The sequence below is a fragment of the Lates calcarifer genome, unplaced genomic scaffold (assembly GCF_001640805.2).
Source record: "Lates calcarifer isolate ASB-BC8 unplaced genomic scaffold, TLL_Latcal_v3 _unitig_5266_quiver_761, whole genome shotgun sequence".
Lineage (NCBI taxonomy): Eukaryota > Metazoa > Chordata > Actinopteri > Centropomidae > Lates > Lates calcarifer.
The window spans coordinates 47788-119497 of NW_026117409.1; the positions used below are offsets into that span (position 1 = coordinate 47788).

General features: G+C 37.9%; 1 protein-coding gene, 1 long non-coding RNA gene and 1 pseudogene across 26 annotated transcripts; 2 read left to right on the forward strand and 1 right to left on the reverse strand.

Annotated features, from left to right (window-relative positions):
- The first annotated feature begins 5436 nt into the window (after positions 1 to 5436).
- On the forward strand, positions 5437 to 7705 carry LOC108874242 (uncharacterized). Its single transcript, XR_001959644.2, has 8 exons — positions 5437 to 5486; positions 5659 to 5730; positions 5879 to 5926; positions 6189 to 6236; positions 6310 to 6490; positions 6618 to 6718; positions 6803 to 6880; positions 6987 to 7705. It is a non-coding gene; the product is annotated as an uncharacterized LOC108874242 (long non-coding RNA).
- A 5212-nt stretch (positions 7706 to 12917) lies between these two features.
- LOC127140870 (golgin subfamily A member 6-like protein 1) lies at positions 12918 to 59755 on the forward strand. Of its 25 annotated transcripts, XM_051068789.1 has the most exons (57): positions 12918 to 13016; positions 13640 to 13678; positions 15578 to 15634; positions 16841 to 16918; positions 17080 to 17127; positions 22961 to 23008; positions 23161 to 23208; positions 23471 to 23518; positions 23674 to 23718; positions 24233 to 24280; positions 24433 to 24480; positions 24743 to 24790; positions 25043 to 25114; positions 25661 to 25708; positions 25971 to 26018; positions 26255 to 26371; positions 26886 to 26933; positions 27087 to 27134; positions 27397 to 27444; positions 27893 to 27940; positions 28203 to 28250; positions 28400 to 28447; positions 28961 to 29008; positions 30170 to 30217; positions 30478 to 30525; positions 42528 to 42599; positions 42761 to 42808; positions 49626 to 49673; positions 49826 to 49873; positions 50136 to 50183; positions 50339 to 50383; positions 50898 to 50945; positions 51098 to 51145; positions 51408 to 51455; positions 51708 to 51779; positions 52326 to 52373; positions 52636 to 52683; positions 52920 to 53036; positions 53551 to 53598; positions 53752 to 53799; positions 54062 to 54109; positions 54558 to 54605; positions 54868 to 54915; positions 55065 to 55112; positions 55626 to 55673; positions 55827 to 55874; positions 55978 to 56025; positions 56234 to 56305; positions 56834 to 56881; positions 57142 to 57189; positions 57444 to 57521; positions 58182 to 58229; positions 58492 to 58539; positions 58640 to 58820; positions 58948 to 59049; positions 59137 to 59214; positions 59319 to 59755. In XM_051068789.1, the coding sequence occupies exons 1-57, from the start codon at positions 13000 to 13002 to the stop codon at positions 59529 to 59531; spliced, it is 3375 nt and encodes a 1124-aa protein (XP_050924746.1). In that variant the 5' UTR covers positions 12918 to 12999; the 3' UTR covers positions 59532 to 59755. The 25 variants fall into 25 exon arrangements, with proteins under 25 accessions (XP_050924746.1, XP_050924747.1, XP_050924748.1 ...); XM_051068790.1 differs by lacking the exons at positions 30478 to 30525; positions 42528 to 42599; positions 42761 to 42808; positions 49626 to 49673; positions 49826 to 49873 and adding exons at positions 29162 to 29209; positions 29313 to 29360; positions 29569 to 29640; XM_051068791.1 differs by lacking the exons at positions 30170 to 30217; positions 30478 to 30525; positions 42528 to 42599; positions 42761 to 42808 and adding an exon at positions 29162 to 29209.
- A 4060-nt stretch (positions 59756 to 63815) lies between these two features.
- On the reverse strand, positions 63816 to 66535 carry LOC108874241 (heat shock 70 kDa protein 12A-like; annotated as a pseudogene).
- Between the last annotated feature and the right edge of the window lie 5175 nt (positions 66536 to 71710).

The following is a 71710-nucleotide window of genomic DNA, read 5'->3' on the forward strand; positions in this document are numbered from 1 at the left end:
GTTTGTGTTTTCATATGTAAAGTTCAAGGCAGAGTTCAGTTCTAATCAGATATAAATTCAAGCAAGAATGCTCTAAAACTGAGTCAGGTGAAAGGATTATCAGTGGGAAAATATGAAACCGAAGTTAAACAAGGATATGAGAGTTTATAAGCACTGACCACACCATCTCAAGGCAAAAGAAGGAAAATGGATAGCTGCAATGTAGTTACAACTGACATTCACTACAGGCCAAAAGTTTGGAAGTAATATCAATTCTGTACAAAAAAGGTCATGGTTTCATTGGTATATGTAAAATGGTTAAAAGATGTTATAAAGTTAAGAAGTTAAGAAGAAAGGTTAACTATGATAAAAATAGACACCCCAATAAATGTTTTTTTTAATTTTATTTCATTGTGTCTTAAAAGCTATTAAAATGTATGTTTCACATTGCACTGCTTGTTACTTTGTTAGCGCTATACTCTACATGCCAATAGAAGACGCCTCGTGCCTGTAAGGACCATGATAACCCCGGGAGGCAGAAACTGCAGAATAAATCCTGCAGTTTACCGCTTGTGAACGCTAAAGTTGTCTGCCTCTTTGTCTACACGTTCAGACCACGGCAGTGGGGTTGAAGACCACGTTCCTCCCTGACACCCTTAGGTCAGGAGGGTAATATATACTTTGCGACAAAATAAACATGATTAGTATATACTGTAGAGCCGGACAGAGTATTCAGCCAGAGTCGTAGTCACCAAGTTGACTGTTTTGGCCCCTTGGACACAAAACAAGGTCGGAAAGAATTCAAGAGGTACTGTCTGTTGTTCACATGTTTAAGCACCAGAGCCATCCACATAGAAATGTTGGAGGACCCTAACACAGATGCATTTTTAAATGCTTTGAGATGCCTTATTGCAATTAGAGGAGCAGTGAGACAGATCAGATGTGACCAAGGAACAAATTCTAGTCTAATGGAATTAGACAAAGGCAGGATTTGTACGCCAGGAAAAGGTGGCGGAGAGTGCAGTACTTGGTGGAACAATTTTGGAGCAGATGGTGCAAAGAATACCTGGCCAATGTGAGCATCAGACAACAGTGGCAGAGGAAATATGCAAGTTGGGGATGTAGTAATTGTCAAGGAAGACAATATTCCCAGAAATGAGAGGAAATTGGCCAGAGCTGTTTAAACAAGCGAAGAGGATTCTGGTCTATCGTGAAAGGTTAAAATCCAAACAGGACAGAGACATTTAGGAAAGAAAGGTGAATGCCTGAAGCCACCATCTACTACAAGATTTATTACAGTGTTCAAATTATGGCTTGTAATTTTGGTGGCTGTGTAGCTGCTGATAACATTGTGTTACTCTGTATATCTTTGTCAACTCTGATATTCAAATATTTCTCCCTCACTGCTGGTGTCCATCAGCAGCTTGTTAGGTTCCTGCAACAACAGGCACCCACAACTTTCTGACTGTATTTACTAGAAGTTGAACTTCAAACACAGCCCTCTTAGTATGTCCCTCCTCCAGGATGCATGAGAAGTTCTTCAAACAATAGGAACCAAAGACCTTGCTCACAGGGGCCTCAGTCAGGTATTCCCAGCTCACCCTCATTACACATTTGGGTTTACCAGGGCTGTATGGCAGCCTCTCTGCCATCTCATCTAACTCACCACTATGTGGTATAACCACAATGATCATCAATTTTTTGCCTAAGATGCTCTGTTAGAAAAGAAAGTGTTGTTATGGCCAATCTGTGGTGAACACAGAAGTACGATAACAAAACACCACTCAGCTTCAGATCATGCAGGTCATTCCTCGCAGTCACCACCCTCCAGGTTTCTCCATTGTTGCCCATGTGCCAGTCTAAGATAGCAAGGATTTGTACACCGTGATTGCTGCCCTTGCCTGCTTATCTGGCTTACATTGCACCCAACTCCATCTCCTGTCTCTGGATGTGATAAGCCAAGACATTATGACCACTTGCCTTATATGCTGTTCATCCTTTTTGTCCTGCCAACACTGCACCAACCTGCCAAAGCATGGACTCCACAGACCTCTGAAGGTGCCCTGTGTTATCTGGCACTAAGACGTTAGCAGCAGACACCGTAATTCCAGGCAAAGCTGCTGCCTATCAGACTTCTTCCGGCAAATCCCTCCTTGGACTACTGTTGGTAGGTATTCACCACTGCTGACAGGAGCACCACACCAACCTTGCCATTTCAGAGATGCACCAGCCCAGTTGTCTGATCATAACAATTTGGCCGTTGTCAAAGTTGCTCAGGTATTTACACCTGCACATTTTTCCCAATTCCAACAGTCTGACTATGAGAACAAACTGTTCACTTACTATCTGATATATCACAGAGCTTGACATGTGCCATTCTCATGAGATAATCAACATTATTCAGTTTTGTCTCATCAGTATATATGGTTTGGCAGAATGCAGGTTCTGGAGTCATTGACTCCACTCCAAAATACTGGGGGAAGAAGTTTGGACTGGAGATTCAGTTTGTTTCTCTTTTGACGTCACAGTATGAGAATATCCACAGCGTGCAGTGCCAAACTCCTGTCGCTATGATGTATGTGTCACCCATTGTAAAAACAGGCCCAGCTAGTTCAGGTGAAGAAAAAAGTCAAAGAGCCAATGAGCAGCAGTCACAGTGCATTTATTTGTGTTCTCTCTGTTGACTGTATCATTCCCTCTGCTGTCAGACTGACTGAGCTTTTTAATCTTGGACAAGAGAGAAGAGGAACTGCAACATGGGGAATTTTTTTTGGTAAGAAAATAAATATGCAACTTCCACACACTTTGAATGTAGTGAATTGCTGCCAGATTTACATTTATATACAATGCAAATGATTATATTTCAGAACTTGATGAAAGAGGAAAAGACAGAAATAAAAGCAGCTTGTTTAGTGTTTGTTGAGTGAGTATGATGGCTCTCTCTCTCACACAGAGAGTCTGTTTTCACTCTGTGTCACCTTTGGTTTAGTTGCTCTGACCTTTAAAACACCTTGTGTTTGATGACAGTGTCTTTAAAACTGTTGGACTAAGAACAATGGCAGACTTCATATGTATAGGACTATTGTATTATTATTTAGGTTGATTTAAAATAGATCTGAATAGCTGTGATATTAATGATAATGCTGGTATATTGTTGCATAAGTAGAGGTTTGATATTAATTACACTTAAATATGTTTAATATGTATGCGACAAAACATTTACAAAATTATTCATTTCTTGATTTGTGTTTCACAGTTATAGACCTGTTCAACCTGTCAGTCAGGCAGAGACAGTAAGGTATGTAACTGATTTCCTTTAGTTACTCTAATGAACCATATGAAATTTACAAAAAAGTTTAAAGTGAAGTTCAATTTTCCATTACCTTTATATTCAACCATTATATAATGTTACAGTTGTGATGTGTAGATTGGTAACCGTCACAGTGGTTCATTGTGATGTTTTTTTTTTTCTGGAATCATTAAACCATTTTCTACATGTGATTCTTGAAATCATCAACACACATCAGACAGATATTAGTGGATATTAGAAACAATAGGAGTGGCTGTATAGATATCTGTCAGGACTTAAATACACGTAAATATCTACTGCATACTGAGAAATCCTGAAACATAGCCTGTTAAATGTTCCTGTACTTTTTTCTGCTGGACAATCAGTTCATCCCAAACTGTAATACACTGATAACAAATGTATTTCTTCTGCATCTCCAAAGTCTGAACATAGAAGAAGGTGTGAAACTCAGCTCTCAGAGGTTCGAACATGAACAAACACAAAAAAGGTTTGTTTCTAAAAGTACTGGATTAATGTACCTAGCAGTCATTTTGGAAGTCATCCATTTTAACAGTGAATCTGTGCTCTGAAGTGTTTGAACCAGACTAACCAGTAATGATGTTTTCTAACACAGTTTTGCTGAAATGGAAAAAAAAATTCATGAGGCAAGGTCAGTATTTTTCTGAGGTTAACTTTCATTGAGACATGTTCTTGTTTATGTTAGCTAGCTTGCCACCCACCAGTAGTCAAACTAACAATGCTACTATACAATTGAACAGTGCTCCCACATTGGTGACAGTTTCTGCCCTTAAATTCAGCCAATATTTAGGAATTTACTTAAAGTCCATATAAACATGATAACACTGCATGCTTATACTGTGTCATTTTTAAAAACTCCATTTGCTTCCCTGATTTTTGGAGATACATCCTCAAACTAAGAGCACTCCTGTCATTATGGCGCTCCAAAGGGCCACCACAACTGCAACACCTTAGGGAGACATGAAGGTCTTGCATTTGTAGTCTAGAATCCCATCTCGGATGGATAATGTTGCTGCCATGCCGGCAACAAATGACATCTTTGTGAGGTGCATGAGACCCTTGAGCCATGCAATGAGTATCACTACTCTATAGGATATTTCAAGTCAGTAGCAAGAAAACCTTAGGTTAAGTGTATGATCGCACCAGTGATTCACACGTCCTCACAAAATAGTTGATAGTGGAAGCTTGGTGACATACTGGCTACTTGCTGAGCTGATTGGCAAACTGCTGTGGTTGCTACGCTAGCCAATAACATGCTAGCAGTAAAATTCCACAGTAGTACACCAAACTAGATAGTTCACTAACTGCTAGTTAGCTGCCAGTTAGCAAGACATCAAGCTCATTTTTAAAGTGGACATCAATGTATTATCAACTCCTGTGTGGTGACTGAGTGTGGACCATGCTGCATGTCTTCTGTGGAAAGTTTCTACTACAGCAAAGCAGAGTTTGATGAACTTGGATGGTACAACACAGATAATATGAGCTAATGGCTGATGGCAAGATCTAACTTAGAACAGTACACATCCGTAAGCCTCAGTACAATGAACATGATGTGGTAGTTCAGTTGATACCTTAGTATGTGTTCAATAGGAACTTTTCACACTCTGCATTTTTCCTCCACAGATCTTCTCTGAAACAAAAAGAGGAAGAACTGAAATCAGTCAAAAACAGGTACTGTACATACAAAGAGCTGAAACTATGCATTCAATTTTTGACATGGCAAAAATAGATCAACTTGTAAGTTGTTCACTTCTAATAATGAATCTGTGCTATGAAGTATTTTAATCCAGACTAACAACTGATGATGTTTTTAACACAGAATGACTGAGATGGAAAGATTTTACAAAGAGAAACTTCATGGAGGCAAGGTCAGTATTTTTCTGAAGTGAACTTTTAATGAGACGTGAAACAGACTTTAAATTTACTGAAGCTTGAACACAGAGTGTGGACACAGTCAGACCTGTACAATACAAAGCAATCCAACACAACAGCCCTGTAATACACTGTAAATAACTAACCTGCTGATTCAGTGTGTTAAACCATTGATGCTAACTTTAGTTCAGTTGATGCTTCTTCATGTGTTCAGTAACAACATGAAGCTTTTTCACACTCTGCAATTTTTCCTCCACAGATCTGCTCTGAAACAGAAAGATGAAGAACTGAAATCAGTCAAAGACAGGTACTGTACATACAAAGAGCTGAAATTGTGAATTTCTGTCAGAGCTGCACAGGAAATATCTATTGAACAGTGGGATTCAGTGGGAAACATAACCTGTTAAATGTTCCCGGTACTTTTCTCTGTTGGACAATTAGCTCATCGCAAACTATAATAAACTTCTTTACCTCCAAAGACTGAAAAGAGAAGATGATGTTAAATCCAGCTGCCAACAATGTGAACGGCAGGAATGTGAACACAAAGAAAGGTTTGTTTCAAAAAGTAATGGATTAATGGGCCTTTTAAATTTAAAAAATCAGCCATCCAATGAGTCTTGACAGAATCAGTGATTTTATGATGAATCTGTGCTGTGAAGTGTTTTAATCAGACTAACAACTGATGATGTTTTAACACAGTTTGACTGAGATGGAAACATTTTACAAAGAGAAACTTCATGAGGCAAGGTCAGTATTTTTCTGAAGTGAACTTTTAATGAGACGTGAAACAGACTTTAAATTTCCTGAAGCTTGAACACAGAGTGTGGACACAGTCAGACCTGTACAATACAAAGCAATCCAACACAACAGCCCTGTAATACACTGTAAATAACTAACCTGCTGATTCAGTGTGTTAAACCATTGATGCTAACTTTAGTTCAGTTGATGCTTCATCATGTGTTCAGTAACAACATGAAGCTTTTTCACACTCTGAATTTTTCCTCCACAGATCTGCTCTGAAACAAAAGGAAAAGGAGCTGAAATCATTCAAAGACAGGTACTGTACATACAAAGAGCTGAAACTATGAATTCAAATTCCCCACAATCTCATTGTATCTTTCTTTGTTTAGAGTTGCACCTGACTTGGCTCTTTCAATAAAGACAGGAGACACTGAGAGCATGAACAACCCAGTCAGTAAAACCAAACTGACAGAGATGTATAACAAACTGAAACTGCTGCAGTGGCCTAAAATCAAAGATCATCTGAAATCTAATGCTGTGAGCAGAGAGTTTACCAGAGATCTGACTCAGGTACAGTACAGGCTGAAGAGATGTTACTCTGTAGTTTACTTCTTCAACTCCTGTTCAAAGTTAAACTGAAATCAACTTACTGTTCCTGTGTTTGTTTTTCTGACTAAAATCCAACTGATAATTACAGAAAATGTTTAAAGATGCAGCAGAAGAAATGAGAGAAAGAAGAAGCAGATAGATGAAGTGTTTGGACTGATTGAGAACAGCAGTGGACTAACACCTCAGAAGGTACTGGACTGAAGTCTACTGTCTAAAACTGGACCATAAAATCTGCTACTGTACTTGTGTAAGCAGCATTTTCCTGTGTTCCAGGTCAAAGAGTTCAGACAGTTAACAATTCACAGTCTTCAGATGAATCTGTACCACAGCAGGAAAGAAGATCTTCTTCAGGTAGGTGTGTTATACTTTACAGCTTTGGAAACCAAACAGTTCACAGCTTCATCTGTGGATAAAATGGACTGAACATGTAACATGTTGAACCATGTCTCTCATACAGAGTCCTTTCCTTGATGATGAAGCTCAGTACTCCCAAGATGTGATGGAGAACTTCAGACTTCTGGCCTCTGAATGCTACTGGTTGGGTTGTTTGATGGCTTTAAACAATCCTCCTCTTCAGCCGGACTGGGAGAATCATGTTCCTGGGATGGACGCCTGGGACATTTTCCCACGAAACATCAAGTCTGTTTAGATCATGAAGAGGAGACAATGAAGTCAGCAATGATGAGAAAACCTGAGTGTTTGTCAGGGATCAAACATCATCAATTCTATCATCAAAGGTTTTCATGCAAGGTTTTCTTTGACTTCTTGGTTTCATGTGTGTGAGTGTGCCAGATTAATCGAAGTTAACTAACTTTGATTATTTAAAAGCTTATCAGTGCAATTTATATGTCACTGCTGATTATGTATTTATAAATTGTTTAATTTTTGTAATTATAGTTAAGTAGACTTTTGGAAAATTACTTTTGTCATATGACTTATCACAGCTACTGTTCTACTTAAGCTACTACTACATCTAAAATTTGCTTTTCAAAATGCATTAAAAACAGTAAAGGTATTATAGGTGTCTGTGGCTCATTGAGGCCCTCACTGGGGAAATACAACTATCTTATTAGAGTCTATGATACATAACTTATTTAATAAGTCAAGTCAGTTTTTATTTATATAGCACCAAATCACAACAAAAGTTATCTCAAGGCACTTTTCATATGGAGCAGGAAAAAGAACATGGCATAACACAGATTCCACGTACAGATGGAAATAATGATGGTAATGATAGCTATAAAAATAATAAAAAACTGTTATAAAAGTAATAACAGAAATAGTAAGAAATACATAAAACACGAGTCTAAGAGACTCCAGCCATCGTAGTTGTTCTGTGAAGCTCAGTGCTGACATCAGGTACACAGATTCCTTTCTCGCACTTGACTGAGAAGCTAACACACTAAGTTTAGGAACTCTTTCCATGAATTTCTTTGTTTTGTCTGGTGCTGAATGAAGGAAGTAATTGTTGCCTATGCAAGTTGTCCTAAATTTCCTTGTTGTGGGACAATGGAAGGTAAGTTTTGACTTTTTTTTGTTGTTGTTGTTCCAGGACACCTGTTGAGCTCATCATCCTGCAGGAATAGTTTATCCCTGGGCTTGGTATGGTCATCTGTGTTTTTCTTGCACAGTTGTTTGACAGTGAAGTGGTACTGAGTGTGCACCCTGCTCTGTCTATTGATGGTGTCATGCTGATTCTGGGCAGTGATGTTGCAGGAAGACATTTCTGGTCTGATCAGACAGCAGGTCTTGTAGTTGTTCCAGTGATGCTCGGTGATAACAGCCCTGATGAAAATGAATAACAGTATCCTGAATTCTTGTCACAGTTCAGACTCCTCAGAGAAAGGTTGTGGAATGGTGCCATAGACTTGTTTGTCCAGTCCCTTTTCAATGCTGAAACACTCAAATATTTTGTCCTGCAGTCATGGCTGAGTGTCGGTCATGTGGCACAGTGGACTGAATGATCGTCATGCCAATGACAGTGGTATGTGTGATAACATACTTTCTCTTCCAAACCACATTGTTCTCATTGACAAGTTTCTCTTTTATTAGGGCTTTTGTGATAACAAGAATATGAGGATGTGAAGCCTTCACTTTGTGCATGTCACCTCTTTCTTCAATCCATATCAGTGAAGCCAACTTATTTAATTTTCTGAAACATGTTGACAATTATTAAAAAATTAAGTAAAATCACTGCACTGGTCAGTAGATCATTAACGAGGCTACAGAACTTCAGATTCTCATCTTTTCAAATTTTCTACGGTATCACAGTAAAGCATTGACAGTTGGCTGTACGTCCATGACTGCAGTGCAAACAGAAGCTGATCACAGCTCATTCAGACATTTTTAATAGAGGCAGCTTGACATTTAATGGAAACAACAGTTGAGTCTAGTTCTCAAGGTTTCTGCCTCTTAAAAGGAAGTTTTTCCTCTCCACTGTCGCCTAGTGCTGCTCATGTTGGGTCTCTCTCTGTAAATATAATAATCCAAAGAGGACAGTCTAGACCTGCTCTATATGAAAAGTGACCTGAGATGACTTCTGTTGTGATTCAGCACTATATTAATAAAACTGAATTAAACTGAATAACAACAGCAGACAATTAAATCTAAAATGCAACATTGATATGAATTGAGGAAACATTTGCACAAAGTGACTGGCCTCACATAAATGTCCCCATTTTAAACAGTAGTTTCCAATTTCCAGAGAACAACCTGTAAAATAAAAGAGAAATTTGTCCGTGGGATCAATGAGGTTTGGAAGAGGAAACAACCACAGTGTTTTATCACACATTCCACTGTCACTGATATGAAGATTTTTCAGTTTCTTGATGCATTTGTGATCTCTATCTCCTGACTTTAATTTTCGTTTTCACTGTCATATAGCCTACACTCAGCAATGTCTTGACCATAGGACAAAATACTTGAGTGTTTCAGTAAATGATATGGTTGAAGAAAATCTAAAGCAAAGCATGATAAATTACAATTGGTCATTCAAGATTCAAGATTTCTTTATTTGTCTTTGTGCTAAGTACTTGCTTACATGGAAAAATTAAATGTTGTTTCTCACCAGCAGTCAGTGCTTTAAGAATAATATTAAAAAAGAACATTAAAAGATAACTCTGAGATTAAAAATAACAATAAAAAGATAAAAACAAAGCTGAAAAAAACAATAAACACAGCAGCTAGGAACAATCAACACATAAGTTAGCAGCATATTGCTAAAGTGTACTTGGATGAGGTTTGTAGAGTTCACTCATAATGGAGCCACATGGTCATTCATTTGGATTGGTGCTGCTGCCAGAACATCAGCAGTGTTGATTGTTGTGATCTCTGTGATGTGCACATATCTCCAACCCTCCACCTGTCATAGACATTCCATTATTATTAAACCTGAAAGTGGAGGAACAAAAAGTCTTGTAGCTCCACCTGTTCTGATGCCAGTGTTGCAAAAGTAACTTTAACCCCAGTGTCACATAAGTGCACAGAATCATTTAATGCATTTCAAATGTGTAACTTTTAAGACAAAGTTCAGTAAAGGAATATGTGCACAATTTCTAGCTAGTATTTTGCCTTTTTTGTTGAGCATTGCTTTTCTGACATGCCTCTGCCCTCTCAACTACATTGTTCTCCATATGGTTACAGCTTGCTGTTTTACAAAGAGCAAATCCTTAGTAGTGGAGTGAATGAGACAGATCCAAGACTGAGAGCAGAAATCTGAGAGTAGATGTTTGGGTTATGGTACTGACAAGTTGTGATTTCAGGATACCATGCTCCCAAGCCATTACTCAAACCTGCATCATTTTTATTTTTGCTTAAAAGACTTCACAGTATATTATTTTGGTTACAGAATGAGCGTATGTGTGTGTGAGTGCTTAGTTAGGTATTTCTGAACTGAAAGGTCAGAGAAGTCAGAGGTGTCTCAGTAGTTCCAGTTGTTTTCTATTCTGTTGCCATCACTGCCTTCAGATCATACACTGAGACACTTATTGAGTTGGTCTGTCCAGAAACTGAGTTCAGCGTTTTGAGTGTTTCCTCTGTCCATTTTCATAAGGATGCCTTGTTATTTAGGAAGTGAGCTTGTGTAGTGAACAGTGTTCAAGTACACAATGTAGTACAGGTGACCTTAAAGTTTAAAGAGCTTGTGTTGAGCACATCACATGATGGAGCTGTAGGTCATCTAGGGGTTAAGAAAACTCTCAACTGTACTGTTAAACATGCAACACCTACATCAGCTAATTGGAAAGCCCAACCAACAGATTAAGCCAGCTCCCCTGAACACAACTCCAATGGTTCAGAAACTGTTTGAATATCTGTTACTTGATTATGTAGGTACACTGCCAAAAAGAAAGGCTGGAAGTAAGTACATACTGACAGTATTGTGTACAAATACAGTCTATCCTGCAGCTTTTCCCTTACACTCAGTTACAACCAAGGCAGTGCAGAAAGTTCTGACTAGATTCATGACTACCTTTGGCATCGTAAACATAGTGCAAACTAACCAGGGGAGTAATTTCATATCTTTCGCACCAGCTTACAGTTAAACATCAGCTGTCCAGAGCATACCATCCTGAGTCTAAAGGAGCCTTTGAACATTCTCATCAAACATTAAAGTGTATGTATGTTGGTTGATCCTTGATCCTTTTTTTTAATCGTAAAACTGAAACCTGTCTGTCTGAACCAGGGGATCATGTTTTGGCCTCGTTGTGTATAGTATATTTACTGCTCCAGGCAAGGTTTAGTGGGTTTTACATGGTTTAAACCTAGCAAAGTGTGAGCTCACTAAAGCAACAGTGACCTGTCTTGGAAGGGTTATAGGCCAGGGTGAAATCTGTGCAACTTGCACAGACTAAAGGCCATTTTATATTTCTGTTTTTTTTTTATTTTTTATATTTCTGTGTAGAATTAATGCCATTAATTAGGTACTGCATGGCTGCAGACCCCACACTGCAGGCTGGCACCTACCCAGAAATGTAACTACACATTACAGCAACACAGACTGCAACAACTGTGATTGGTCCCCTTGATACTGTCAGAGGCCGGATAAGTGCAGCAAACTCACCCTCCTTTGACCTTAATCAGTTCAGCGGTTGTACACACCATTTCCTCACTTCCTCATCCACATCTTCTGTCTTTGCTGTGTTGCAGTAATTTGAGTAAAAGTAACTGTACAATATTTACTAGCTCCAACTCCAACATGAAATATGTAAAGAAACTAATTTCACTAACTAACTTCACTAATTCAGTCACATAAAGTATTCTACCTAAAATGTGGAACCTTGATTAATGATTAAATGAATGACTACAACCAAATTATCCTATCAATAGTTAGTTAGTTAGTTTAGTTAGGATTTTGACTTCTGCAGCGTACAATTTGGCACTTTTGTACATTATTAAACAGATCAGCAAAATATTTATATTTATTTGATCATTCCAATTATTATGATGACACACCATACCTAATCTAACGGGAACAATATATACAAGTGTGTGCTGGTGGGTGGGGTGGGGTGGAGGTTGACAAAGTTGAACAGTCCTATGCTTAGGTGTGCTGTGCTATTTACAGTGGTGTCTCCACTGACAAACGTTTTGTTTAAAAGCACTCCATTTATCTGGTCGTCCCACCATGAAGCTGCTTCCACATATGTAAAGACTGATTGGTTTGGCTCCTGACCTTGCAGCTTCTGATTTTGAGAAAACTCTGAAGATACAGGTGGATGCAAGTGAAATGAGGGGGCTGTCCTCCAACAGGAAGGGGAAAGGGGGGGAACTGAACATCCTGTTAGCGTCTTCTCATGTAAGTTTAACTGTCACCAGTGAATTTACCAGTTATACAGATCATCAATCATTAACTTTTCTGTCTGAGGCTGAGACTTTTTTAGTGATTGTTTCTTCACTTGATAGGCATCATATTACAGGTCATTTAATGGTTGACACACTTTCTCATGCTGAAACGCCATGTTGATGTCACAAAGACCCTGTTAGAGCGGGTCTCTGTCTTGGTCTGGTCTTTCATTTAAGCATGTTGATCATTTTTACTCATTGTGCCATGGAGGGCCATCTAGTGTTTTGTTACTTTCTCTCTATGCATTTTGATACATGCAGTTTTAGATTCATAACCAAACAGGAGAAAGTCTTCATCATACAGAGCAGAATGCAGGTTCTGGGGTCTTTGAATCTCCAGTCCAAACTTCTTCTCCCAGTATTTTGGAGTGGAGTCAGTTTGTTTCTCTTTTGACGTCACAGTGTAAGAATATCCACAGCGTGCAGTGCCAAACTCCGTCGCTATGATGTATGTGTCACCCATTGTAAAAACAGGCCCAGCTAGTTCAGGTGAAGAAAAAAGTCAAAGAGCCAATGAGCAGCAGTCACAGTGCATTTATTTGTGTTCTCTCTGTTGACTGTATCATTCCCTCTGCTGTCAGACTGACTGAGCTTTTTAATCTTGGACAAGAGAGAAGAGGAACTGCAACATGGGGAATTTTATCAGGTGAGAAGACAATAATTTTGCACTTCCACACATTTTCTCATTTCTAATAGTCCATAGTGTAAAATGAAGAATGCTAAATGTAGTGAAATAATACCAGGAGATTTACATTTATATTCTGTATACACAGTTAAATTTCAGATCTTGATGAAAGAGGAAAAGACAGAAATAAAAGCAGCTTGTTTAGTGTTTGTTGAGTGAGTATGATGGCTCTCTCTCTGTGAGATCTGATGGACCTTAAATTGTTAATAATAACTTGGGGGAGAAACATCATGAGCAAATGTTTGGTTCAACATGTTGGATTCACACAGAATCTGTTTTCACTCTGTCACCTTTGGTTTAGTTGCTCTGACTTTAAAACACCTTGTGTTTGATGACAGTGTCTTAAAACTGTTGGACTAAGAACAATGGCAGACTTCATATGTATAGGACTATTCTAATGTAAAGGCTTGTATTTGAACGTAAGTTACAGATTTTGTATTATTACTTAGGTTGATTTAAAATGTTATTAATTATATTATGTTGATGATAATGTTGATGCTGCCACAGGAGCAGAAGTAGAGAGTTGGTATTAATTACACTTTACTGTGTTTAAACTAATTTAACTGATTTTTTGTGTTTCACAGTTCACAAAATGATGATGGTGGTCAGACAGAGGCAGCAAGGTATGTAGCTGAATTACTTAGTTACTCTGATAAACCATATGACATTTTTGGAAAATAAATTTTCTATTACTTTCATAATCAACCATTAAATAATGTTGCACAAAATTGGTAATCACAGTGGTTCACTTTCATGTTCCTGGATTCACGTCATTTTTCATCAACCATTTTATACCTATTATTATTTAACTCATCAGTCAACACACATTAGACCGATGTTAGGGGATACTACAAAAATGGGAGTGGGAGTACAGCTGTTTGTCAGAACTTTACAGTAAATATCTGCACAGTGGCTTTCTTCCATGCACATTGGGAAATCCTGAAATGTTGCCTGGTGCCAAATGGTGCCAATACTTTTCTCTGCTCAACAATCAGTTCATCCCAAACTACAATAAACAAATGTACTTCCTATGCAGTAAAGGACTAAAATGAGACTATGGTGTGGGCTGGCAACCTCCATTTTAATAGAATTATTTTTCTTGTCAATACTGATGCAAAAGATATAATGTATTTTAATGTAAGGCTCGGGGGTTGTGGGACCATTTACTACATTACCAGTGCACTGCCTATCCAAAATTTGCCTTGTTGATAGGAGCTGATTGCTTGGAAACGAATCCTCTCTGGGTGGCAGTGTGTATTGTCAGTCTATCTTGTTAGTTGCTGCTGGAGTTGCCTGCTCGACTCCACAATACAATTAACAGATACAAGATTAATATAGCTATAACTAGCGAGGGAGCAAAACCACTCAGCAGAAAGTGTGCAGCATGAGGAACAGTGGACAGATGTTGAATGGCTACAGGCAAATGGCAAACAGCTGCATGATGTGTGTGGTTGGTGTACAAATATTACATATAATGAGTGGATTAAAGTGACAAATCAATGGCATGGCACGATATTAAATAAGTTTTGTACAGGTCCAATGATGGCATTTCTAGAAAGAGGAGATGGTTAAATTCTGTAGTTGAGAAAAACCTGGTTTTTCAGTCTGTTTGTGTGTCCAGAGTGCGCAGTGTATAATAATACTGGAACTGAGATTTTTGATGTATCACTGCTCAGACCAGTGTCATTCAGAACTTTTAACAGGTGCAGTTTCAGTGTTGTAGTGTGGTCAAAATCTACACTGAAAAGCATTAAAGAAATTGTTTTGCACCAAGAGAACATTAAGTTGCTGAAAAACAACCTTTTCAATGATCATTCCTGAAAATGGTAGATTTGATATAGACCTATAGTTATTTTTTACTGACGGGGCCAGGATAGGGGAATGGGGGAATAAGAAAGAGAACATGGCATAATACAGATTCCATGTTGAGATGTAAATAATGTTAATAATAATAATGATAGCTATAAAACCAATAATGAGTTCTAATAGTAATAACAGTGATGGCATAAAGACTAATACAGATCAGACCTCACTGATCCGACAGAAATACCTACAGAAAGTGACAGGAGAAGAAGAGAGAGACAAAAAAAGAACAAAACTGAAGAGAGGGGACAGAGAAAATATTAACTCAGAGAAAAAGGACATGAAATGTGAAATCAACTTTGTGGAGCCTCATGCAAAAGACTGTTGCCATTTCCAGTCATGAGCTCCAGAGTAAATGAGTCTTCCATGATTACTTCAATCAAAAGAAAGTAGTGAGAGTGAACAGATGATCAGTGTGAGTGCTGAGGGTACTCAAAAGGAAAAATGAAACCTCATCCCATGTACTTGTTTGTTTTATTTTTAATTTCCCGAGTGTCTTTGTGTTTTATAAAATACTTAATGAAAGTTTATGACTCAGAGGAGCCTTATCATGTGTACAATTCATTTGTTCAGTATCTTTCATCTTGTTCAAACTTTAATTCAATTGTCGCTTCATTATGTGTTCAGCAGTAACATTAAGCTGCATTTTTACTCCACAGATCGGCTGTGAAACAAAAAGAGGAAGAAGGGGAAAAATTCTTTCAATTCAGAGACAGGTAGTGAACATGCACACAGCTGACATTGCTAATTCCAGTTTGCTTTGGCAGTTTCTTTTAAATGCACATTTAATTCCACACTTTCTCTTATTTTTGTTTGTATGGAGAGACAGGAGAGCTCACTCTAATACAAACAGGAGACAGTTCAATTCAGTTCGGTTCAGAGTGCCTTACTGGTGTGCGTATAACTGACCTGTCAGCCTGTGGATTTTATTTTATTTTGTGTTGTTGTTGTGTTCTGACTTTGTGTCTTCTGTAGTCATTGATTTTCTCTCTTGTTCTTTTTGTCTTTATGTTTATGGATTTATTTTTAAAGGTGTTTTCTATAGTTGTTTTGGGTCAGTGGTGGAGTGTGACTATGTGTGGTGTGTTGTGGTCAATTACACTCAACATTTGTTGGGTTACAAGTTGGTTGCTGCTTAGGTGTAAGTTGGCAACATTTGTGCATAGTGGTTAACTACATTGTGCCTGTTTTCTCTTTGGTTGCTACAGTCTAATATATTGTAGCTGTTGTGTCCTTTTGTGTGTGGTTTTGTGGGGGTGTGGCCTCCCAGTTATTCAGGTCAGGTCATCATCTCAGTAACTTGTGGATGTGGTCAAAAACAATTTTTACACACACTCCTGTGGTAGTGACCTGGCATGCACAGAAGTGCATTTTCAATTGTTTTTGCAGATCAGTGTGCATGAAGATCATTTCAGTGTTATTGTGTGAGTGTGGAAATTCTTTAAAATGCAAAGAAAAAACTTTCCATTTTTAGTAAAAGTGTATACAGGATCTTAGTAAGGTTCTGATAATCTATTATGACTGACTCTAAACTTTGCAGTTTATTTTGTATGTGTCTTTGCTGTTTATTGTTCCCTATTGGACAAGAGATTGGAGAAATAGTTTACCTATACATCTGAACTTTGGAGGGGCAGGTCTTCATCCTTTTGTTTAAAAGTGTTCCAGCTTCCCCAAGCTGGTTTGTTTTTATGGATTCTTCAGTAATCTAGCTGGTTTTCTAACATATTGGTCTCTTTTGTCCCTTACTGTATTGTATACTATTAAATATTTCACCATAGCCCATACATGTTCTTTTATTTCTGCTTGTACGGAGAGACAGGAGAGCTCAGTCTTTTGTACAAAGAGAGATGTCACGTGGTCCCTGTTGCTTTCTGTTGTTCATGTCAAACTATGATAAAGTGATAAATATTTCTTCTGTACAGCAAAAGACTGAAAAGAGAAGTCAATGTGAGATCCAGCTGCCGGCGGCGTGAGCAACAAGAACATGAACACAAAGAAAGGTTTGTTTCTATTATAGTATTGAATTAAGAGACCTGACAGACATTTTAAAAATCAACGATCCAATGAGTCACAAGTGTTGACAGAGTCAGTGATTTTAATAATGAATCTGTGATATGAAGTGTTTTAACCAATCTAACCACTGATGATGTTTTTAACACAGACTGACTGGGATGGAAACATTTTACAAAGAGAAACATGATGAGGCAAGGTCAGTATTTTTCTGAGCTTTTAATGAAGTGTGAAACAGACTTAAGTTCACTGAAGTGTCATGGTTTAGTTGGAATGTAGAGTTTAGAAACAGAGACACACAGAAAAAAACAAGTCTGCAAATAAAGAACACAGAGGGCTTCAGATATATACACTAGAAAAATCATTAAAGATGGACATAGTTGTTACCACAGTAGTTGAATGGACAATCTGGCGAAGAGTGGAGGAGGAGCCAAGGCTTATGTACTGGGACTGATGAGGTGATGAGAAGCAGGTGCTACAACCCCGCCTCTGCAAATAGAAAACACACAGACACACAGAACAGGGAAACATGATTGGATTGGATTTCATTTAACACAGAATGGATAAAGTACAATAAAATGGGTAAAAACAGGACACCTTAAAAAGCTGCAGAGGCTTGTAAATAGGGACCCAGATATTACATGTACAAATACAACCAGAAAAACCTAATGCTAAACTGAAACCCTCCAAAGATAAACAATCAGATATATAAGGAAAGTGGAAATAACAACCCAGTAGAGGAACCAGTTCTGAAGTCCCCTGCCATTCAGGGTATCAGGAGCAACTGCTTTTTAAGCTCTTTTTGAAAACAGACACAGATAAAGACAATTTTATAGTGTTATAAAGGTCATTCCACACCTCGCTACATTTCAGTTTACATTTCTTACTCTTTATGTTTTCTACTAGTCTTATGCATGTGAGAGAAGGTAAGTCTGAATAAGGTCACAAAGTTTGTCATTAAGCATATATACAACATTATACATGATAAAAGTATTGCAGTAGATACATTCTGTAAGATTCAGAAAGTTATAGCAGTGGAAAAGAGGGTGAGTAGGAACAACTAAATTTGGACCGTGATTATTGCACAGATCACTTTGTTCACATAAATTTTTGTGTGATAAGAATAAATTTGTATCATCAGCCAGAATTTTTCCATTCAGAACTTTAACTTTTAATTTAAGACATGAGGCCTCAAACTTTTTAGATCATGGAAGAGTACAATAGGAAAGAAATTGTCCAAAAAATAATAAAAGCTTTTAAGTCTTTTACATTATTCTCTTTAGAAATATTAATACCACCAAGAACAAAATTCTTGTCATTATTAATAAAATATAAAAGTTCATCCAGTTTAATCTTGTAAGTGTCAAAGTCAGAGTCTGGGGGTTGATAGATCAGTCAGTCTCCTCGTCCAAAATTGGGTCGTGGTGGCAACAAGCTTGCATTCCAGACATCCCTCTCCCTGGCAACATTTTCCAGCTCTTCCTGGGGGATTCCAAGGTGTTCCCAGGCCAGATGAGATATACAGTCTCTCCAGCAAGTTCTGGGTCTGCCCCGGGGTCTCCTCCCAGTTGGGCATGGCCAGAAAACCTCCAAAGGAATCCACCCAGGAGGCATCCCAACCAGATGCCCAAACCACGTCAACTGGCTCCTTTCGACGTGAAAGGGCAGGGGCTCTACTCCAAGCTCCCTCCGAATGTTGTGCATCTGACCCTATCTCTAAGGCTAAGTACAGACACTCTCTGGAGGAAACTCACTGTGTCTGTGATCTTGTTTTTTGGTCACTACCCAAATCTCATGACCACAGGTGAGGGTCGGAACGTAGATCGACTGGTAAATTGAGAACTTTGCCTTCCAACTCAGCTCCCTCTTCACCACAACGGTCCGGTGCAGTGATCGCATTACTGCTGACACCACACCAATCCACCTGTCAATCTCACGCTCCATCCTCCTGTCGCTCGTGAACAAGACCCCGAGATACTTAAACTCCTTCGCTTGAGACAGCAACTCTCCCCCCACCAGGAGGGAACAATGCACCATTTTCCAGTTGAGAACCATAGCTTCAGACTTGGAGGTGCTGACCCTCAACCCTACTGCTTCATACTCGGCTGCAAACCTCCCCAGCTTGTGCTGAGGGTCATGGTCTGATGAAGCCAACAGAACCATGTCGTGTACAAAAAGCAGAGACATGATTCTGAGGTCCCCAAACTGGACACACTTCTCACCTCGGTTGCGCCTTGAGATCCTGTCCATGAGTACCCCAAACAGGATCCGAGACAAGGGTTAACCTTGGTGGAGTCCAACACCCACCGTAAAAGTGTTTGGCTTTGTGCCGAGAACGCGTATACAGCTCTCACTTTGGTTGTGCAAGGGCCGGATAGCTAACATTAGCATCCCTGGTACCCCATACCCCTGCAGTACCCCCACCCCACAGGATCCCTTAGGGAATATTGTCATAAGTCTTCTCTAAGTCTACAAAACACATGTAGACTGGCTGGTCAAATTCCCATGACTCCCTCAGCAAAGCTGGTCCGCTGCTCCATGGCAAGGACGAAATCTGCATTTCTCCTCCTGAATCTGAGGTTCGACAGTCAGTCTGAGCCTCCTTTCCAGCACCCTGGAGTAAACTTTCCCAGGGAGGCTGAGTAGTGTGATACCCCAATAACTGGAGCACACACTCTGGTTCCCCTTTTTAAAAATGGAAACCGCCAATATCCAGAGCCTTCAGCATCTCAGGATGAATCTCCTGGCGCCTTGCCGCTGGGCACCTTCTTAACTACCTCTGCAACCTCTGACAGAAATATGGGCGAGGCTTCCCCTGAGTCTTTAGACTCTGCCTCCTCCACCAAAGACATATTGGTTGGGTTCAGGATTCCTCAAAGTGCTCTTTCCACCGCTCAATGATATTCCCAGTCTGGGTCAGCAGTTCCCCCCTCCAGCTGAACACAGCCTGAGGCAGGCCCTGTTTTCCCTCCCTGAGACTAGCTGAAAGTCCTTCTGCATGACTTCACTGAATTCCTCCTACACCCGAGTTCTCGCTTCTGCGACCAACGAAGCTGCAGCCCTTCTGGCCTCCTGGTACCTGCCTGCTGCTTCAGGAGACCCCTGGCCTAGCCAAGCCTGAAAGGCTTCTTTCTTTAGCCTGACGGCTTCCCTCACCACTGGTGTCCACCAGCAGCTTCTTAGGTTGCTACCTCGACAGGCTCTGACAATCTTCTGAGCACAGCTCCTGCCTGCTGCGTCTGCAACGGATGCTTTGAACATGGTCCACTCGGACTCAATGTCCCCAGCCTCCCATGGGATGCACGAAAAGTTCCTCATTATGAAATATCATATGTTCAGCCTGTTTTACACATCAGCAACAGATAGTGGAGACCCCAGATCTATGAACAAACAATCATGGGGGCCTCACTCTCCTACAGACGTAACTCAGTGTGTACTCTGAATTTCAGACAACCATTTACTCTGTGCTTTATTCAACAGAAGATTCCCATAACAAGTGTCAAGTAACTGATGTAAAAATGGCCAAAGGCCATACTAACAAACCTCATATCTAAAAATCCTACTGTACGGACAGTGCCTCAGGATAACATCTGTTGTGATTTGGTGCTATATGAATAAAAATTGACTTGACTGCTATCTAAAACTTTAAACAGACAGCTACATTAAGACTGAAGCCAAGAATTGGTAAATTTAAAAAGAGATTCAATCAAATTTAGGAAAAGCATAACCTACTGGCATCAGACAGTTTGATAATAATATTTCATTGGTTTGAGTTTGTAAGCAGATAGATGCATCCTGAGATGAGTCTAGCTGGCAGCAAGGTTACCCTAATGTTCTTTGTGCAAGATATTAAGCAATTTCACTCTGTTGGCTGTTAGATTCAGCCAAGTGTAGGTCCCTTAAGTCTTTTCTTCACTTTGCCTCTGACATATTGAGGAAACTTGACAATAAGTCCTGGGCTTCAGTCCAAGCTCCTGTTGACTTCAGAGAGCTTTACCTGTTTGATGAGATTGACCAGGGACTCACTGCTCAGATCACTGAGGCCCATGTGTTACGCACCCTAACCATTCGGCTATGGGGTGTCCCGTAGGCATGTGAAACTTGGGATTTACATTAAGTTTCATGAAAATCAGACAATACATTTGCATGATACATCTATTGTACTTTTGATGACAGGCTTGTAAAATTGAAACGGATTGATGTATTGAAATTTCCTTAGTAAATTCACATCAGCAAATTCTGTAGATTGTTTGGGTCAAGTTTATTAATGAACAGTCCAGTGGTTGCTAAAGAGATAGAGAAGAGAGAGGTGGTTTTGCGGTCAAAACAAAAAGGTAATGCACATGCAAAGAGCTGAAACAATAAATTCAAATGTGCTCTTCACATTGACATAGAAGGACTTGGTGGTAAGCAAAAATGGTTGGTAAACTGTGCCAAAAATGTTTACTATTTTTACAAAAATATAACCTGCTTCCCTATGTTTTACAGAAAAAGGGATTGATAAAGAAGTTCTTCTGTCTGTGTTCAATAACTGTGACGTAATGTATAGAATTTTTGCATCCTCCACTCTTAAATTCCTTGATAAAGTCCATCATTCTGCCATCAGTTTCATTACTGGAGATAGCTATGGTATTCACAATTATATCCTTTGATAAAGTCGGTTGGTCTTCTCTGACTAAGAGGCAAAACAAACATTGGTGTCTGTATATTTATGAGGCCATAATCAGAAAGCTACCATCTTATATTGCAACGATGCTTGATTGGAACATTTCCACTAATCAAACTTGCTCAAATGACTGAGTTGAAATGATCGACTTATATTCAAAGTCCCTTGAATACAGAACAAACTAGGAAAGTCAGCCTTTTGTTTTAATACCCCGACCTCCTGGAACAATCTTCAACACACTGTAAAAATCATCAGTTCTCTAATATCTTATGGACAATTTAAAACCATGGTTTAAATAACAGTAACACTGTGTCTGTGTAGGTTCAGTCATCCACATTATGGTAGTCTTACATGATAGAGTTGACTTCTTTTAGGTTCCTTGAAGATGTCTCACCTCTTATTGGAAAGACTTCTTCATTTCTAAAAGCTGTTGTGAGTCATAAGGGTCACATAACCCTAACGACACACAGACACATGATGGCAGGGTGGGTCAAGGACTTTCAGACCACCTCCAAAGTGACAGCTCCACTAAAGGTTAAGCAAACCTTTCAGATCAGAGGTGAAACATCTTCAAGGAATAGAGAAGTCCAGTTGCCTTCAACTCTAACATGTTATCTGTACTTTTAATGTCTTTATTATACTTATTAATTTATACAGGGTTTTTTGTTTGTTTGTTCCCTAATGTAATCTCAGCATAATTTTCAAAGGGAGCAAATAGAAAAGCCTTGAGATATGGGACAAATAAAAATAATTAAAATTGAATTTTAGGCCGGGTTAACACATTGATTGACAAACTTCAGTTGTTTATATAATTACATCATAGGATCACTGGATTATCTTAGACAGTCATTAAGGAATAGAGAATGGGGAAAAACATTTCCAGAACCAGCTGCCCCTCACACTTCTCTACTCTGTGCGACATAAAACAGGACTTTAATTTAGACAAAGTAACACTTGAACATAACTACAATCTACATGAAGTTTGGAACATTAAATTAAAATACTGTGTGAAAACTGTTAAGATGGCTATACTTTCTGATGGTATGTTAGCCTCATTGCTCAACAGGATATTTCAAATTAGGGGCAATAAAACCTTAGGTTGAGTGTCCAATTCATTGAAATCACATTCATTGAAATTCATTCATGTGTCCTCAAAAAATACTGCTACAGCCAAGCAGAGTTTGATGAAACCAGATGGTATGAGATGGTTAATATGATTATATTACTAATGGAAAGATTTATCTAGCGACTGTACACATCCTTATACCTTCGTAAAATGAAAATGATTTGGTAATTTAGTTTATACTTCTTCATGTGTTCAGTTATAACATGAAGCTTTTTCACACTCTGCATTTTTCCTCCACAGATCTGCTCTGAAACAAAAAGAGGAAGAACTGAAGTCAGTCAGAGACAGGTACTGTACATACAAAGAGCTGAAACTACAAATTCAAATTTTTTGACTTGGAAAAATAAAAGAATCAACTTGTAAGGTTGTTAATTTTAATAATAAATCTGTGATCTCAAGTATTTTAATCAGACTAACAACTGATGATGTTTTTAACACAGAATGACTGAGATGGAAAGATTAAACCAAGAGAAACTTCATGAGGCAAGGTCAGTATTTTTCTGAAGTGAACTTTTAATGAGACGTGAAACAGACTTTAAATTTCCTGAAGATTGAACACAGAGTGTGGACACAGTCAGACCTGTACAATACAAAGCAATCCAACACAACAGCCCTGTAATACACTGTAAATAACTAACCTGCTGATTCAGTGTGTTAAACCATTGATGCTAACTTTAATTCAGTTGATGCTTCTTCATGTGTTCAGTAACAACATGAAGCTTTTTCACACTCTGAATTTTTCCTCCACAGATCTGCTCTGAAACAAAAAGAGGAAGAACTGAAATCATTCAGAATCAGGTACTGTACATACAAAGAGCTGAAACTACAAATTCTTTTGTACTTTATACGCTGACTTGGAAAATCAATCATCTTACAAGAATGTTCATTTTAATAATTAATTTCTGCTCTGAAATGTTTCAGCCAGACTAATCACTTGTAATATTTTTACACAGTTTGACAGACATGGAAAGATTGTACCAAGGCATTCATTGGACCAGGTCAGTATTTTTCTACAGTTAACTTTGTATAGAGCTGTGAAGTGGGAGCAGTTACATCAGGTGTCCCTGAAGCTAAAGATGATGATATTCAGAAAACTAAAAACACAGTCTACAGCCTAAATCAGTTCACTTTTAAATTCTGCATCAGTTTCAAAAGAATCCAGCAGCTATGTTTCCACATGATTTCTCAGGAAGGAAGTTGAAAGAATTAAAGCTGGTGGCCATCACAAAAAACCTACTGGATCATTGCTTTACCCTGGAGAGTCCTGTGTTTCTGTGTTCAGTAACACTAAGGATATCAGCTTATAAAACAATGAGAATATAGAATGGGGAGAGTTTGGTGAACTTGGATGGTACAACACAGATAATATGAGCTAATGGCTGATGGCAAGATCTAACTTAGAACAGTACACATCCGTAAGCCTCAGTACAATGAACATGATGTGGTAGTTCAGTTGATACCTTAGTATGTGTTCAATAGGAACTTTTCACACTCTGCATTTTTCCTCCACAGATCTTCTCTGAAAGAAAAAGAGGAAGAACTGAAATCAGTGAAAAACAGGTACTGTACATACAAAGAGCTGAAACTACAAATTCAAATTTTTTGACTTGGAAAAATAAAAGAATCAACTTGTAAGGTTGTTAATTTTAATAATGAATCTGTGATCTGAAGTGTTTTAACCAGACTAACAACTGATGATGTTTTTAACACAGAATGACTGAGATGGAAAGATTAAACCAAGAGAAACTTCAGGAGGCAAGGTCAGTATTTTTCTGAAGTGAACTCTTAATGAGACGTGAAACAGACTTTAAATTTACTGAAGCTTGAACACAGAGTGTGGACACAGTCAGACCTGTACAATACAAAGCAATCCAACACAACAGCCCTGTAATACACTGTAAATAACTAACCTGCTGATTCAGTGTGTTAAACCATTGATGCTAACTTTAATTCAGTTGATGCTTCTTCATGTGTTCAGTAACAACATGAAGCTTTTTCATAGACTGAATTTCTCCTCCACAGATCTGCTCTGAAACAAAAAGAGGAAGAACTGAAATTAGTCAAAAACAGGTACTTTACTTGCATGAATTATGAATTCAGATTTACTTTATAGGTTGACATGGAAATGTCAAATCAATCATATTACAGGTTTTTTAAATGTACATTTGCTCTCACATATGTTCTTTTATTTCTGTTTGGATGAAGGAACAGGAGAGCTCACTCTTTAATACATCAGATAGTTCCTGTCTGATTCTCTGCTTGTCAGTTCATCCCAAATTATAATAAACTGATAACAAATGTAGTTCTTCTGTACTGGAAAAGGCTTAGGAATGAAGAAACCATGAAATCCAGCTGCCGACGGTGTGAACAACATGAACGTGAACATAAAGAAAGGTTTGTTTTTAATGGTCCTTTCACACCTTCCTTTTTTTTATGCGTACCTTCAAATTTTTCAGTTTGGTCTGAACCAAAGTAACAGGTGTGAAAGGTTCCTCAGACCAAAGGACCAAAATTTGGTCCGACCAAAAGAGGTGGTCTCAGCCTAGATCAAACTGAACCATGGTTTGGTTCATTGGCAGTGTGAAAACTGAAAAGATGCCAACAACAGACACAGTTGTTCATAAACCAATTAGTGTCAAGTATAGGGAGACACAACACACACAGGTGATAACAACAACATGTACGTATGTCAGGCAAAGCTACGTGGTGGACTTGTGACATGAAACCAAAACGTACAGAATTAAAAAACATGAAACTTGAATTAGAACTTGGTCTTGACTTTTTCAGATCTGAAAACACTGTTAAAGTATTTGATTAAAAGCTCAGAGATACATTTTAAAAGTAAACCATTCCTTGTTGACAGAATCAGTGATTTTAGCAATGAATCTGTGCTGTGAAGTGTTTTAATCAGACTAAACACTGATGATGTTTTTAACACAGAATGACTGAGATGGAAAGATTTTACAAAGAGAAACTTCAGGAGGCAAGGTCAGTATTTTTCTGAAGTGAACTTTTAATGAGACGTGAAACAGACTTTAAATTTCCTGAAGCTTGAACACAGAGTGTGGACACAGTCAGACCTGTACAATACAAAGCAATCCAACACAACAGCCCTGTAATACACTGTAAATAACTAACCTGCTGATTCAGTGTGTTAAACCATTGATGCTAACTTTAATTCAGTTGATGCTTCTTCATGTGTTCAGTAACAACATGAAGCTTGTTCACTCTCTGAATTTTTCCTCCACAGATCTACTCTGAAACAAAAAGAGGAAGAACTGAAATCATTCAAAGACAGGTACTGTACATACAAAGAGCTGAAACTACAAAGTCCAGTTTGATGTTAGTGAACTAGGACCACTGTTTTGGATTGAAGATGAAAGACTTTAATATGTCATTTGTGATTTTCAACTTTTATGTGAACATCCCAAAACAATGTAGTATATAGGGACCTTTTGAAAAACCAAACAGCAAAAGGAAACAGTTTTTAATACATATTTTATTCATTTTCTCATTTTATCTTTGTTGGTACAGAATGGCAGCTGAGCTGGGTGTTTCAATAATGAAAGAAGGCACAAAGAACATGAACAACCCAGTTAGTCAAACACCTGCTGAGATACAAACACCCCAAAACAATCTTCATTGGGCCAGGTCAGTATTTTTCTACAGTTAACTTTGTATAGAGCTGTGAAGTGGGAGCAGTTACATCAGGTGTCCCTGAAGCTAAAGATGATGATATTCAGAAAACTAAAAACACAGTCTACAGCCTAAATCAGTTCACTTTTAAAGTCTGCATCAGTTTCAAAAGAATCCAGCAGCTATGTTTCCACATGATTTCTCAGGAAGGAAGTTGAAAGAATTAAAGCTGGTGGCCATCACAAAAAACCTACTGGATCATTGCTTTACCCTGGAGAGTCCTGTGTTTCTGTGTTCAGTAATACTAAGGATATCAGCTTATAAAACAATGAGAATATAGAATGGGGAGAGTTTGATGAACTTGGATGGTACAACACAGATAATATGAGCTAATGGCTGATGGCAAGATCTAACTTAGGATGGTACACATACGTAAGCCTCAGTACAATGAACATGATGTGGTAGTTCAGTTGATACCTTAGTATGTGTTCAATAGGAACTTTTCACACTCTGCATTTTTCCTCCACAGATCTTCTCTGAAACAAAAAGAGGAAGAACTGAAATCAGTCAGAGACAGGTACTGTACATACAAAGAGCTGAAACTACAAATTCAAATTTTTTTGACTTGGAAAAATAAAAGAATCAACTTGTAAGGTTGTTAATTTTAATAATAAATCTGTGCTATGAAGTGTTTTAACCAGACTAACAACTGATGATGTTTTTAACACAGAATGACTGAAATGGAAAGATTAAACCAAGAGAAACTTCATGAGGCAAGGTCAGTATTTTTCTGAAGTGAACTTTTAATGAGACGTGAAACAGACTTTAAATTTCCTGAAGCTTGAACACAGAGTGTGGACACAGTCAGACCTGTACAATACAAAGTTATCCAACACAACAGCCCTGTAATACACTGTAAATAACTAACCTGCTGATTCAGTGTGTTAAACCATTGATGCTAACTTTAATTCAGTTGATGCTTCATCATGTGTTCAGTAACAACATGAAGCTTTTTCATAGACTGATTTTTTCCTCCACAGATCTGCTCTGAAACAAAAAGATGAAGAACTGAAATCAGTCAGAATCAGGTACTGTACATACAAGTGTTAATTGTACTTATACACTGATTTGAAAAATCAAACACTTATCAGACTCTTGATTATAATAATGAATCCTGTGCTCTGAAGTGTTTTAACCAGACTCATGTTGTGTGAACAACATGAACATAAACACAAAGAAACCTTTGTTTCTAAGGGTGCTTTCACACCTTCCTTTTTTATCTGAACTTTGGGACTTTTCAGTTTGATCTAAACCAAAGTCGCAGGAGTGAGATCTGCTCTGAAACAAAAAGAGGAAGAACTGAAAGCAGTCAAAAACAGATACTGTACAGGCTAAGAGCTATAAGTACAAATTCAAATTCATAGGTTGACTTGGAAAAATAAAAAGAATCATCATATAATATTCTTCATTTTAATAATGAATCTGTGCTCTGAAGTGTTTTAATCAGACTAAACACTGATGATGTTTTTAACACAGAATGACTGAGATGGAAAGATTAAACCAAGAGAAGCTTCATGAGGCAAGGTCAGTATTTTTCTGAAGTGAACTTTTAATGAGACGTGAAACAGACTTTAAATTTCCTGAAGCTTGAACACAGAGTGTGGACACAGTCAGACCTGTACAATACAAAGCAATCCAACACAACAGCCCTGTAATACACTGTAAATAACTAACCTGCTGATTCAGTGTGTTAAACCATTGATGCTAACTTTAGTTCAGTTGATGCTTCATCATGTGTTCAGTAACAACATGAAGCTTTTTCACACTCTGAATTTTTCCTCCACAGATCTGCCCTGAAACAAAAAGAGGAAGAACTGAAATCAGTCAGAGACAGGTACTGTTCATACAAAGAGCTGAAACTACACATAATTTTGTATTTTACTTGGAAAATCAATCAACTTACAAGAATGTTCATTTTAATAATGAATTTCTGTTCTGAAGTGTTTTAATCAGACTAACCACTGATGATGTTTTTTTACACAGTTTGACAGACATGGAAAGATTGTACCAAAACAATCTTCATTGGGCCAGGTCAGTATTTTTCTACAGTTAACTTTGTATAGAGCTGTGAAGTGGGAGCAGTTACATCAGGTGTCCCTGAAGCTAAAGATGATGATATTCAGAAAACTAAAAACACAGTCTACAGCCTAAATCAGTTCACTTTTAAATTCTGCATCAGTTTCAAAAGAATCCAGCAGCAATGTTTCCACATGATTCTCAGGAAGGAAGTTGAAAGAATTAAAGCTGGTGGCCATCACAAAAAACCTACTGGATCATTGCTTTACCCTGGAGAGTCCTGTGTTTCTGTGTTCAGTAATACTAAGGATATCAGCTCATAAAACAATGAGAATATAGAATGGGGAGAGTTTGATGAACTTGGATGGTACAACACAGATAATATGAGCTAATGGCTGATGGCAAGATCTAACTTAGAACAGTACACATCCGTAAGCCTCAGTACAATGAACATGATGTGGTAGTTCAGTTGATACCTTAGTATGTGTTCAGTAGGAACTTTTCACACTCTGAATTTCTCCTCCACAGATCTTCTCTGAAACAAAAAGAGGAAGAACTGAAATCAGTCAAAAACAGGTACTGTACATACAAAGAGCTGAAACTACAAATTCAAATTTTTTTGACTTGGAAAAATAAAAGAATCAACTTGTAAGGTTGTTAATTTTAATAATGAATCTGTGCTCTGAAGTGTTTTAACCAGACTAACAACTGATGATGTTTTTAACACAGAATGACTGAGATGGAAAGATTAAACCAAGAGAAACTTCATGAGGCAAGGTCAGTATTTTTCTAAAGTGAACTCTTAATGAGACGTGAAACAGACTTTAAATTTCAGACTTTAAACTGAAGCTTTTTCACACTCTGAATTTTTCTTCCACAGATCTGCTCTGAAACAAAAAGATGAAGAACTGAAATTAGTCAGAGACAGGTACTGTACATACAAAGAGGTGAAACTATGAATTCAGATTTACTTCACACTGACTTGGAATTGTCAAATCAATCAAATGTACATTTGTTCTCTCTCTTTAATACAGGAGACAGCTGTCAGATAGTTCCTGTTTCTTCTCCTGTACAATTTGTTCATCCCAAACTAATAATAAACTGATAACAAATGTGTTTCTTTTGTACTGGAAAAGGTTTAGGAATGAAGAAACCATGAAATCAAGCTGCCGACGATGTGAACAACATGAATGTGAACACAAAGAAAGGTTTGTTTTTAATGGTCCTTTCACGCCTACCTTTTTTATGTGTACCTTCAAATTTTTCAGTTTGGTCTGAACCAAAGTAGCAGGTGTGAAAGGTTCCTCAGACCAAAGGACCAAAATTTGGTCCGACCAAAAGAGGTGGCTCATCACCCATTAAACAACAGAAGAATAAAAATGAACTATGGCAGCACATGGGGAGGGAAAATATTTAACTGTAATTTGATTTGATGAAAAAGCTAAAATTAGTTTGAAACAATGCATAAAAATGCTGAAATTTGTAAGTTATTTTCTTAGAGGATGAATTGAACTGGCAATATGCCAACATCAGACACATGCCGTCTATAAACCAGTCAATGACAAGAGCAGTGAGACACAGCAAATGCAATTGATGATGACAGGATGTAGGTCTGTCAGACAAAGTTATTTAGTGCACAGTGACTCATGAGTGTTGAAAGAATCAGTGAATTTTACAATGAATCTGTGCTGTGAAGTGTTTTAATCAGACTAAACACTGATGATGTTTTTAACACAGCATGACTGAGATGGAAACATTTTACAAAGAGAAACTTCATGAGGCAAGGTCAGTATTTTTCTGAAGTGAACTTTTAATGAGACGTGAAACAGACTTTAAATTTACTGAAGCTTGAACACAGAGTGTGGACACAGTCAGACCTGTACAATACAAAGCAATCCAACACAACAGCCCTGTAATACACTGTAAATAACTAACCTGCTGATTCAGTGTGTTAAACCATTGATGCTAACTTTAATTCAGTTGATGCTTCATCATGTGTTCAGTAACAACATGAAGCTTTTTCACACTGAATTTTTCCTCCACAGATCTTCTCTGAAACAAAAAGAGGAAGAACTGAAATCAGTCAAAGACAGGTACTGTACATACAAAGAGCTGAAATTATGAATTCAGATTTACTTTATAGGTTGACATGGAAATGTCAAATCAATCATATTACAGGTTTTTTTAAATGTACATTTGCTCTCACATATGTTCTTTTATTTCTGTTTGGATGAAGGGACAGGAGAGCTCACTCTTTAATACATCAGATAGTTCCTGTCTGATTCTCTGCTTGTCAGTTCATCCCAAATTATAATAAACTGATAACAAATCTACTTCTTCTGTACAGGAAAAGGCTTAGGAATGAAGAAACCATGAAACCCAGCTGCCGACGGTGTGAACAACATGAACGTGAACACAAAGAAAGGTTTGTTTCTAAGGGTGCTTTCACACCTACCTTTTTTGATGTGAACCTTCATATTTTTCAGTTTGGACCAAAGGTTGGTTTGCAGCGTGAATAAACTGTTTTGTGAATAAACTGTTTCTTGTATGGACTTTTGGAATTTTCACATGGAGTTGATGCTTGTCACACATTAAAACAACAGAGGATGGAATTGACCCTAAGAGAAATAAATTAACAGTGGAAACACATGGGGAGAGGAGATTATATACTTGTGATTTGGTGTAATGGTACTCTCAAGAGTCAACTCGAAAAAATGCATAAACATACTAAAAGTTATTTTCTGAGAGGATGAGTTGAATCTACAGCTTGCCAAGGTCAGACAAACACAAATTACTGTATACAGCATACATAGGTGGTGGAGGAATGTCAGGCAGATCTAGTTGGTGGACTCGTAAAACTGTGACATGAAACCAAAACTAACAGATTCAAATGCAACAAAAACATGAAACTTGAATCAGAACTTGGTCCTGACTTTCATATCTGAAAACACTGTTGAAGTATTTGATTAAAAGAGATATTTTAAAAGTAAACCATTCCTTGTTGACAGAATCAATGATATTAACAATGAATCTGTGCTGTGAAGTGTTTTAACCAGACTAACCACTGATGATGTTTTTAACACAGAATGACTGAAATGGAAACATTTTACAAAGAGAAACTTCATGAGGCAAGGTCAGTATTTTTCTGAAGTGAACTTTTAATGAGACGTGAAACAGACTTTAAATTTACTGAAGCTTGAACACAGAGTGTGGACACAGTCAGACCTGTACAATACAAAGCAATCCAACACAACAGCCCTGTAATACACTGTAAATAACTAACCTGCTGATTCAGTGTGTTAAACCATTGATGTTAACTTTAGTTCAGTTGATGCTTCTTCATGTGTTCAGTAACAACATGAAGCTTTTTCACACTCTGAATTTTTACTCCACAGATCTAGTCTGAACCAAAAGGAAAAGGAGCTGAAATCATTCAAAGACAGGTACTGTACATACAAAGAGCTGAAACTATGAATTCAAATTCAGTGTAAATGTTAACTTGGAAAGTTCTTCCACAATCTCATTGTATCTTTCTTTGTTTAGAGTTGCACCTGACTTGGCTCTTTCAATAAAGACAGGAGACACTGAGAGCATGAACAACCCAGTCAGTAAAACCAAACTGACAGAGATGTATAACAAACTGAAACTGCTGCAGTGGCCTAAAATCAAAGATCATCTGAAATCTAATGCTGTGAGCAGAGAGTTTACCAGAGATCTGACTCAGGTACAGTACAGTCTGAAGAGATGTTACTCTGTAGTTTACTTCTTCAACTCCTGTTCAAAGTTAAAATGAAATCAACTTACTGTTCCTGTGTTTGTTTTTCTGACTAAAATCCAAACTGATAATTACAGAAAATGTTTAAAGATGCAGCAGAAGAAATGGAGAGAAAGAAGAAGCAGATAGATGAAGTGTTTGGACTGATTGAGAACAGCAGTGGACTAACACCTCAGAAGGTACTGGACTGAAGTCTACTGTCTAAAACTGGACCATTAAATCTTCTGCTACTGTACTTGTGTAAGCAGCATTTTCCTGTGTTCCAGGTCAAAGAGTTCAGACAGTTAACAATTCACAGTCTTCAGATGAATCTGTACCACAGCAGGAAAGAAGATCTTCTTCAGGTAGGTGTGTTATACTTTACAGCTTTGGAAACCAAACAGTTCACAGCTTCATCTGTGGATAAAATGGACTGAACATGTAAAGTTGAACCATGTCTCTCATACAGAGTCCTTTCCTACAACATGGAGCTCAGTACCACCAGAATGTGATGGAGAACTTCAGACTTCTGGCCTCTGAATGCTACTGGTTGGGTTGTTTGATGGCTTTAAACAATCCTCCTCTTCAGCCGGACTGGGAGAATCATGTTCCTGGGATGGACGCTTGGGACATTTTCCCACGAAACATCAAGTCTCTTTAGATCATGAAGAGGAGACAATGAAGTCAGCAATGATGAGAAAACCTGAGTGTTTGTCAGGGATCAAACATCATCTGTTCTATCATCAAAGGTTTTCATGCAAGGTTTTCTTTGACTTCTTGGTTTCATGTGTGTGAGTGTGCCAGATTAATCGAAGTTAACTAACTTTGATTATTTAAAAGCTTATTAGTGCAATTTATATGTCACTGCTGATTATGTATTTATAAATTGTTTAATTTTTGTAATTATAGTTAAGTAGACTTTTGGAATATTACTTTTGTCATATGACTTATCACAGCTACTGTTCTACTTAAGCTACTACTACATCTAAAATTTGCTTTTCAAAATGCATTAAAAACAGTAAAGGTATTATAGGTGTCTGTGGCTCATTGAGGTCCTCACTGGGGAAATACAACTATCTTATTAGAGTCTATGATACATAACTTTTTTAATAAGTCAAGTCAGTTTTTATTTATATAGCACCAAATCACAACAAAAGTTATCTCAAGGCACTTTTCATATAGAGCAGGAAAAAGAACATGGCATAACACAGATTCCACGTACAGATGGAAATAATGATGGTAATGATAGCTATAAAAATAATAAAAAACTGTTATAAAAGTAATAACAGAAATAGCAAGAAATACATAAAACACGAGTCTAAGAGACTCCAGCCATCGTAGTTGTTCTGTGAAGCTCAGTGCTGACATCAGGTACACAGATTCCTTTCTCGCACTTGACTGAGAAGCTAACACACTAAGTTTAGGAACTCTTTCCATGAATTTCTTTGTTTTGTCTGGTGCTGAATGAAGGAAGTAATTGTTGCCTATGCAAGTTGTCCTAAATTTCCTTGTTGTGGGACAATGGAAGGTAAGTTTTGACTTTTTTTTGTTGTTGTTGTTCCAGGACACCTGTTGAGCTCATCGTCCTGCAGGAATAGTTTATCCCTGGGCTTGGTATGGTCATCTGTGTTTTTCTTGCACAGTTGTTTGACAGTGAAGTGGTACTGAGTGTGCACCCTGCTCTGTCTATTGATGGTGTCATGCTGATTCTGGGCAGTGATGTTGCAGGAAGACATTTCTGGTCTGATCAGACAGCAGGTCTTGTAGTTGTTCCAGTGATGCTCGGTGATAACAGCCCTGATGAAAATGAATAACAGTATCCTGAATTCTTGTCACAGTTCAGACTCCTCAGAGAAAGGTTGTGGAATGGTGCCATAGACTTGTTTGTCCAGTCCCTTTTCAATGCTGAAACACTCAAATATTTTGTCCTGCGGTCATGGCTGAGTGTCGGCCATGTGGCACAGTGGACTGAATGATCGTCATGCCAATGACAGTGGTATGTGTGATAACATACTTTCTCTTCCAAACCACATTGTTCTCATTGACAAGTTTCTCTTTTATTAGGGCTTTTGTGATAACAAGAATATGAGGATGTGAAGCCTTCACTTTGTGCATGTCACCTCTTTCTTCAATCCATATCAGTGAAGCCAACTTCTATATTAATGTTTATTTAATTTTCTGAAACATGTTGACAATTATTAAAAAATTAAGTAAAATCACTGCACTGGTCAGTAGATCATTAACGAGGCTACAGAACTTCAGATTCTCATCTTTTCAAATTTTCTACGGTATCACAGTAAAGCATTGACAGTTGGCTGTACGTCCATGACTGCAGTGCAAACAGAAGCTGATCACAGCTCATTCAGACATTTTTAATAGAGGCAGCTTGACATTTAATGGAAACAACAATTGAGTCTAGTTCTCGAGGTTTCTGCCTCTTAAAAGGAAGTTTTTCCTCTCCACTGTCGCCTAGTGCTGCTCATGGTGGGTCTCTCTCTGTAAATATAATAATCCAAAGAGGACAGTCTAGACCTGCTCTATATGAAAAGTGACCTGAGATGACTTCTGTTGTGATTCAGCACTATATTAATAAAACTGAATTAAACTGAATAACAACAGCAGACAATTAAATCTAAAATGCAACATTGATATGAATTGAGGAAACATTTGCACAAAGTGACTGGCCTCACATAAATGTCCCCATTTTAAACAGTAGTTTCCAATTTCCAGAGAACAACCTGTAAAATAAAAGAGAAATTTGTCCGTGGGATCAATGAGGTTTGGAAGAGGAAACAACCACAGTGTTTTATCACACATTCCACTGTTACTGATATGAAGATTTTTCAGTTTCTTGATGCATTTGTGATCTCTATCTCCTGACTTTAATTTTCGTTTTCACTGTCATATAGCTTACACTCAGCAATGTCTTGACCATAGGACAAAATACTTGAGTGTTTCAGTAAATGATATGGTTGAAGAAAATCTAAAGCAAAGCATGATAAATTACAATTGGTCATTCAAGATTCAAGATTTCTTTATTTGTCTTTGTGCTAAGTACTTGCATACATGGAAAAATTAAATGTTGTTTCTCACCAGCAGTCAGTGCTTTAAGAATAATATTAAAAAAGAACATTAAAAGACAACTCTGAGATTAAAAATAACAATAAAAAAATAAAAACAAAGCTGAAAAAATGCAATAAACACAGCAGCTAGGAACAATCAACACATAAGTTAGCAGCATATTGCTAAAGTGTACTTGGATGAGGTTTGTAGAGTTCACTCATAATGGAGCCACATGGTCATTCATTTGGATTGGTGCTGCTGCCAGAACATCAGCAGTGTTGATTGTTGTGATCTCTGTGATGTGCACATATCTCCAACCCTCCACCTGTCATAGACATTCCATTATTATTAAACCTGAAAGTGGAGGAACAAAAAGTCTTGTAGCTCCACCTGTTCTGATGCCAGTGTTGCAAAAGTAACTTTAACCCCAGTGTCACATAAGTGCACAGAATCGTTTAATGCATTTCAAATGTGTAACTTTTAAGACAAAGTTCAGTAAAGGAATATGTGCACAATTTCTAGCTAGTATTTTGCCTTTTTTGTTGAGCATTGCTTTTCTGACATGCCTCTGCCCTCTCAACTACATTGTTCTCCATATGGTTACAGCTTGCTGTTTTACAAAGAGCAAATCCTTAGTAGTGGAGTGAATGAGACAGATCCAAGACTGAGAGCAGAAATCTGAGAGTAGATGTTTGGGTTATGGTACTGACAAGTTGTGATTTCAGGATACCATGCTCCCAAGCCATTACTCAAACCTGCATCATTTTTATTTTTGCTTAAAAGACTTCACAGTATATTATTTTGGTTACAGAATGAGCGTATGTGTGTGAGTGCTTAGTTAGGCATTTCTGAACTGAAAGGTCAGAGAAGTCAGAGGTGTCTCAGTAGTTCCAGTTGTTTTCTATTCTGTTGCCATCACTGCCTACAGATCATACACTGAGACACTTATTGAGTTGGTCTGTCCAGAAACTGAGTTCAGCGTTTTGAGTGTTTCCTCTGTCCATTTTCATTAGGATGCCTTGTTATTTAGGAAGTGAGCTTGTGTAGTGAACAGTGTTCAAGTACACAATGTAGTACAGGTGACCTTAAAGTTTAAAGAGCTTGTGTTGAGCACATCACATGATGGAGCTGTAGGTCATCTAGGGGTTAAGAAAACTCTCAACTGTACTGTTAAACATGCAACACCTACATCAGCTAATTGGAAAGCCCAACCAACAGATTAAGCCAGCTCCCCTGAACACAACTCCAATGGTTCAGAAACTGTTTGAATATCTGTTACTTGATTATGTAGGTACACTGCCAAAAAGAAAGGCTGGAAGTAAGTACATACTGACAGTATTGTGTACAAATACAGTCTATCCTGCAGCTTTTCCCTTACACTCAGTTACAACCAAGGCAGTGCAGAAAGTTCTGACTAGATTCATGACTACCTTTGGCATCGTAAACATAGTGCAAACTAACCAGGGGAGTAATTTCATATCCTTCGCACCAGCTTACAGTTAAACATCAGCTGTCCAGAGCATACCATCCTGAGTCTAAAGGAGCCTTTGAACATTCTCATCAAACATTAAAGTGTATGTATGTTGGTTGATCCTTGATCCTTTTTTTTTTATCGTAAAACTGAAACCTGTCTGTCTGAACCAGGGGATCAAGTTTTGGCCTCGTTGTGTATAGTATATTTACTGCTCCAGGCAAGGTTTAGTGGGTTTTACATGGTTTAAACCTAGCAAAGTGTGAGTTCACTAAAGCAACAGTGACCTGTCTTGGAAGGGTTATAGGCCAGGGTGAAATCTGTGCAACTTGCACAGACTAAAGGCCATTTTATATTTCTGTTTTTTTTTATTTTTTATATTTCTGTGTAGAATTAATGCCATTAATTAGGTACTGCATAGCTGCAGACCCCACACTGCAGGCTGGCACCTACCCAGAAATGTAACTACACATTACAGCAACACAGACTGCAACAACTGTGATTGGTCCCCTTGATACTGTCAGAGGCCGGATAAGTGCAGCAAACTCACCCACCTTTGACCTTAATCAGTTCAGCGGTTGTACACACCATTTCCTCACTTCCTCATCCACATCTTCTGTCTTTGCTGTGTTGCAGTAATTTGAGTAAAAGTAACTGTACAATATTTACTAGCTCCAACTCCAACATGAAATATGTAAAGAAACTAATTTCACTAACTAACTTCACTAATTCAGTCACATAAAGTATTCTACCTAAAATGTGGAACCTTGATTAATGATTAAATGAATGACTACAACCAAATTATCCTATCAATAGTTAGTTAGTTAGTTTAGTTAGGATTTTGACTTCTGCAGCGTACAATTTGGCACTTTTGTACATTATTAAACAGATCAGCAAAATATTTATATTTATTTGATCATTCCAATTATTATGATGACACACCATACCTAATCTAACGGGAACAATATATACAAGTGTGTGCTGGTGGGTGGGGTGGGGTGGAGGTTGACAAAGTTGAACAGTCCTATGCTTAGGTGTGCTGTGCTATTTACAGTGGTGTCTCCACTGACAAACGTTTTGTTTAAAAGCACTCCATTTATCTGGTCGTCCCACCATGAAGCTGCTTCCACGTATGTAAAGACTGATTGGTTTGGCTCCTGACCTTGCAGCTTCTGATTTTGAGAAAACTCTGAAGATACAGGTGGATGCAAGTGAAATGAGGGGGCTGTCCTCCAACAGGAAGGGGAAAGGGGGGGAACTGAACATCCTGTTAGCGTCTTCTCATGTAAGTTTAACTGTCACCAGTGAATTTACCAGTTATACAGATCATCAATCATTAACTTTTCTGTCTGAGGCTGAGACTTTTTTAGTGATTGTTTCTTCACTTGATAGGCATCATATTACAGGTCATTTAATGGTTGACACACTTTCTCATGCTGAAACGCCATGTTGATGTCACAAAGACCCTGTTAGAGCGGGTCTCTGTCTTGGTCTGGTCTTTCATTTAAGCATGTTGATCATTTTTACTCATTGTGCCATGGAGGGCCATCTAGTGTTTTGTTACTTTCTCTCTATGCATTTTGATACATGCAGTTTTAGATTCATAACCAAACAGGAGAAAGTCTTCATCATACAGAGCAGAATGCAGGTTCTGGGGTCTTTGAATCTCCAGTCCAAACTTCTTCTCCCAGTATTTTGGAGTGGAGTCAGTTTGTTTCTCTTTTGACGTCACAGTGTAAGAATATCCACAGCGTGCAGTGCCAAACTCCGTCGCTATGATGTATGTGTCACCCATTGTAAAAACAGGCCCAGCTAGTTCAGGTGAAGAAAAAAGTCAAAGAGCCAATGAGCAGCAGTCACAGTGCATTTATTTGTTTTCTCTCTGTTGACTGTATCATTCCCTCTGCTGTCAGACTGACTGAGCTTTTTAATCTTGGACAAGAGAGAAGAGGAACTGCAACATGGGGAATTTTATCAGGTGAGAAGACAATAATTTTGCACTTCCACACATTTTCTCATTTCTAATAGTCCATAGTGTAAAATGAAGAATGCTAAATGTAGTGAAATAATACCAGGAGATTTACATTTATATTCTGTATACACAGTTAAATTTCAGATCTTGATGAAAGAGGAAAAGACAGAAATAAAAGCAGCTTGTTTAGTGTTTGTTGAGTGAGTATGATGGCTCTCTCTCTGTGAGATCTGATGGACCTTAAATTGTTAATAATAACTTGGGGGAGAAACATCATGAGCAAATGTTTGGTTCAACATGTTGGATTCACACAGAATCTGTTTTCACTCTGTCACCTTTGGTTTAGTTGCTCTGACTTTAAAACACCTTGTGTTTGATGACAGTGTCTTAAAACTGTTGGACTAAGAACAATGGCAGACTTCATATGTATAGGACTATTCTAATGTAAAGGCTTGTATTTGAACGTAAGTTACAGATTTTGTATTATTACTTAGGTTGATTTAAAATGTTATTAATTATATTATGTTGATGATAATGTTGATGCTGCCACAGGAGCAGAAGTAGAGAGTTGGTATTAATTACACTTTACTGTGTTTAAACTAATTTAACTGATTTTTTGTGTTTCACAGTTCACAAAATGATGATGGTGGTCAGACAGAGGCAGCAAGGTATGTAGCTGAATTACTTAGTTACTCTGATAAACCATATGACATTTTTGGAAAATAAATTTTCTATTACTTTCATAATCAACCATTAAATAATGTTGCACAAAATTGGTAATCACAGTGGTTCACTTTCATGTTCCTGGATTCACGTCATTTTTCATCAACCATTTTATACCTATTATTATTTAACTCATCAGTCAACACACATTAGACCGATGTTAGGGGATACTACAAAAATGGGAGTGGGAGTACAGCTGTTTGTCAGAACTTTACAGTAAATATCTGCACAGTGGCTTTCTTCCATGCACATTGGGAAATCCTGAAATGTTGCCTGGTGCCAAATGGTGCCAATACTTTTCTCTGCTCAACAATCAGTTCATCCCAAACTACAATAAACAAATGTACTTCCTATGCAGTAAAGGACTAAAATGAGACTATGGTGTGGGCTGGCAACCTCCATTTTAATAGAATTATTTTTCTTGTCAATACTGATGCAAAAGATATAATGTATTTTAATGTAAGGCTCGGGGGTTGTGGGACCATTTACTACATTACCAGTGCACTGCCTATCCAAAATTTGCCTTGTTGATAGGAGCTGATTGCTTGGAAACGAATCCTCTCTGGGTGGCAGTGTGTATTGTCAGTCTATCTTGTTAGTTGCTGCTGGAGTTGCCTGCTCGACTCCACAATACAATTAACAGATACAAGATTAATATAGCTATAACTAGCGAGGGAGCAAAACCACTCAGCAGAAAGTGTGCAGCATGAGGAACAGTGGACAGATGTTGAATGGCTACAGGCAAATGGCAAACAGCTGCATGATGTGTGTGGTTGGTGTACAAATATTACATATAATGAGTGGATTAAAGTGACAAATCAATGGCATGGCACGATATTAAATAAGTTTTGTACAGGTCCAATGATGGCATTTCTAGAAAGAGGAGATGGTTAAATTCTGTAGTTGAGAAAAACCTGGTTTTTCAGTCTGTTTGTGTGTCCAGAGTGCGCAGTGTATAATAATACTGGAACTGAGATTTTTGATGTATCACTGCTCAGACCAGTGTCATTCAGAACTTTTAACAGGTGCAGTTTCAGTGTTGTAGTGTGGTCAAAATCTACACTGAAAAGCATTAAAGAAATTGTTTTGCACCAAGAGAACATTAAGTTGCTGAAAAACAACCTTTTCAATGATCATTCCTGAAAATGGTAGATTTGATATAGACCTATAGTTATTTTTTACTGACGGGGCCAGGATAGGGGAATGGGGGAATAAGAAAGAGAACATGGCATAATACAGATTCCATGTTGAGATGTAAATAATGTTAATAATAATAATGATAGCTATAAAACCAATAATGAGTTCTAATAGTAATAACAGTGATGGCATAAAGACTAATACAGATCAGACCTCACTGATCCGACAGAAATACCTACAGAAAGTGACAGGAGAAGAAGAGAGAGACAAAAAAAGAACAAAACTGAAGAGAGGGGACAGAGAAAATATTAACTCAGAGAAAAAGGACATGAAATGTGAAATCAACTTTGTGGAGCCTCATGCAAAAGACTGTTGCCATTTCCAGTCATGAGCTCCAGAGTAAATGAGTCTTCCATGATTACTTCAATCAAAAGAAAGTAGTGAGAGTGAACAGATGATCAGTGTGAGTGCTGAGGGTACTCAAAAGGAAAAATGAAACCTCATCCCATGTACTTGTTTGTTTTATTTTTAATTTCCCGAGTGTCTTTGTGTTTTATAAAATACTTAATGAAAGTTTATGACTCAGAGGAGCCTTATCATGTGTACAATTCATTTGTTCAGTATCTTTCATCTTGTTCAAACTTTAATTCAATTGTCGCTTCATTATGTGTTCAGCAGTAACATTAAGCTGCATTTTTACTCCACAGATCGGCTGTGAAACAAAAAGAGGAAGAAGGGGAAAAATTCTTTCAATTCAGAGACAGGTAGTGAACATGCACACAGCTGACATTGCTAATTCCAGTTTGCTTTGGCAGTTTCTTTTAAATGCACATTTAATTCCACACTTTCTCTTATTTTTGTTTGTATGGAGAGACAGGAGAGCTCACTCTAATACAAACAGGAGACAGTTCAATTCAGTTCGGTTCAGAGTGCCTTACTGGTGTGCGTATAACTACCTGTCAGCCTGTGGATTTTATTTTATTTTGTGTTGTTGTTGTGTTCTGACTTTGTGTCTTCTGTAGTCATTGATTTTCTCTCTTGTTCTTTTTGTCTTTATGTTTATGGATTTATTTTTAAAGGTGTTTTCTATAGTTGTTTTGGGTCAGTGGTGGAGTGTGACTATGTGTGGTGTGTTGTGGTCAATTACACTCAACATTTGTTGGGTTACAAGTTGGTTGCTGCTTAGGTGTAAGTTGGCAACATTTGTGCATAGTGGTTAACTACATTGTGCCTGTTTTCTCTTTGGTTGCTACAGTCTAATATATTGTAGCTGTTGTGTCCTTTTGTGTGTGGTTTTGTGGGGGTGTGGCCTCCCAGTTATTCAGGTCAGGTCATCATCTCAGTAACTTGTGGATGTGGTCAAAAACAATTTTTACACACACTCCTGTGGTAGTGACCTGGCATGCACAGAAGTGCATTTTCAATTGTTTTTGCAGATCAGTGTGCATGAAGATCATTTCAGTGTTATTGTGTGAGTGTGGAAATTCTTTAAAATGCAAAGAAAAAACTTTCCATTTTTAGTAAAAGTGTATACAGGATCTTAGTAAGGTTCTGATAATCTATTATGACTGACTCTAAACTTTGCAGTTTATTTTGTATGTGTCTTTGCTGTTTATTGTTCCCTATTGGACAAGAGATTGGAGAAATAGTTTACCTATACATCTGAACTTTGGAGGGGCAGGTCTTCATCCTTTTGTTTAAAAGTGTTCCAGCTTCCCCAAGCTGGTTTGTTTTTATGGATTCTTCAGTAATCTAGCTGGTTTTCTAACATATTGGTCTCTTTTGTCCCTTACTGTATTGTATACTATTAAATATTTCACCATAGCCCATACATGTTCTTTTATTTCTGCTTGTACGGAGAGACAGGAGAGCTCAGTCTTTTGTACAAAGAGAGATGTCACGTGGTCCCTGTTGCTTTCTGTTGTTCATGTCAAACTATGATAAAGTGATAAATATTTCTTCTGTACAGCAAAAGACTGAAAAGAGAAGTCAATGTGAGATCCAGCTGCCGGCGGCGTGAGCAACAAGAACATGAACACAAAGAAAGGTTTGTTTCTATTATAGTATTGAATTAAGAGACCTGACAGACATTTTAAAAATCAACGATCCAATGAGTCACAAGTGTTGACAGAGTCAGTGATTTTAATAATGAATCTGTGATATGAAGTGTTTTAACCAATCTAACCACTGATGATGTTTTTAACACAGACTGACTGGGATGGAAACATTTTACAAAGAGAAACATGATGAGGCAAGGTCAGTATTTTTCTGAGCTTTTAATGAAGTGTGAAACAGACTTAAGTTCACTGAAGTGTCATGGTTTAGTTGGAATGTAGAGTTTAGAAACAGAGACACACAGAAAAAAACAAGTCTGCAAATAAAGAACACAGAGGGCTTCAGATATATACACTAGAAAAATCATTAAAGATGGACATAGTTGTTACCACAGTAGTTGAATGGACAATCTGGCAAAGAGTGGAGGAGGAGCCAAGGCTTATGTACTGGGACTGATGAGGTGATGAGAAGCAGGTGCTACAACCCCGCCTCTGCAAATAGAAAACACACAGACACACAGGGCGGAGACACACAGAACAGGGAAACATGATTGGATTGGATTTCATTTAACACAGAATGGATAAAGTACAATAAAATGGGTAAAAACAGGACACCTTAAAAAGCTGCAGAGGCTTGTAAATAGGGACCCAGATATTACATGTACAAATACAACCAGAAAAACCTAATGCTAACCTGAAACCCTCCAAAGATAAACAATCAGATATATAAGGAAAGTGGAAATAACAACCCAGTAGAGGAACCAGTTCTGAAGTCCCCTGCCATTCAGGGTATCAGGAGCAACTGCTTTTTAAGCTCTTTTTGAAAACAGACACAGATAAAGACAATTTTATAGTGTTATAAAGGTCATTCCACACCTCGCTACATTTCAGTTTACATTTCTTACTCTTTATGTTTTCTACTAGTCTTATGCTTGTGAGAGAAGGTAAGTCTGAATAAGGTCACAAAGTTTGTCATTAAGCATATATACAACATTATACATGATAAAAGTATTGCAGTAGATACATTCTGTAAGATTCAGAAAGTTATAGCAGTGGAAAAGAGGGTGAGTAGGAACAACTAAATTTGGACCGTGATTATGGCACAGATGACTTTGTTCACATAAATTTTTGTGTGATAAGAATAAACTTGTATCATCAGCCATCACTATAATGTTGTAGTTTGCTGTAGTGGCTATAGTGCCAAATGCTTTTGATAAGTCAAAATTCCAATGCTATAGCATCATTGGGGTGGCTGTGGCTCAGGAGGTAGAGCAGTCGCCCACCAATCGATTCCCGGCTCCTCCAGTCTGCATGCCAAAGTATCCTTGGGCAAGATACTGAACCCCAAATTGCCTCTGATGTGTGTGCATCGATGTGTGAATGTATAGAAAAAGCACTTTGTATATACATGTGCTGTATGAATGTGTGTGAATGGGGTTAATGTGATCTGTAGTGGGAAATGCTTTGAGTGGTCGAAAAGACTAGAAAAGCGCTATATAAGTACAGTCCATTTACTGACTTTTTTAAAAGTGAGATCAAAAACTGCTACACAAGTGGTGCTGTATTTTCTAAAGCAATACTGTAAAGAAATAAGAATATTTCATCCAAATTATCACCAAATCAAAATTTTCTCAAGTAATTTGGATATAGGAGGCAGTATAGGTATAGGTCGATAGTTGTGCATATCATTTTTTATCCTCAGACTTATGGACTGGTATAATTTTGTCAGTATTTGTCATTTTAGGCACAATCCGACAAAGCAGACATATTGATATAGTACCCAAGTGGCTCCACAGTTTCATTTACACTGACTTTAAGAATATTGCTACATATTTCTTCTGTGCCAGGTGTATGGAAGCTTTTCATATTTGTAATGATTGTAGACACTTTATTTCTGTAAGGTTTGTGTCTGAAAGAATTAATTCAAATAATTGCCTTGAAGATATTGTCTAAAAGTAGCACCCACTGGTTTGCAATTTTGTTAGAAGGATTTTCACCGACGGAGATAAAATTACTGTTGAAACTGTTAGAGTTAGGTAAGCATAGATTATTGCTGGTGTCTCTGATATTATGTTTGTTTTTTGTGTCAGTAAGCACAGTGGTTTTGTGACCCCAGCTGAGGACTTTGGTGAGCACCTTACAGGATTGCTTTTGATCACCCCAAGAAGCTTTAATATGTTTGGAGTGATGTCTTCACTTACTCATTTGTATTGAATTACTTGGATCCTTGATTTAGCATTTGTAAAGTTTGTCACTTTTGTTGATGTAGTTTGTCACTTATTCATCAATTAGAACATTGTATGTGGTGTCACAGGTTTCCACATAGTTGTTGCAGTTTTTCCATTCAGAACTTTAACTTTTAATTTAAGACATGAGGCCTCAAACTTTTTAGATCATGGAAGAGTACAATAGGAAAGAAATTGTCCAAAAAATAATAAAAGCTTTTAAGTCTTTTACATTATTCTCTTTAGAAATATTAATACCACCAAGAACAAAATTCTTGTCATTATTAATAAAATGTAAAAGTTCATCCAGTTTAATCTTGTAAGTGTCAAAGTCAGAGTCTGGGGGTTGATAGATCAGTCAGTCTCCTCGTCCAAAATTGGGTCGTGGTGGCAACAAGCTTGCATTCCAGACATCCCTCTCCCTGGCAACATTTTCCAGCTCTTCCTGGGGGATTCCAAGGTGTTCCCAGGCCAGATGAGATATACAGTCTCTCCAGCAAGTTCTGGGTCTGCCCCGGGGTCTCCTCCCAGTTGGGCATGGCCAGAAAACCTCCAAAGGAATCCACCCAGGAGGCATCCCAACCAGATGCCCAAACCACATCAACTGGCTCCTTTCGACGTGAAAGGGCAGGGGCTCTACTCCAAGCTCCCTCCGAATGTTGTGCATCTGACCCTATCTCTAAGGCTAAGTACAGACACTCTCTGGAGGAAACTCACTGTGTCTGTGATCTTGTTTTTTGGTCACTACCCAAATCTCATGACCACAGGTGAGGGTCGGAACGTAGATCGACTGGTAAATTGAGAACTTTGCCTTCCAACTCAGCTCCCTCTTCACCACAACGGTCCGGTGCAGTGATCGCATTACTGCTGACACCACACCAATCCACCTGTCAATCTCACGCTCCATCCTCCTGTCGCTCGTGAACAAGACCCCGAGATACTTAAACTCCTTCGCTTGAGACAGCAACTCTCCCCCCACCAGGAGGGAACAATGCACCATTTTCCAGTTGAGAACCATAGCTTCAGACTTGGAGGTGCTGACCCTCAACCCTACTGCTTCATACTCGGCTGCAAACCTCCCCAGCTTGTGCTGAGGGTCATGGTCTGATGAAGCCAACAGAACCATGTCGTGTACAAAAAGCAGAGACACGATTCTGAGGTCCCCAAACTGGACACACTTCTCACCTCGGTTGCGCCTTGAGATCCTGTCCATGAGTACCCCAAACAGGATCCGAGACAAGGGTTAACCTTGGTGGAGTCCAACACCCACCGTAAAAGTGTTTGGCTTTGTGCCGAGAACGCGTATACAGCTCTCACTTTGGTTGTGCAAGGGCCGGATAGCTAACATTAGCATCCCTGGTACCCCATACCCCTGCAGTACCCCCACCCCACAGGATCCCTTAGGGAATATGGTCATAAGTCTTCTCTAAGTCTACAAAACATATGTAGACTGGCTGGTCAAATTCCCATGACTCCCTCAGCAAAGCTGGTCCGCTGCTCCATGGCAAGGATGAAATCTGCATTTCTCCTCCTGAATCTGAGGTTCGACAGTCAGTCTGAGCCTCCTTTCCAGCACCCTGGAGTAAACTTTCCCAGGGAGGCTGAGTAGTGTGATACCCCAATAACTGGAGCACACACTCTGGTTCCCCTTTTTAAAAATGGAAACCGCCAATATCCAGAGCCTTCAGCATCTCAGGATGAATCTCCTGGCGCCTTGCCGCGGGGAAACCTTCTTAACTACCTCTGCAACCTCTGACAGAAATATGGGCGAGGCTTCCCCTGAGTCTTTAGACTCTGCCTCCTCCACCAAAGACATATTGGTTGGGTTCAGGATTCCTCAAAGTGCTCTTTCCACCGCTCAATGATATTCCCAGTCTGGGTCAGCAGTTCCCCCCTCCAGCTGAACACAGCCTGAGGCAGGCCCTGTTTTCCCTCCCTGAGACTAGCTGAAAGTCCTTCTGCATGACTTCACTGAATTCCTCCTACACCCGAGTTCTCGCTTCTGCGACCAACGAAGCTGCAGCCCTTCTGGCCTCCTGGTACCTGCCTGCTGCTTCAGGAGACCCCTGGCCTAGCCAAGCCCAAAAGGCTTCTTTCTTTAGCCTGACGGCTTCCCTCACCACTGGTGTCCACCAGCAGCTTCTTAGGTTGCTACCTCGACAGGCTCTGACAATCTTCTGAGCACAGCTCCTGCCTGCTGCGTCTGCAACGGATGCTTTGAACATGGTCCACTCGGACTCAATGTCCCCAGCCTCCCATGGGATGCACGAAAAGTTCCTCATTATGAAATATCATATGTTCAGCCTGTTTTACACATCAGCAACAGATAGTGGAGACCCCAGATCTATGAACAAACAATCATGGGGGCCTCACTCTCCTACAGACGTAACTCAGTGTGTACTCTGAATTTCAGACAACCATTTACTCTGTGCTTTATTCAACAGAAGATTCCCATAACAAGTGTCAAGTAAGTGATGTAAAAATGGCCAAAGGCCATACTAACAAACCTCATATCTAAAAATCCTACTGTACTGACAGTGCCTCAGGATAACATCTGTTGTGATTTGGTGCTATATGAATAAAAATTGACTTGACTGCTATCTAAAACTTTAAACAGACAGCTACATTAAGATTGAAGCCAAGAATTGGTAAATTTAAAAAGAGATTCAATCAAATTTAGGAAAAGCATAACCTACTGGCATCAGACAGTTTGATAATAATATTTCATTGGTTTGAGTTTGTAAGCAGATAGATGCATCCTGAGATGAGTCTAGCTGGCAGCAAGGTTACCCTAATGTTCTTTGCGCAAGATATTAAGCAATTTCACTCTGTTGGCTGTTAGATTCAGCCAAGTGTAGGTCCCTTAAGTCTTTTCTTCACTTTGCCTCTGACATATTGAGGAAACTTGACAATAAGTCCTGGGCTTCAGTCCAAGCTCCTGTTGACTTCAGAGAGCTTTACCTGTTTGATGAGATTGACCAGGGACTCACTGCTCAGATCACTGAGGCCCATGTGTTACGCACCCTAACCATTCGGCTATGGGGTGTCCCGTAGGCATGTGAAACTTGGGATTTACATTAAGTTTCATGAAAATCAGACAATACATTTGCATGATACATCTATTGTACTTTTGATGACAGGCTTGTAAAATTGAAACGGATTGATAATATATATATATATATATATATATATATATATATATATATATTTATATATATATACATAACCTGCTTCCCTATGTTTTACAGAAAAAGGGATTGATAAAGAAGTTCTTCTGTCTGTGTTCAATAACTGTGACGTAATGTATAGAATTTTTGCATCCTCCACTCTTAAATTCCTTGATAAAGTCCATCATTCTGCCATCAGTTTTATTACTGGAGATAGCTATGGTATTCACAATTATATCCTTTGATAAAGTCGGTTGGTCTTCTCTGACTAAGAGGCAAAACAAACATTGGTGTCTGTATATTTATGAGGCCATAATCAGAAAGCTACCATCTTATATTGCAACGATGCTTGATTGGAACATTTCCACTAATCAAACTTGCTCAAATGACTGAGTTGAAATGATCGACTTATATTCAAAGTCCCTTGAATACAGAACAAACTAGGAAAGTCAGCCTTTTGTTTTAATACCCCAACCTCCTGGAACAATCTTCAACACACTGTAAAAATCATCAGTTCTCTAATATCTTATGGACAATTTAAAACCATGGTTTAAATAACAGTAACACTGTGTCTGTGTAGGTTCAGTCATCCACATTATGGTACATAATAATACATGATAGAGTTGACTTCTTTTAGGTTCCTTGAAGATGTCTCACCTCTTATTGGAAAGACTTCTTCATTTCTAAAAGCTGTTGTGAGTCATAAGGGTCACATAACCCTAACGACACACAGACACGATGGCAGGGTGGGTCAAGGACTTTCAGACCACCTCCAAAGTGACAGCTCCACTAAAGGTTAAGCAAACCTTTCAGATCAGAGGTGAAACATCTTCAAGGAATAGAGAAGTCCAGTTGCCTTCAACTCTAACATGTTATCTGTACTTTTAATGTCTTTATTATACTTATTAATTTATACAGGGTTTTTTGTTTGTTTGTTCCCTAATGTAATCTCAGCATAATTTTCAAAGGGAGCAAATAGAAAAGCCTTGAGATATGGGACAAATAAAAATAATTAAAATTGAATTTTAGGCCGGGTTAACACATTGATTGACAAACTTCAGTTGTTTATATAATTACATCATAGGATCACTGGATTATCTTAGACAGTCATTAAGGAATAGAGAATGGGGAAAAACATTTCCAGAACCAGCTGCCCCTCACACTTCTCTACTCTGTGCGACATAAAACAGGACTTTAATTTAGACAAAGTAACACTTGAACATAACTACAATCTACATGAAGTTTGGAACATTAAATTAAAATACTGTGTGAAAACTGTTAAGATGGCTATACTTTCTGATGGTATGTTAGCCTCATTGCTCAACAGGATATTTCAAATTAGGGGCAATAAAACCTTAGGTTGAGTGTCCAATTCATTGAAATCACATTCATTGAAATTCATTCATGTGTCCTCAAAAAATACTGCTACAGCCAAGCAGAGTTTGATGAAACCAGATGGTATGAGATGGTTAATATGATTATATTACTAATGGAAAGATTTATCTAGCGACTGTACACATCCTTATACCTTCGTAAAATGAAAATGATTTGGTAATTTAGTTTATACTTCTTCATGTGTTCAGTTATAACATGAAGCTTTTTCACACTCTGCATTTTTCCTCCACAGATCTGCTCTGAAACAAAAAGAGGAAGAACTGAAGTCAGTCAGAGACAGGTACTGTACATACAAAGAGCTGAAACTACTAATTCAAATTTTTTGACTTGGAAAAATAAAAGAATCAACTTGTAAGGTTGTTAATTTTAATAATAAATCTGTGATCTCAAGTATTTTAATCAGACTAACAACTGATGATGTTTTTAACACAGAATGACTGAGATGGAAAGATTAAACCAAGAGAAACTTCATGAGGCAAGGTCAGTATTTTTCTGAAGTGAACTTTTAATGAGACGTGAAACAGACTTTAAATTTCCTGAAGATTGAACACAGAGTGTGGACACAGTCAGACCTGTACAATACAAAGCAATCCAACACAACAGCCCTGTAATACACTGTAAATAACTAACCTGCTGATTCAGTGTGTTAAACCATTGATGCTAACTTTAATTCAGTTGATGCTTCTTCATGTGTTCAGTAACAACATGAAGCTTTTTCACACTCTGAATTTTTCCTCCACAGATCTGCTCTGAAACAAAAAGAGGAAGAACTGAAATCATTCAGAATCAGGTACTGTACATACAAAGAGCTGAAACTACAAATTCTTTTGTACTTTATACGCTGACTTGGAAAATCAATCATCTTACAAGAATGTTCATTTTAATAATTAATTTCTGCTCTGAAATGTTTCAGCCAGACTAATCACTTGTAATATTTTTACACAGTTTGACAGACATGGAAAGATTGTACCAAGGCATTCATTGGACCAGGTCAGTATTTTTCTACAGTTAACTTTGTATAGAGCTGTGAAGTGGGAGCAGTTACATCAGGTGTCCCTGAAGCTAAAGATGATGATATTCAGAAAACTAAAAACACAGTCTACAGCCTAAATCAGTTCACTTTTAAATTCTGCATCAGTTTCAAAAGAATCCAGCAGCTATGTTTCCACATGATTTCTCAGGAAGGAAGTTGAAAGAATTAAAGCTGGTGGCCATCACAAAAAACCTACTGGATCATTGCTTTACCCTGGAGAGTCCTGTGTTTCTGTGTTCAGTAACACTAAGGATATCAGCTTATAAAACAATGAGAATATAGAATGGGGAGAGTTTGGTGAACTTGGATGGTACAACACAGATAATATGAGCTAATGGCTGATGGCAAGATCTAACTTAGAACAGTACACATCCGTAAGCCTCAGTACAATGAACATGATGTGGTAGTTCAGTTGATACCTTAGTATGTGTTCAATAGGAACTTTTCACACTCTGCATTTTTCCTCCACAGATCTTCTCTGAAAGAAAAAGAGGAAGAACTGAAATCAGTGAAAAACAGGTACTGTACATACAAAGAGCTGAAACTACAAATTCAAATTTTTTGACTTGGAAAAATAAAAGAATCAACTTGTAAGGTTGTTAATTTTAATAATGAATCTGTGATCTGAAGTGTTTTAACCAGACTAACAACTGATGATGTTTTTAACACAGAATGACTGAGATGGAAAGATTAAACCAAGAGAAACTTCAGGAGGCAAGGTCAGTATTTTTCTGAAGTGAACTTTTAATGAGACGTGAAACAGACTTTAAATTTACTGAAGCTTGAACACAGAGTGTGGACACAGTCAGACCTGTACAATACAAAGCAATCCAACACAACAGCCCTGTAATACACTGTAAATAACTAACCTGCTGATTCAGTGTGTTAAACCATTGATGCTAACTTTAATTCAGTTGATGCTTCTTCATGTGTTCAGTAACAACATGAAGCTTTTTCATAGACTGAATTTCTCCTCCACAGATCTGCTCTGAAACAAAAAGAGGAAGAACTGAAATTAGTCAAAAACAGGTACTTTACTTGCATGAATTATGAATTCAGATTTACTTTATAGGTTGACATGGAAATGTCAAATCAATCATATTACAGGTTTTTTAAATGTACATTTGCTCTCACATATGTTCTTTTATTTCTGTTTGGATGAAGGAACAGGAGAGCTCACTCTTTAATACATCAGATAGTTCCTGTCTGATTCTCTGCTTGTCAGTTCATCCCAAATTATAATAAACTGATAACAAATGTAGTTCTTCTGTACTGGAAAAGGCTTAGGAATGAAGAAACCATGAAATCCAGCTGCCGACGGTGTGAACAACATGAACGTGAACATAAAGAAAGGTTTGTTTTTAATGGTCCTTTCACACCTTCCTTTTTTTTATGCGTACCTTCAAATTTTTCAGTTTGGTCTGAACCAAAGTAACAGGTGTGAAAGGTTCCTCAGACCAAAGGACCAAAATTTGGTCCGACCAAAAGAGGTGGTCTCAGCCTAGATCAAACTGAACCATGGTTTGGTTCATTGGCAGTGTGAAAACTGAAAAGATGCCAACAACAGACACAGTTGTTCATAAACCAATTAGTGTCAAGTATAGGGAGACACAACACACACAGGTGATAACAACAACATGTACGTATGTCAGGCAAAGCTACGTGGTGGACTTGTGACATGAAACCAAAACGTACAGAATTAAAAAACATGAAACTTGAATTAGAACTTGGTCTTGACTTTTTCAGATCTGAAAACACTGTTAAAGTATTTGATTAAAAGCTCAGAGATACATTTTAAAAGTAAACCATTCCTTGTTGACAGAATCAGTGATTTTAGCAATGAATCTGTGCTGTGAAGTGTTTTAATCAGACTAAACACTGATGATGTTTTTAACACAGAATGACTGAGATGGAAAGATTTTACAAAGAGAAACTTCAGGAGGCAAGGTCAGTATTTTTCTGAAGTGAACTTTTAATGAGACGTGAAACAGACTTTAAATTTCCTGAAGCTTGAACACAGAGTGTGGACACAGTCAGACCTGTACAATACAAAGCAATCCAACACAACAGCCCTGTAATACACTGTAAATAACTAACCTGCTGATTCAGTGTGTTAAACCATTGATGCTAACTTTAATTCAGTTGATGCTTCTTCATGTGTTCAGTAACAACATGAAGCTTGTTCACTCTCTGAATTTTTCCTCCACAGATCTACTCTGAAACAAAAAGAGGAAGAACTGAAATCATTCAAAGACAGGTACTGTACATACAAAGAGCTGAAACTACAAAGTCCAGTTTGATGTTAGTGAACTAGGACCACTGTTTTGGATTGAAGATGAAAGACTTTAATATGTCATTTGTGATTTTCAACTTTTATGTGAACATCCCAAAACAATGTAGTATATAGGGACCTTTTGAAAAACCAAACAGCAAAAGGAAACAGTTTTTAATACATATTTTATTCATTTTCTCATTTTATCTTTGTTGGTACAGAATGGCAGCTGAGCTGGGTGTTTCAATAATGAAAGAAGGCACAAAGAACATGAACAACCCAGTTAGTCAAACACCTGCTGAGATACAAACACCCCAAAACAATCTTCATTGGGCCAGGTCAGTATTTTTCTACAGTTAACTTTGTATAGAGCTGTGAAGTGGGAGCAGTTACATCAGGTGTCCCTGAAGCTAAAGATGATGATATTCAGAAAACTAAAAACACAGTCTACAGCCTAAATCAGTTCACTTTTAAAGTCTGCATCAGTTTCAAAAGAATCCAGCAGCTATGTTTCCACATGATTTCTCAGGAAGGAAGTTGAAAGAATTAAAGCTGGTGGCCATCACAAAAAACCTACTGGATCATTGCTTTACCCTGGAGAGTCCTGTGTTTCTGTGTTCAGTAATACTAAGGATATCAGCTTATAAAACAATGAGAATATAGAATGGGGAGAGTTTGATGAACTTGGATGGTACAACACAGATAATATGAGCTAATGGCTGATGGCAAGATCTAACTTAGGATGGTACACATACGTAAGCCTCAGTACAATGAACATGATGTGGTAGTTCAGTTGATACCTTAGTATGTGTTCAATAGGAACTTTTCACACTCTGCATTTTTCCTCCACAGATCTTCTCTGAAACAAAAAGAGGAAGAACTGAAATCAGTCAGAGACAGGTACTGTACATACAAAGAGCTGAAACTACAAATTCAAATTTTTTTGACTTGGAAAAATAAAAGAATCAACTTGTAAGGTTGTTAATTTTAATAATAAATCTGTGCTATGAAGTGTTTTAACCAGACTAACAACTGATGATGTTTTTAACACAGAATGACTGAAATGGAAAGATTAAACCAAGAGAAACTTCATGAGGCAAGGTCAGTATTTTTCTAAAGTGAACTCTTAATGAGACGTGAAACAGACTTTAAATTTACTGAAGCTTGAACACAGAGTGTGGACACAGTCAGACCTGTACAATACAAAGTTATCCAACACAACAGCCCTGTAATACACTGTAAATAACTAACCTGCTGATTCAGTGTGTTAAACCATTGATGCTAACTTTAATTCAGTTGATGCTTCATCATGTGTTCAGTAACAACATGAAGCTTTTTCATAGACTGATTTTTTCCTCCACAGATCTGCTCTGAAACAAAAAGATGAAGAACTGAAATCAGTCAGAATCAGGTACTGTACATACAAGTGTTAATTGTACTTATACACTGATTTGAAAAATCAAACACTTATCAGACTCTTGATTATAATAATGAATCCTGTGCTCTGAAGTGTTTTAACCAGACTCATGTTGTGTGAACAACATGAACATAAACACAAAGAAACCTTTGTTTCTAAGGGTGCTTTCACACCTTCCTTTTTTATCTGAACTTTGGGACTTTTCAGTTTGATCTAAACCAAAGTCGCAGGAGTGAGATCTGCTCTGAAACAAAAAGAGGAAGAACTGAAAGCAGTCAAAAACAGATACTGTACAGGCTAAGAGCTATAAGTACAAATTCAAATTCATAGGTTGACTTGGAAAAATAAAAAGAATCATCATATAATATTCTTCATTTTAATAATGAATCTGTGCTCTGAAGTGTTTTAATCAGACTAAACACTGATGATGTTTTTAACACAGAATGACTGAGATGGAAAGATTAAACCAAGAGAAGCTTCATGAGGCAAGGTCAGTATTTTTCTGAAGTGAACTTTTAATGAGACGTGAAACAGACTTTAAATTTCCTGAAGCTTGAACACAGAGTGTGGACACAGTCAGACCTGTACAATACAAAGCAATCCAACACAACAGCCCTGTAATACACTGTAAATAACTAACCTGCTGATTCAGTGTGTTAAACCATTGATGCTAACTTTAGTTCAGTTGATGCTTCATCATGTGTTCAGTAACAACATGAAGCTTTTTCACACTCTGAATTTTTCCTCCACAGATCTGCCCTGAAACAAAAAGAGGAAGAACTGAAATCAGTCAGAGACAGGTACTGTTCATACAAAGAGCTGAAACTACACATAATTTTGTATTTTACTTGGAAAATCAATCAACTTACAAGAATGTTCATTTTAATAATGAATTTCTGTTCTGAAGTGTTTTAATCAGACTAACCACTGATGATGTTTTTTTACACAGTTTGACAGACATGGAAAGATTGTACCAAAACAATCTTCATTGGGCCAGGTCAGTATTTTTCTACAGTTAACTTTGTATAGAGCTGTGAAGTGGGAGCAGTTACATCAGGTGTCCCTGAAGCTAAAGATGATGATATTCAGAAAACTAAAAACACAGTCTACAGCCTAAATCAGTTCACTTTTAAATTCTGCATCAGTTTCAAAAGAATCCAGCAGCAATGTTTCCACATGATTCTCAGGAAGGAAGTTGAAAGAATTAAAGCTGGTGGCCATCACAAAAAACCTACTGGATCATTGCTTTACCCTGGAGAGTCCTGTGTTTCTGTGTTCAGTAATACTAAGGATATCAGCTCATAAAACAATGAGAATATAGAATGGGGAGAGTTTGATGAACTTGGATGGTACAACACAGATAATATGAGCTAATGGCTGATGGCAAGATCTAACTTAGAACAGTACACATCTGTAAGCCTCAGTACAATGAACATGATGTGGTAGTTCAGTTGATACCTTAGTATGTGTTCAGTAGGAACTTTTCACACTCTGAATTTCTCCTCCACAGATCTTCTCTGAAACAAAAAGAGGAAGAACTGAAATCAGTCAAAAACAGGTACTGTACATACAAAGAGCTGAAACTACAAATTCAAATTTTTTTGACTTGGAAAAATAAAAGAATCAACTTGTAAGGTTGTTAATTTTAATAATGAATCTGTGCTCTGAAGTGTTTTAACCAGACTAACAACTGATGATGTTTTTAACACAGAATGACTGAGATGGAAAGATTAAACCAAGAGAAACTTCATGAGGCAAGGTCAGTATTTTTCTAAAGTGAACTCTTAATGAGACGTGAAACAGACTTTAAATTTCAGACTTTAAACTGAAGCTTTTTCACACTCTGAATTTTTCTTCCACAGATCTGCTCTGAAACAAAAAGATGAAGAACTGAAATTAGTCAGAGACAGGTACTGTACATACAAAGAGGTGAAACTATGAATTCAGATTTACTTCACACTGACTTGGAATTGTCAAATCAATCAAATGTACATTTGTTCTCTCTCTTTAATACAGGAGACAGCTGTCAGATAGTTCCTGTTTCTTCTCCTGTACAATTTGTTCATCCCAAACTAATAATAAACTGATAACAAATGTGTTTCTTTTGTACTGGAAAAGGTTTAGGAATGAAGAAACCATGAAATCAAGCTGCCGACGATGTGAACAACATGAATGTGAACACAAAGAAAGGTTTGTTTTTAATGGTCCTTTCACGCCTACCTTTTTTATGTGTACCTTCAAATTTTTCAGTTTGGTCTGAACCAAAGTAGCAGGTGTGAAAGGTTCCTCAGACCAAAGGACCAAAATTTGGTCCGACCAAAAGAGGTGGCTCATCACCCATTAAACAACAGAAGAATAAAAATGAACTATGGCAGCACATGGGGAGGGAAATATTTAACTGTAATTTGATTTGATGAAAAAGCTAAAATTAGTTTGAAACAATGCATAAAAATGCTGAAATTTGTAAGTTATTTTCTTAGAGGATGAATTGAACTGGCAATATGCCAACATCAGACACATGCCGTCTATAAACCAGTCAATGACAAGAGCAGTGAGACACAGCAAATGCAATTGATGATGACAGGATGTAGGTCTGTCAGACAAAGTTATTTAGTGCACAGTGACTCATGAGTGTTGAAAGAATCAGTGAATTTTACAATGAATCTGTGCTGTGAAGTGTTTTAATCAGACTAAACACTGATGATGTTTTTAACACAGCATGACTGAGATGGAAACATTTTACAAAGAGAAACTTCATGAGGCAAGGTCAGTATTTTTCTGAAGTGAACTTTTAATGAGACGTGAAACAGACTTTAAATTTACTGAAGCTTGAACACAGAGTGTGGACACAGTCAGACCTGTACAATACAAAGCAATCCAACACAACAGCCCTGTAATACACTGTAAATAACTAACCTGCTGATTCAGTGTGTTAAACCATTGATGCTAACTTTAATTCAGTTGATGCTTCATCATGTGTTCAGTAACAACATGAAGCTTTTTCACACTGAATTTTTCCTCCACAGATCTTCTCTGAAACAAAAAGAGGAAGAACTGAAATCAGTCAAAGACAGGTACTGTACATACAAAGAGCTGAAATTATGAATTCAGATTTACTTTATAGGTTGACATGGAAATGTCAAATCAATCATATTACAGGTTTTTTTAAATGTACATTTGCTCTCACATATGTTCTTTTATTTCTGTTTGGATGAAGGGACAGGAGAGCTCACTCTTTAATACATCAGATAGTTCCTGTCTGATTCTCTGCTTGTCAGTTCATCCCAAATTATAATAAACTGATAACAAATCTACTTCTTCTGTACAGGAAAAGGCTTAGGAATGAAGAAACCATGAAACCCAGCTGCCGACGGTGTGAACAACATGAACGTGAACACAAAGAAAGGTTTGTTTCTAAGGGTGCTTTCACACCTACCTTTTTTGATGTGAACCTTCATATTTTTCAGTTTGGACCAAAGGTTGGTTTGCAGCGTGAATAAACTGTTTTGTGAATAAACTGTTTCTTGTATGGACTTTTGGAATTTTCACATGGAGTTGATGCTTGTCACACATTAAAACAACAGAGGATGGAATTGACCCTAAGAGAAATAAATTAACAGTGGAAACACATGGGGAGAGGAGATTATATACTTGTGATTTGGTGTAATGGTACTCTCAAGAGTCAACTCGAAAAAATGCATAAACATACTAAAAGTTATTTTCTGAGAGGATGAGTTGAATCTACAGCTTGCCAAGGTCAGACAAACACAAATTACTGTATACAGCATACATAGGTGGTGGAGGAATGTCAGGCAGATCTAGTTGGTGGACTCGTAAAACTGTGACATGAAACCAAAACTAACAGATTCAAATGCAACAAAAACATGAAACTTGAATCAGAACTTGGTCCTGACTTTCATATCTGAAAACACTGTTGAAGTATTTGATTAAAAGAGATATTTTAAAAGTAAACCATTCCTTGTTGACAGAATCAATGATATTAACAATGAATCTGTGCTGTGAAGTGTTTTAACCAGACTAACCACTGATGATGTTTTTAACACAGAATGACTGAAATGGAAACATTTTACAAAGAGAAACTTCATGAGGCAAGGTCAGTATTTTTCTGAAGTGAACTTTTAATGAGACGTGAAACAGACTTTAAATTTACTGAAGCTTGAACACAGAGTGTGGACACAGTCAGACCTGTACAATACAAAGCAATCCAACACAACAGCCCTGTAATACACTGTAAATAACTAACCTGCTGATTCAGTGTGTTAAACCATTGATGTTAACTTTAGTTCAGTTGATGCTTCTTCATGTGTTCAGTAACAACATGAAGCTTTTTCACACTCTGAATTTTTACTCCACAGATCTAGTCTGAACCAAAAGGAAAAGGAGCTGAAATCATTCAAAGACAGGTACTGTACATACAAAGAGCTGAAACTATGAATTCAAATTCAGTGTAAATGTTAACTTGGAAAGTTCTTCCACAATCACATTGTATCTTTCTTTGAATAGAGTGGCAGCAGACCTGTCTCTTTCAATAAAGACAGGAGACACTGAGAGCATGAACAACCCAGTCAGTAAAACCAAACTGACAGAGATGTATAACAAACTGAAACTGCTGCAGTGGCCTAAAATCAAAGATCATCTGAAATCTAATGCTGTGAGCAGAGAGTTTACCAGAGATCTGACTCAGGTACAGTACAGTCTGAAGAGATGTTACTCTGTAGTTTACTTCTTCAACTCCTGTTCAAAGTTAAAATGAAATCAACTTACTGTTGTTCCTTTGTTTATCTGGATGAAACTCCAACTGATAATTATAGAAAATGTTTAGAGATGCAGCAGAAGAAATGGAGAGAAAGAAGAAGCAGATAGATGAAGTGTTTGGACTGATTGAGAACAGCAGTGGACTAACACCTCAGAAGGTACTGGACTGAAGTCTACTGTCTAAAACTGGACCATTAAATCTTCTGCTACTGTACTTGTGTAAGCAGCATTTTCCTGTGTTCCAGGTCAAAGAGTTCAGACAGTTAACAATTCACAGTCTTCAGATGAATCTGTACCACAGCAGGAAAGAAGATCTTCTTCAGGTAGGTGTGTTATACTTTACAGCTTTGGAAACCAAACAGTTCACAGCTTCATCTGTGGATAAAATGGACTGAACATGTAAAGTTGAACCATGTCTCTCATACAGAGTCCTTTCCTACAACATGGAGCTCAGTACCACCAGAATGTGATGGAGAACTTCAGACTTCTGGCCTCTGAATGCTACTGGTTGGGTTGTTTGATGGCTTTAAACAATCCTCCTCTTCAGCCGGACTGGGAGAATCATGTTCCTGGGCTGGACGCCTGGGACATTTTCCCACGAGACATCAAGTCTGCTTCTGCCATGAAGAGGAGGCAATGAAGTCAGCAATGATGAGAAAACCTGAGTGTTTGTCAGGGATCAAACATTACTATTTGCTAAGTTTTCATTTGTGTGAATGAAGAATTTTGCTAGATTAGTTCAGATTAACTAAATCTGATTATTTAAAGCCTTATGTGCAGAATTCATATCTTAATGCTGATTATGTGTCTGTAAACAAAATTTATTTTTGAACATAAGTTGAATTATAATTAAGTCTGTTGGAATATTACTGTTGTGCTCTGACTGTTGCTACGGCTTCTGTTCTACTTCAGCTACTACCACAACATTAAATACTGCTTTTCAAAGTACAACACATCAAACACCCTGGACTGGTTGCCAGTCTATCACTGGGCTGACATATGGAGACAAATAACCATTCACACTCACATTTACACGAGCAATTAAGAGTCGTCAGTTAACCAGCATGTCGTTGGACTGTGGGAGGGAGTTGGAGAACCTGGAGAAAACAGCGGGCAAACTGGTGTCGAACCAGGAACCTTGTTGCTGTGAGGCAACACTGCTAACCATGGCGCCACTGTGCTGCCCTGATAAAATACTATTAAAAACATTAATATTAAATTATTTTACTAAAATTTTAAGTCCTTGAAGGGACATCATTGTAGTCAGTAGACAGTCTATTCAATAAGTCAGTTTTATAAAGTACACTAACTATCCATTTGGAATGTTGATTAATTTAATAACTGCCACCAAAGTTACCCTATCAGTTGTTAGTGAGGGTTGGTCAGCAACATCCATTGTTATACAACATCAAACAGACCAGCAAAATATTAAATATTCAAAAGTATTTATTGAACATATACCAAAATGAAAACACATCTAACCTAATCCAGGAACACTGTGTACAAGTGTGGTTGTGTGTGTGCATTTGTGTGGGTATGTGACTAAGGCAAAATGGCTGCTTTGTTGGCTTAGAGCAAAGCAACAATAACCAGGATGGAAGAATCAAAAGATGGCCACTAAGACCAACTGCATGGCATATGGGGGAGATTATCAGTGGAGTATTCCTTTGTTTAAGGCCAAGTCAGAAAGTGCCAGGTTTAAAGAGAGATTAGTTTGTTGAATACAAAACACTTACTGGATGTATGCTGCTTGATAATAGTGGCCCAGATGAAAATGAGAAACAGTGTACTGAAGGAGTAGTGATGCACACCATGATTAGGCCAAGTCACAGTTCAGGCTCCTCAGAGAAAGATCGGGGGATGGTGACACAGGATTATTTACTCTGTTCCTGTCTAACAGTCCCTTTTTTCATGACTGAAACACTCAAGTGTTTTGTCCTGAAGTCAAATGGCAGTTACATGGTGGAACATTGGCTATGTGACACAATGGATTAAAGTCATGAGATAAAGATCACAAATGCATCAAGAAACTAAAAGTCAAAGTGGAATATGCTGGAAGCTGAGTGTAACAAAGTTCACGGGTATGAACTTCAAGGTACAGGCTATGAAACATGTAGTATTCAATTGAAAGGTGGTTTATATCATGGAGACATGTGTGTTTACCTACTATATTCTTTTCTGATTTTACAACAATTTTATAGTGTGTTATGAATATATAATAACTAACCAAACTAAATGTTTTTTTTCCATCATTAAATTCTTGTGAAGCATTTCAATACTTTTAGGTGGCTTTTCAGCGTGTCACAGATGGCAGTTGATTTATTACGCTGGTTAAATTTGTTAGGTGAGCGACCGGTACGCTTAAAAAACTGACTGGCTTCACATTCTTGTTCTTATCTGACACGTCCTTTAGTTCCCACAGAACAACCTGTAAAGCAAAAGAGAAACTAGTGAGCAGCAACAATGTGGTTTAGAGGAGAAAACAACACATATACGATATGTTATCAGACATTCCACTGTGACTGACATGAAAATCTTTGAGTTTCTTGATGCATTTGTGATCTTTATCTCCTGACGTTAATCTTTGTGTCCAGTGTGCATCACATGAAGGTGTCTCAACTTTAAAAAAACTGAATAGATTAGGACTTGATAAAAATGATAAGAAATCTGTTTTTGTCCAACATCCTCATTCCCTAACTTAATTTAATCTATTACAATCTATTTCTTGCTAAACCTGTATTTATGCTGCTTTTGTGAATCAATGTTGGGATTATAAAAAAATGATCATAGTCAGAAGACAGAAATGGCAAGGTTAGAAAAAAGTTGTAAAGAAAGTAGCCTCATTCAGTAAGCGGTGGGAAAAATGTCTAAGATGATATCCATAACTGTTTTTATCACAATTCAAATTTTTGAAAGAATTTCCTAAACTGTGCACATTGTCATTTACAAATGTGACATGGGTATGATAACCAGAGTTTACAGGCAGAATCATAAATGTTGAGATTTAGACTAAGAATCTGGAACCATGCTGGCTGCAGTTGTGTGACAATGCATTTAGACACAGCACCATCCTGACATATGCTGATGATAAATAGTCATCTTTATCATCAGTGTATTGGACAAATAAAACTTCTGACCTGACATGATGGTGCTGGATGGAAACTCAGATGATCACCAAAGTCAGTGAGATTCAAGTTCTGGGGGCTATTTCTTGCGAAAAATGTCGTGAGGATCCATCCAATAACTGTTTTGATATTTCAGTTGGGCTAACGTGGTGGACCAACAGACAAAACAGCCAACAGTCATGTTGCTATACTGGCTAAAACTTGAGCCTGCAAGCAAACATGTAAGAATGTAAGAAAGTTCACGGGTATGAACTTCAAGGTACAGGCTATGAAACATGTAGTATTCAATTGAAAGGTGGTTTATATCATGGAGACATGTGTGTTTACCTACTATATCCTTTTCTGATCTTACAACAATTTTATAGTGTGTTATGAATATATAATAACTAACCAAACTAAATGTTTTTTTTTTCCATCATTAAATTCTTGTGAAGCATTTCAATACTTTTAGGTGGCTTTTCAGCGTGTCACAGATGGCAGTTGATTTATTACGCTGGTTAAATTTGTTAGGTGAGCGACTGGTACGCTTAAAAAACTGACTGGCTTCACATTCTTGTTCTTATCTGACACGTCCTTTAGTTCCCACAGAACAACCTGTAAAGCAAAAGAGAAACTAGTGAGCAGCAACAATGTGGTTTAGAGGAGAAAACAACACATATACGATATGTTATCAGACATTCCACTGTGACTGGCATGAAAATCTTTGAGTTTCTTGATGCATTTGTGATCTTTATCTCCTGACGTTAATCTTTGATATCTTTTCTTTTTTTGTATAACATCCTCATTCCCTAACTTCATTTAATCCATTACAATCAATTTCTTGCTAAACCTGTATGTGAATTGGGATTATAAAACAATTATTAAACTGTAAGTGAAGCACCATTCAAAGTGCCTACTAAATTCTGTCTGGGCCTGGAGTCCACATCACATGTAAATGGACTGTATATAGCGCTTTTCTAGTCTTTTCGACCACTCAAAGCGCTTTACACTACAGATCACATTCACCCCATTCACACACATTCACACACCGATGTGAAACACACACATCGGAGGCAATTTGGGGTTCAGTATCTTGCCCAAGGATACTTCGGCATGCAGACTGGAGGAGCCGGGAATCGAACCACCGACCTTCTGATTGGTGGACGACTGCTCTACCTCCTAAGCCACAGCCGCCCCACATGTGCTCATATGTGTTGTGTCAATTTTCAGCACAGGTCCCCAAGTGTTGGGGCTACTCTGTGGGGGCTGGGTGTCCTTGCTGAGGGCAGTGCTAAGCCCTTCACTGTACTTATCTGTGTGAACCATCATCCTCTACACTGACTACAATAAAGACTAAGCACAGGGCATATTTGATGTTGAGACTGACATTAGAGTCTGCCTGTCAATCATAACTCCAAGAATATAGAAACTCTTTAGGCACACATATCTCACTAATTTCAGGAAAACTACTGTCATTGTAAATGGCAAAAAAGAGCAAAAAATTGAGCAGCACAAATGTTATGTAAATGTTATGTCAAAAGAGGGTTTAACAGTGTGTCAGTTTTTGGCTTCCCTTGCTTTCAAAATATTTGAAATATTTTACACATGGTCTTTGGACAAGTAATTTGCGATGAGGAGAAAATGTGTAACTCTTGTTTTTAGATTGAGCTCTCTGTATCGTCTATGAGGAGCACAACCTAAAGATAAATATGAATTATATTAAAAAATAGAAACAACACCACATCGTCAAATAAAAACTAACAACTTTATTAATTACTTCAAAGGAACATGTTAAAGTGATAAAAATAAAACTGGTCTTCATTAGCATTTATATCATCACCTCAGATATACAGTATATGGTACAAAATCACATATTTTTTGTTGAACTATTGTCTCCATAATTACCAGTTTGATTCATGTTGTTGCTCACACATTCTGATGAAATGCAGAAAAGAAGAAGAAGTAGTGACATGTCAGCAATTTGCATTGTGTCAAAGGAGTGAGACATGCATTTTAATGTTAGGTGTTTAATTTAGAGACCTCACATCGATAGAACATACTCTTTATATAAAAACATATAAATGTAATGTCTATAATGACATAAAATACAACATGTGATTATAGCAGAATAGAATTGATTATCATGAATCTAATAATTTAGTCAGTTAAGCTGTCGTGCAACAGCAGAGGAATCTGCTCTGCTTCAGATGTAGCATCAGTCATGAAGTCGATCTTGATTGATCCTTTTGTTCCTGAAACTACGTCAGTTGCTGTGGCTGTTATCTCTGTGGAGCCAAACCTGATTTCCAACCTGATCTGACGTGCCCTGCCTCCTCTAGTATCAGGCATGCTAACAGTAATGGAACCAACATCATCTACTCCCCATTCATCCACATATTTTGCGTTTTTCTTTTCTGTACAATAAAATGTAATCTTCATTGCTGTCTGATCTGCCTCTACTGGAAGGAGAATGTGTTCTCTGGTTTCATTCCAACCCACATTTTCACCTATTTTCACTAGTTTCATGAAAATATCACGACACAACTCACGCCCATCAGCTGTGAATTTCTTTTCTGCCTTATGTCTGGACTTAAACTTCTCACAGGTAGCGATCCCATAGGTAAAGGCACTCTTACGAGATGCCACCACCTCTGGGTTTCTTCCAAACTTCACAGCTCCCTTCACAATTGCTTCTTGTGCTCTAAAAGGACACAGAACTTTACACTGATCACCAAACTGATCATTAATGTGTCCACGCAGAATCTTGCTTTCAGCGTACCCCCCACTAACAGGATGAACTGGATGTTGAAATCTTTGTCCAAGATTTCTCTGAGACTCTTGGTGATGCCGTTCAGAGACTCAATGAAGAAAGACTTCATTTTCTGTTTTGAGATTTTGATTGATCCGTCGTTCCAGGATGCACCTTCCACTGTTTCAAAGAACTTTTCTATTTCCTGTCTTCTCTGAGCTATTGTTCCCAGGTTAAATGGGCAGGTGATCTGAGCATCGTCATCTTCTTGTTTGAGAACTGCAAAATCATACATAATTCTCTGAACCTCACTGGGATAGTTACTTTCATACTCATCCAGACACCATGACAGAAGATTTCTCTGAGGAACTCTTTGAATTTCTTGTCCACAGTTTGTCCACCCAGATCATTTCCAGAGGCCTTGTGCAGCTCCTTCAGGGCTCCTCCATCCAGGACTTCATGGACAGTTATGTCAATAGTTCCACCTGCGACACAAAAAGGAAGTAATTAAATCTGAATAGTGACAGCATCTGTACAATCAACACAGTCATCTTACACAGTGAGACACTTTATTCACTGCTATACATTAAACATATTCTTTAACAATAATTCTTTCTTGGTGTCAGTAAAAGTAGAGATGTCCACAATTGTGCTTGTTCTTGAGTACATAAACACAAGGATTTGTAAAGCTTGTTTGTGAATAAAGGTTTGTAGAATTATTGACAATACCACATACAGTACCTCCACAGTCGACGACAATGTATTGTGTTCCTGGAGAGTGCTCCAGTGAGTCTCCTCCATGGTTCTGTGTTATAAAACCTTCAGCTGGGAGCTTCTTACACCAGACTGAAGCTGCCTCTGGTTCCAGTGCAATGACCAACTTGTCCTCTGTTCCTTTGGTCACAATACCAGCCTGGAAGTAAAAGGAAAATTAATCAGTCCTTTGAACGTGTCATAACGTCAGTACTCTCTAAAGAAATTGTGGTTACCTGAGTTGCAGCTTCTCTCATGAACTGTTTGGCTGAAGGATCCCAGATCGCAGGTACAGTCAGCACCCAGGTGAAGTCAGAGGCAATAAACCTCCTCCCTACTGTGTTTGCTGCGATGGTTTCCAAGGCGTCTTCCTTCAGGTATCGTAAAGCTTCAGTGAAAACCTTCAAGGCCTTCATTGACTTTCCATTTGCAGCTTTAATTGTTACATCTTTGTTGAGTGTCTGGAGACAATAAGCAAGATGTTAGTTTTACACATGTTTACAGATGGAACCCTATTTCTGAAGTTATAGAGAACATATAAATGTGTTTGAGTCAAACAGTTAACATGTCAATACAACATGCTCAGTGCTCTGTTCTCATGTGTCATGGTGTTCAAGAGATCATTTTAACTCACTTATGCCAACAACCAGATGTGTTTCCATAATCTACATGTGCAGTGTCATTCTCTATTCATTTCATTGACACAAAGGTAACCTGCCTTATTCAGTATTTATGTATCAATAATTGTTACTTACTTTGCCATAGAGAGCCATCTTGAAGGCTTCAAAGAAGTAGTGTTTTGTTGCGTCTTCTCCACGCATGTTGATGTATGCAGTTTTGGCTTCATAACCAAACTTGGAAAATTTCTCATCTTCACTGAACAGAATGCAGGTTGGTGTTTTTGGGGTGTCCAGTCCATGCTCTTTTCCCCAGCGCTTCAAAATAGGATCAATTTCTTTGTCTCGGGGCGTCAAACTGAATGCATATCCACTGTATGGCAGTACCGAAGTCTATTGCTATGATATACGAATCACCCATTGTGAAAACAGGCTCAACTACTTTAGGTGAAGAAAAATGTCAAACTGCCAATGAGCAGCAGTCACAGTGCATTTATTCTTTTCTCTCTGTAAACCCCGCCCCCTGGTTTTATTATATTACTTCATTTACTAAAACTGGATATTATCAACACAATATGATTAATACATAACAAAACAACAAACTTGTGCGTCATGAAAATTAACAGAGTGAATATTTACACTATGAATTTGGCTTAATGGCTCTGTACCACAGAAGGAAAGAAGATCTTCAGATAGCTGTGTTATACATTACAACTTTGGAAACCAAACAACTCACAGCTTCATCTGTGGATAAAATACAACAATTAAATGGTTGAGCTTTAGTTTACAGGACTGAACATGTGAAGTTGAACCATGTCTCTCATACAGGCTCCTTTCCCTCATCATGGAGCTCAGTACTCCCAGGATGTGATGGTGAACTTCAGACTTCTGGCCTCTGAACTACTGGTTGTGTTGTTTGATGGCTTTAAACAATCCTCCTCTTCAGCCAGACTGGGAGTGCTGGACTGGACGCTTGGGACATTTTCCACAAGACATACTGTTGTACTTCAGTGACTACCATGACACCTGATACTGCTTTTCAAAGTGCATAAAAAACACACAAATGGACAGTCTCAACTAGGTCATTCAAGTCTATTATACATAACTGATTTCATAAGGCACTAGTCTAAAGGTCTTTTTCACAAACAGCACAACACAAATAAACAATACAAAAGTGCAGACAGACTTAGTGGTTGGTTGATTCCTTTACTCACAGTGAGGAAGCTCAAAAACATCAGCCTTCAGAAAAAAAATTACTATTAATCATATGAAAAACACAATGCGTAAAGACCATGCTGACAATGACAATCCTAATATTACAGCAGGTGTAATGTTACCAATGATGCCCATCTTAGTGTGTTAGCATGCTAACATTAACTACTTAGCAGTACAAGTCTAATTTGATGAGTAAAACTAACTAATGCTTCCATCATGGCAAATTATTTCCCAACTTGCAGCAATTGCAACTGTGAAGAAAATATTCATTGGGATTTTCTTGTGAACATGCTCTCACTGCCTTTCCTTGGAAAACTCAAAAACAACGAGAAATATGCACAGGAGCATTAAAATACAAATTAATCCAACATTCTGTATTTTGCATCAGAAAAATAAAAAATGCACTAACCTTATGTGAACCCACATACCTGCAATTGTGGAGAAACAGGATACTCTCTTGTATGTTGTTGACGCCTGTGAAATGTCGTGATTAAGGTCACTAAATGTTCCATGATAGCACATTCTCACCTATACTACAACCCTCCAACACACATCTGCCCTATTTAGCTGATTTAAGCATGAAAAGAAAAAAAAAAAATGAATATGTTTTTGAATATTTAACTTAACCAAACTCTCACAGAGCCCCAACACTTAAATGTTGCAGACTGATGCTGAAAATTATATATATATATATATATATATGATATATAAATACAGACAATTATTAATTAATCCCAGTTTGAGCAACACATTCTAACTTACTGCGATATGTAGCCTACACTAGGCATGAAGTTAGTGAAAAAAATCTCCATAAATATGAACACGTGTGACGTGGACTCTGGGCCCAGACAGAATTTAGCAGGCACTTTTGAATCACTCCAATAGTGGTTCACTTAAAGTTTAATAATTGTTTTATAATCCCAGCATAAATACAGGTTTAGCAAGAAAAGAAAAGATTGTAATAGATTAAATTAAGTTAGGGAATGAGGATGTTGGACAAAAACAGATTTCTTATCATTTTTTATCAAGTCCTAATCTATTCAGTTTCTCAAAGTTGAGACACCTTCATGTGATGCACACTGGACACAAAGATTAACGTCAGGAGATAAAGATCACAAATGCATCAAGAAACTCAAAGATTTTCATGTTCAGTCACAGTGGAATGTCTGATAACATATCGTATATGTGTTGTTTTCTCCTCTAAACCCCTTTGTTGCTGCTCACTAGTTTCTCTTTTGCTTTACAGGTTGTTCTGTGGAAACTAAAGGACGTGTCAGATTTTTTGTATGGCAGCCACTGTTTTTTTTAATGTGTGCTTGTGAAGCAACCTTTATTCAAATGAAGGTTTTGGTGCAATGAATGACTAAAAATGGAAGCATCAGGAGCAATAAGTCTTTATGGTCAGGGTAGAGGATGATGGTTCATACAGATAAGTACAATGAGGGTTTAGCACTGCCCTCAGCAAGGACACCCAGCCCCCACAGAGTAGCCCCAACACTTCCAATCTTCAACTGTGGATTTATGCTGAAACAACACATATGAAGCATGTCGTTTATAACACAGTAACATAGACGATAATCCCATTTTGAGCAAAACATTCTAACTTACTGCGACTTGACATGAAGTTAGTGAAAAAATCTCCATAAATATAAATACATCCGATGTGGACTCTGGGCCCAGACAGAATTTAGCAGGCACTTTGAATCACTCCAATAGTGGTTCACTTAAAGTTTAATAATTGTTTTATAATCCCAGCATTAATTTACAAAAGCAGCATAAATACAGTTTTTTTTCTCTACTCACGCCCATGTGATATGCGCCCTAACCATTCGGCCGTCAGGTTGCCCCCGAAACCAGGGAATTGAATAAAATAATTAATCGAATAAAATAAATGACAGGTGTAGAATAGTCCTAGGTTGTTGAATATCTGCAGTATTCATTTAAAGGTTAACTTCACACAGTACTGAAAAGTGATGCACTCTGTATAGCAATAACTCTAACCATTAATAACTAGAGTATAGAACCTTGGTCTATTCTGTTTCTCAAAACTGCCACATATTCACAAATAAGAAGTCGCTTTGGTCATCAATGCTATGAGTTAACCAGCTGTCATTGCAATCCACTGGCTGCTGTTCAAATCACTTTTTTATGACCTGACATCATCTAAGAAAGTCACTTTAAAAATGGGTTAATGACTGCAGCTGTCTGATATATCTTCTTAAAGCAGCTATGACTGACATTTATACAATAGCAATGTATGGAATTCAATTCAATTCAGTTTTATTCACATAGCGCCGAATCACAACAAAAGTCATCTCAAGGCACTTTTCATATAGAGTAAGTGTAAGCTCATTTTTTATTTGTCCAGACCATAGTTTTACTATTCTGGTTCACTCTCTCACCTCTCATAGTGTCATTTTTCAGACAGACAGCTGTAGAAAGTTAGTGTCCACCACCTGCTCAGCATGAAACTGCAGTTAGACTGTCAGAGAGCCTCAGGAGTGCTGGACTTACATTCATCAGCTGGACATACACAGTGTAATGTGCTTCTCTGTAACTAAGGTGAATGACCTCTTGTGATACCCAGGTTTCACCACTGCTCTGCTTCAGATCTTGTCCTGCACTCAAAGACCAGTTACACTGCTGAGTGCTGGCTACGTGACACAGTGGACGCAAAGATTAACGTCAGGAGATAAAGATCACAAAATGCATCAAGAAACTCAAAGATTTTCATGTCAGTCACAGTGGAATGTCTGATAACATATCGTATATGTGTTGTTTTCTCCTCTAAACCACATTGTTGCTGCTCACTAGTTTCTCTTTTGCTTTACAGGTTGTTCTGTGGAAACTAAAGGACGTGTCAGATAAGAACAAGAATGTGAAGCCAGTCAGTTTTTTAAGCGTACCAGTCGCTCACCTAACAAATTTAACCAGCGTAATAAATCAACTGCCATCTGTTATTATTATTATTATTGTATTACGCCAACGCATGAACATAATAAAAACAATAAAAATAAACCCCATCAGTGATAAAACAACATGCGCATAGTTAACATTTACATGCCATTTACACTGAATTACAGATTGATTATGTACAGGATACGTTGTGGACATAGGTGGAGAAAGGTCCAGGGATCTATTAATTGACAGACTGATTCTCAGAAAGAGGAGTTGAATAGGCTGATGGCCTCTGGCAGGGACTTCGTGGTGGGATTTGTCTGTTGCTAAATGTGCTCCCCTCCACAACATGGCTGGCCTTGTTCAGTCTGTTGGTGCCCTTCACCCTCAGTCTGCTGCCGCAGCAGAATAAAGGATGGCACTGGCCATCACAGACTCAAAAAACAGTTCCCTGCTTCAGACCAAATAAAATGGACCACCTCATGGCTTTCATTTCATTTAGTACTCTCCCTTAGTGCTGTCGCACTGCTGTCTGCATATCAGACAGAGGTCCTGGAAGATAAGGGTTGTCAGCTGGACTCAGGATCACTGAACCCTGCTCTCTCCTTTAAAATTCAATTACCTCCTACACCAACTTTTTACACAGTGATGAACAGCAAGTACAGACACCCAGTTTCTAGGCCCCTGGTCCCATTGTGCAATCAGTCAGTTGTGCTAGATGCCCTCTCTCAACACCCTCTAAACAGTACAGCTGTTATCACTCATTTTAACCCTTAACTGAATGTCATGATCATTTTTGAAAGTAGGCACACATTTGTATTTTAAACTTTACCCAAAGATTATACGAGACTTAAGCAAGTATGAATTGTGTGACTTATTTTTAGTCTGAAATTTGTGTCTGCACAGACTGTGCTTCCTTGCTGAGCTGCATAGTAGAGACAGTAACACAAAAAGGGATCTTTGAAAGGAGCTATATGAATAAAAATGTTCTTCATTACCATAATTTACAATTATATAAAAGACACAAAGTCAGAAGGTAAAAGTTAGAAAAGCAGCAAATCCTCACACTTTGAAAGCAATGTGAAATGAACTTTAACCCTAACATTAAGAACATAAGACTTAAAATGAGTAACAAACGTTTGGGGATTAAATCTTGTTGACAGTTTAACAAATGACACATTTTTCATTACACTTGAGTTTGCTCAAGTTTACTGCTGTGATGAAGGGTTTATGGAGAAAAAAGGGCCCTTTTGTCAAACATTGGTTGTAAAGTGACTGTTAATCTCTTATTAATTCAACAAACATCATATTCTCTGTCAAACAAGTAACAAGTCAATTTTTGTTAGTTCTGTGGTGTGATGCTCTGCCTAGAGAAAAACATTTACAACGTCAGTTGTGTGCGACAACGATTCAAAGTGGCCACAAAGTTTTAAAAGTCCTGCTGTGTGATATACATTAGTCAGTTGTGTTACATGCCTGCTGT

Coding starts and splice junctions, on each gene's coding strand:
- LOC127140870 (XM_051068789.1), top strand. Junction 50,184..50,338: donor CTGAAATCATTCAGAATCAG/GTACTGTACATA, acceptor ATTTTTACACAG/TTTGACAGACATGGAAAGAT. Junction 54,916..55,064: donor CTGAAATCAGTCAGAGACAG/GTACTGTTCATA, acceptor TTTTTTACACAG/TTTGACAGACATGGAAAGAT.